At 36.6% G+C, this 72,089-nt stretch overlaps 1 long non-coding RNA gene and 1 other non-coding gene across 2 annotated transcripts; one reads left to right on the top strand and one right to left on the bottom strand.

The window, feature by feature from the left end:
- The first annotated feature begins 11,791 nt into the window (after window positions 1–11,791).
- LOC138821737 (uncharacterized) lies at window positions 11,792–52,594 on the top strand. Its single transcript, XR_011370206.1, has 3 exons — window positions 11,792–12,073; window positions 49,475–49,626; window positions 52,322–52,594. It is a non-coding gene; the product is annotated as an uncharacterized lncRNA (long non-coding RNA).
- Window positions 29,351–29,452, bottom strand: LOC138821739 (U6 spliceosomal RNA). Its single transcript, XR_011370207.1, has one exon. It is a non-coding gene; the product is annotated as a U6 spliceosomal RNA (small nuclear RNA).
- Window positions 52,595–72,089: the final 19,495 nt, after the last annotated feature.

Below are 72,089 nucleotides of genomic sequence, written 5' to 3' on the forward strand. Positions count from 1 at the left end.
AAATTTATTCGTGGATTAAGAAGCCAATTTTGACATATTTTTTCCTTCTCTGAGAAAGTCCTGGGTCTCAGTATGATGCATAATCCATATGCGGATATATCCTATGAGATATGATGTAATTGAAAATGTTATATGTATCATAATACTAAATAAATAAGGGTAATAAGCATCATATACAGTAAACCCATGTATGTAAATAGATCTCATATATTAATATTCATTTTTCCAGTGCTGGGGCTTCTATTCAGGCCCTGAGAACTGCTCTGAATTTCTTGTCTTCAAGCACGGTGAGCCTTTGCCCATCACCTACAGTGCCACAAAGTTATCCATACCCTGAGTTTAAATACAAGGCCTGCCATGAAAATGGTGCAAATTCCAAACCAGGGCTTTATTGTTGTTATTATTATTATTATCATTATTATTATTATTAGCCGAGCACAGGGATTGCACTCAGGTCTTGGCATTTCTGCAACAGCAGAACCTTGTATCCGAGGACCCGAGTTCAAATCTTGGGGCTGGCAAAAAAAATAAAAATAAAAGGAGAAGCATAAAACTGAGAAGTTCAAGAAGGTGGTTTTACTTTTTTTTCCCTTTGTATTGTGACCATCCTGGGTCTAAATGACAAGTCCCAGAAAGTGTACATGACCTTGCATTGTTGATGTTTGGCAGGCTATTAAGGAAGCCATACCGAAACTGGCAACTTAGTTCTGGAGGTCGAATGCCGGGATTGCCACTAATGAATGGTGGAGATTCTAAGAAACCCATTCCCATATACATCCATACAAATGGAATGTTATAAAAGTAACAATTTCCGGGCGCTGGTGGCTCACGCCTGTAATCCTAGCTACTCAGGAGGCTGAGATCTGAGGATCGCGGTTCAAAGCCAGCCCGGGCAGGAGAGACCGTGAGACTCCTATCTCCAATAAACCACCAGAAAACTGGAAGTGGAGCCGTAGCTCAAGTGGTAGAGCCCTCACCTTGAGCTGAAGAGCTGAGGGACAGCGCCCGCCCAGGCCCAGAGTTCAAGCCCCACAATCGACCAAAATAAATAAATAAATAAAAGTAACAATTAAGTTGGTAGTTAGTGTATGATTATAAAATTATACACAACAATTATACTACATTGACTAATTTTCAATTAATCCTTTATTATGTATTCAACCATGATAGCTAAAAAAGCAAGAAATAATTTAATTGCCAATAATCGGTAGTAATATTGTATATGCAATTTCATAGTATACAGACATGTCTCTTGTTTTATGCATCTACATCTATCTATCCATCCATCCATTATCTATCTATCTATCTATCTATCTATCTATCTATCTATCTATCTATCTATCTATCTATCTATCTATCTATCTATCTATCTACCAATCTACACATTTATCTGTTTATACACTTGTCACTACTGGGGCTCAGTGGTAGAGTGCTCGCCTAGTTCATGCAAAGTCCTAGGGTCAATTCCTCACTACTGTTTGCATAGATAAATCTAGAAGTCGTGCTGTTGCTCAAGCACTAACTGAGCATGAAAGCTTAGAGTCTGTGTGTCAAAACTCTAACTCAAGACCCAGAAATGGCACCAAAAAAATAGAATGTTCTGACTGGAACTATATAAGGATATCACTGCAAATACCTCATCACAGAGCAAGTCTGCAGTCTGGTGCAGACAGGTGCTGTCTCACCTGAATTAGCCAGAGGTAACCGTTGCAACCCAGCTGCACAGAAGCAGATGCTGCTGGCTCACTCACCCCTGTCATCCAAGATTCTTAGGGGCTGAGATTTGACACTGGTGAGTTTAAAACCCAGACCTGGCAGGAAGTCTGCGAAACTCTGAGCTGTGGCTCAAAGTGGTAGAGCTCTAGCCTTGAGCAAAAGATCTTAGGACTGTAACCAGGCTTTCAATGCAATCCCCGTGGCTGACTCCACCTCCCCCCAAAAAACCCCTCTAAATCATTAGATGTGAGCTTTGTGTGGTTTGTAACGTGTTTCTGAAAGAATGGTGATATTGATGAAAGCACCCTAATTCTAATGACATTGTGTGGGATACAGCTATGTGATGAGTCCTTCATGAGGTTTCGTGTGCTGAGTCCTACTTTCATCTGGTCCTTGTAAGAGCTCCACAAGTCAGATAATTGTGCTATAGAAAAACTTGAGGCTCAGATATGTCCCCACGTCCGGGCCAAAATTATGTTTGTCTCCTGCAGACAATTGTTTGGGTTTATTTTTCTGGGTCATGAATCTTGAACTCAGGGCCTAGCCCCTGACCCTTCCATGTTGGGCTCATAGCTAGCTCTATACCACGTGGAGCCAAGGATTCCCTTGCAATAGAGTGCTACAGTCTAGGTATCTGTAGCTGAGGTCTGTCATCCTGCCTACCCAGGAAGCTGAGATATGATGATTTCGGTTTCAAACTATCCCAGACACAAAAGATCCCATGAGACTATAATCTCCTTTTCAGCACTTAGAAACTTGAACTGGAAGCTGGGTGCTGTTGACTTGCACCTGTCATCCTAGCTACTCAGGGGCCTGAGAGTTGAGGATCACTGTCCAAAGCCAGGCTGGGCAGGAAATTGCTTGAGAGGCCTTTCTCCAGTGAACTACCAAAAACCTCCAGGGGTGCTGTAGCTCAAGTGGTAGGGCGATTGGCTTTAGCTGAAGAACTCAAGGACAGGACTCAGACCTAGACATAAATTCCTCCAACTTCCAAAAAAAAGAAAGAAAGAAACCTGAAGTGGAGGGCTGGGAATGTGTCTTAGGTGTAGAGTGCTGTATGAATCCCTGGGTTTGCCTGTATGAATTCCTGGGTTTCATTCCTTAGTACCACATACTAGAAAAAGCCTGAAATGACTGTGTGGCTTAAGAGATAGAATGCTATCCTTGTACCGGAGAAACTCAGGTCCAGTGTTCAGGTCCTGAGTTCAAGCTACAGGACAAGTGTGTGCACACACATACATGTGCACACAGACATACACACACACACAAACACACACAGATACACACACACATACACATACACAAACACAGATACCAGAAGTGAAGGTATGACACCAAATGGTAAAACACTGAGCTTCTATTCTTAGCTCATGGTCAGCACCCAGGTCCTGTGTTCAACCCCAAAACCTAGTCTTCCGGGGCCAAACTAGGAGAGGTCAAAGGTTTCAAAACTTGATGAACATTACCAGCCCTAAATGTCAGGGAGCATTGTGATATTACACATGTGCTTAGATTTAGCAAGCTTCCAGCAACCAAGGAAGCCACCGTTGCCAATAATGAATCACTTCATTAAGTTCAGCTCCCTTGTTTCCTGCCAAAAAGAACCTTGAAATAATTGTAGCAGGTTATTTCAACGCTGGAACATAGTATAACAAAGACACGATAAATGCAGGGAACTTGGCCTGACAAGGGAGGTGGCACAAATGAAGGCTTCCTGTCAAAACAGCACTGGGGAGATAGCTTGGGGTATAAAGAGGCCTTTTTCTCCTGGCCTTTATAGCCTGCCCACACTCCTCCTCAATAATTGGCCTGGATGGAGTTGTTTTTTACACAGCTGTACTGGAGTGAGGCCTTTTGTCTGCTTGTTCCAACAATGAGGCAGACTTCCTCTAGCACCCTGGGGTGTGCAGAAAACCTCAGGCTACACTGGGAACAGTTAAGGGAGCCCCAGAACATGCACTGTCTTGAAAGCACGGTCTGTGCTATGAAATCATTCTATTCAAAGCAAATATTCTAGCTGGGTGCCTTTCATCATAGGGACTCTGGCCCTTTACCGATAGAAATACATGCATACATACATGGGGAAACATGGAGTTACTTGTTTTTTATTTTACTTATTTTTTGGCAGGTGCAGAGGTTGTATTATGAGCCTAGGCACTGTCCCTGAGCTCTTTTTGCTCAAGGGTAGTGCTCTTTCCTTGAGCCACAGCCCCACTCATGATGAGTTTTTATTCCTTTGGTCTCTCAGAAATAAGAGAGCTGTGGACTTTCCTGTCCTGGCTGAATTCAAACTGGCATTCTCTACCTCCCAGACTCCTGATGAGCTAAGAATACAGGCAGGAACAAATGACACCTGGCTTTCTTTTCTTCTTGTTCTTTTTTCCATTGTGAGAAACTGATATCTTCACAGTGTCATTCCAATGGTTTGCATTTTGAAGTAAACTGCCCAGGCCTGGGGTTCCAATGCCAGGACTGCCACCTACAAATGGAGGGAGATCCTGAGAAAGTCTTTCCTATTCATGTGAATGTTTAATGGAATGTTATAAAAGTAACAATTGAATTTGCAGTTAGTTCATGATTGTTTTATAGAAGGCCACACAAAAAGTATTGGATTATGTCTTCCATTTTATCTATTTTGTATAATTCTCCCAAGTAAAGAATATTGACTACTTTTACATTAATGCTTTAATAAATATTTATTTATCTATCTATATCTATATCCATATCTATATCTACACCTATATTTTTATCTATCAGCCACTACTATGGCTTGTTCCCAGGTCCTAAGAACTGGTTGGCAGCTCAGTTTGACAAAGGCTTTTGTACTACAACTGATCCTTTCATGAATTGGACATTGTGGGCTGTGAATTCAAATCCCAGCATGGCCAAAATTTTGTATGTGGAGTCAGAAGTCAATTTTTACACATTTTTTCCTTCTCTATGAAAGTCCTGGGTCTCAGTATGATGTATAAACCATATTCAAATAAATCAATGTTATAAGATGAAATAAATGTTATATATGTGATAATACTGAATAAAATAAAAAATATGGATCATAAATGTCATATGGAGTAAACCCATGTATGTAAATAGATCTCATATATGAATATTATTTTTTTCAGTGCTGGGGCTTGAATTCAGGCCCTGGAAACTGGGCTGAAATTCTTGTCTTCAATGACGGTGAGCTTCCTCTCCCACACAGTGCCACAGTTACCCAGACCCTGAGTTCAAATCCCAGGCCGACCAGAAAAATGGTGCAAATTCCAAGCCAGGGCCTTATTTTTTTTGGCCAGGCCTGGGGCTTGAACTCAGCTCGTGGTAACTCTTCCTCACCTTCAATAATCTTAGGCTGGGTTGCAGCCTCTGGACCCACAGTCTATCCTGAGATCCTAGGATCCAAATTCAAATCTTGGGACTGTTAAAAAAAAAAAAAAGAAGTGCTGGGAAGGTAGCTCAGTAATAGAGTCCTTGCCTTGCATGCATAAGGCCATGGATTCAATTCCTCAGTATCACATAAGCAGAAACAAGCCAGAAGTAGTGCTATGGCTCAAGTGGTAGAGTGATAGCCTTGAACTGAAGAGTTGAGGGACAGCACCGAGACTCAGAGTTCTGACCCCAAAACCAAGAAAAAAAAAAGAAGAAAAGAGAGGGGGAAAAAAAGGAGAAGGTTAAAACTCGGAAGTATCAGAGGCGGTTTTACATTTTTTTTCCTTTGCATGACAAGCAGGGCTCGGAAAGTGTACATGACCTTGCACTGCTGAATTTTGGTGGGCTATCTGGGAAGCCATAGCCCAAAGCAGAAACCTAGGCCTGGGGTGTGAATCCCAGGACTCCCACCTATGAATGGTAGTATATCCTAAGAAATGCATTCTGATATACATCCTTATGAATGGAATGTTGTAAAGTAACAATTACTTTAGTGTATGATTATATTATAAAATTATACACAGTAATTATACTATATTGAATAATTTTCAATTGATACTTTCTTATGTATTCAACCATAATACTTCAATACAGGAAGGAATAATTTATTGATAATTGTTAGTAATATAATATATATAATTAAATAATATACACACTTCTTAGTCTTGTTTCATACATATATACATATATATATACATATATACATACATATATATATACATACATATATATGTATATATGTTACAATCTACATATCTATTTCTACACTTGTCATTCCTGGAGCTCAGTGGTAGAATGCTCGCCTCGATGTATGAAGACCTGTGTTCAATTCCACATTATTACAGACACAGAAAACCCGGAAGTAGTGCTGTCAAGCAGTTGAGCACTGGCTTTGAGCATGAAAGCTTAGGGACTGTGTCTAGGCCCTTACTCAAGCCCCAATACTGGAACCAAAAACAAGGTAGAATGTAGAATGTTCTGCCTGCAATTATAGAAAGCCAGGATTTCAAATACCTCATCACAGAGCAAGCTGGGAGTCTGAAACTGACGGCTGTCATGTAACCTGACTTAGCCAGAGGTCAATAGTTGCAGCACAGCATCATGGAACCAGACACGGCTGGCTCACCCCTAGCTGCTCAGGGGGTGAGATCAGACACTGGAGGTTGAAAACTCAGCCCTGGCAGGAAGTCTCATAGACTCTGAGCTGTGCCTGAAAGTGGTAGAGATCTAGCCTTGAGGAAAAGATCTTAGGACAGTACCTCTAACCTATGAGTGAAATCCCTGAGGCTGATGACTCTCCCCCACAAAACATCCCTCTAAACCATTAGATGTGAACTAGTGCCGTTTGTGATGTGTATCTGAAAGAATGGTGATAGCGATTCTAATGACAGTTTGTGGGATATAGCTATGTGATGAGTCCTTCCTGGGGTGCTGGGTGTTGAGTATTTCTGGGTTGTCCATGGGGTACTGAGTGCTGAGTCCTTCACAGGGTGCTATGTGCTAAGTCCTTCACGAGTTGTATTCTTTCATCTGGTCCTTATAAGAGCTACAAAAGTAAGATGAATGTGCAGATGAGAAAGTTGAGTCTCAGATATGTCCGCAAGGCAGGGCCAAATTTACATATGTACTAAACTCTAGTGATTTGTCTCCTGCAGACAATTGTTTTGATTTAGGTTACTCCATCATGAACCTTGAACTCAGAGCATAGATGCTGACATTCTTCTTGGGCTCATGGCTAATGTTCTACCATGCTGAGTTAAGGACCCACTTGCAGCAAAGTGTCATGGCTTAGATGTCTTTAGCTGAGGTCATCATTCTGCCTGCTCAGGAAGCTGAGGATCTCATTTCAAAACTATCCAAGATCACGGTGCAAAGTCAGCCTTGGCAGGAAATTCCTTGAGATGGTTATATACAATAAACCACCAGAAAGCCTGAAGGGTCATTGTAGCTCAAGTGGTAGTGTGCTAGACTGAGATGAAGAGCTCAGAGACAGCATCCAGGCCCATACTTCAACTCCTCCAACTTACAGGAAAAGAAAGAAAGAAACCTGAATTGGAGTACTGGGAATGTTTCTTAGGGGTAGACTGCTTTGTGTGTGTGAAACCCTGGGTTTGAATCCTCAGTACCACATCCCTACAAAAAAATCCTGAAGTGGCTGTGTGGTAAGAGTACTGTCCTTATACAGGAGAAACTCAGGTACAGTGGTTAGGTCCATAGTTCAATCACCAGGATGGTGTATGCGCGCGCGCACACACACACACACACACACACACACACACACACACACACACACACACACACACACACAAACGGAGGCACCGTTGCCAATAATGAATCATTTCATTCTGTTCAGCTCCCTAATTGTCTATGAGAAGGACTGCTGAATTAATGGTAGCAGTTTGTTTCAACACTGAAACATAGTCTAACAAAGACAGGATGAGTGTAGGGAACTTGGTCTGCCATGGCAGGTGGCACAAATGAAAGCTTCCAGTCAAAACAGAGCACAGGGGAGAGAGATTGCTTGGGGTTCAAAGAGGCCTTTTTCTCCTAACCTTAACAGCATGGGCACACACATCCTCACTAATTGGCTTGGATGAATTGTTTGTTACCCAGATGCACAGGAGTGAGGCTTATTGTCTGCCTGTTCCAACAATGAGGCAGATTTCCTCCAGCAGCCTGGGGTATGGAGACCCCCTCAGGTTAACTGGGAACAGTGTGGGGAGCCCCAGAACATGCACTGTCTTGAATGCACACTCTGTGCTAAGTAATCATTCTATTCAAAGCAAATTTCCTAGCTAGGTGCCATTCTTCATAGCAACTCTGGATCTTCACCAATTCAAATACATGCATATATACACAGACACATGGAGTTACTGGCTCTTTTTTGTGGCAGGACCTGAGGCTGGAACTGTGAGTCTAGACATTTTCCCTGATCTCCTTTTGCTCAAGGAAGCATTTTATTGTGTCTTAAACCATGATTACCCTAGGTTGGGATGCAGCTTTTACACCCACCCAGGGATACTAGGACCCGAGTTCAATTCCCAGCACTGGCAAAAATACAGCAAACCAACGAAAATTGATGATGAAAAACCAGGTAATTTTACACAACAGGTTTGCTTTTGTTTACTTAGCACTGTGACACTCCTGGGGCTCAATGACTTGGCTTGAAAATTGTATGTGACCTTGCATGGATGAAGGCTGGGGGGCTGTCAGTGAAGCATCAGTCCAACCCAGATACCTAGGCCCTGAGATCAATCCTCGGCCTGCCACCTACACATGGCTGAAGATCTTAGGAAACTTGTTCCTATCTATAGGAACACTAATAAAATGTTTGAAATGTGCTAACTGAATTAATAATTAGATAGTCATTCCAGTATAAGATTGTATGCAATAAATATAGATCATTAATTAATTCTTTATTAAGTATCCTACCATGATTAATTAATGGAGGCATAATTTTAGACCAAATAATTGGTAGTAATAGAATATGTGAAAATAAGATATAGACATCACTCTTTATATAGGGTTATACAGTAGAATCTACATAAATGTCTGTCTCTCTCTGTATACCTTTGTAGATGCATATACATATGTTAGTACACACACACACATGCACACTCACACACACACAAACACACACACACACACACACACACACACACACTGCAATCTAAACATCTATCTGTTTATATATTGGCCATTCCTTGTCTTGATCTCAGGTCCTCAAATGGGCCCACCAACTTCACTTGCATCAGACTGGTGTGCTAACATTTACCCTTTCATGAAGTGGGCCTGTCAGACCCTGAGTTCAAGGCACAGAACTGGCAAAAACTTAATCTTGTGGGAAAACCCAATTGTCCCACTGTTTTCCTTATCGATGAAAATCCTAGGCCTCAGGAATGATGTAGAATACATAAGCAAATCTATGTCTTATGTAATAGGATGCAAAAAATGTTATATGTGTAATCATACTTACTCAAATGCATAAGAAATAAATAAAACATAAAGCATACACTAATCACAACATACAGTAAACATTTGCATGTAAATATAAATCATGTTTTTAAAATGTATACAAATATTATTTTTGAATTCAGGCCCTAGGAACAGGCCTTTATTGTCTTCCAGGATGGTGATCTTCCCATCCCCCAGTGTGCTCCAGATTTCCCTCGACCCTGAGTTCCAATCCCAGGCCTGGCAGAAAAAAATGGCAAGAATTACAAGCCACGGATCCTCATAATATTTTAAATATTTTTAATGTATGTATGTATGTATGTATGTAAGTATGTATGTATATATGTATGCATGTATGCATGTTTGTATGGTTTTATTTATTTTGTCAAGCACAGGGCTTGAACTCAGGTAGTGGCAATTCTACCTCAGCTTTGATCACTCTAGGCTGGGATGTAGCCACTGGACCCACAGCTGCTAATGGGATCAGGCCTTTCAGGGAAAACAATGCACAGAAAAAATGTGGCCTTTTTACGTTTTCTTCCTTTGCACGGTAACCCTCCTAGGTCTGAATGACACTGTTGCAAAGGGTACTTCACCTTGCATTGCTGAAGGTTGGCGGACTATTAGGGAAGCCATAGGCCCACGTGGCAACATAGGACCTGACCAACCAATGGCAGAAACTGGTTCCCATCCATAGGAATAACAATGGAATTTTGTCAATTTCACAGTTGAAAGAGTTAATCATGATGCTCCTATAAAATTAAAGAGTGTTTTCAGGAGTCTGATTGATTTTATTTAATATTTATGAAGCATTAAAAGAATGTTATTATTTACAGGAACACAATAATTTCAGGACACTGATTGATTTAATTAATAGTGTAACGATGAAAACAATAACATTAATTACATGGACACATAATACATACCCAAGAATTGGTAGGAATGTAGTCTTATAACAATAACATATAGACATCTCTGGCACTCTATAAAGATATATATTTATTAGTATACTCTCATCTGCATCTCAATCTGTTCATATTTTGTTAACTCCTGGGCTCGATCTCAGGTCCTGGGAACAGCCTGTCAGCTCAGTTTGCCCCAGGAAGGCATGTTCACACTCAACCATTCATGAATTTGGCCCTGTAGGCCATGAGTTCAGATACCAGCACTCCCAATGAATCGTTGAGTAAGAAGCTGATGCTGACACGTTTTCCTTTTCTGTGAATGTCCTGGTGTCAGATATGAAGTGGAATACATATGCAGGCCTATATCCTATGTAATCAATGTAACCAATGTTCTATGTGTCATAATAATCAGTAAAATAAATGGTCAATACATAAATAAAACAAAAAAATACAATAACTACACTGAATGCAATATGGAGTCAACATATGTATATAAATATAAATATAAGTCATATATTTAAATTGTACATGAATAGGTGGGAATCGATTTCAGGCCTAAGGAACAGACTTGAATTTCTTGACTTCAAGGAGGCCAGATTCCCCTTCCTACACAGTACAACAGTGTTACCCAGACCACGAGTTCAAATCCCAGTCCTGGCAGAAAAATGGCACCTTTATAGTATGTGAGGCCCAATGTGTAACCAATGTTCTATGTGTCATAATAATCAGTAAAATAAATGGTCAATACATAAATAAAACAAAAAAATACAATAACTACACTGAATGCAATATGGAGTCAACGTATGTATATAAATATAAATCAAATATTTAAATTGTACATGAATAGTGGGGATCGATTTCAGGCCTAAGGAACAGACTTGAATTTCTTGACTTCAAGGAGGCCAGATTCCCCTTCCTACACAGTACAACAGTGTTAACCAGACCATGAATTCAAATCCCAGTCCTGGCAGAAAAATGGCACCTTTATAGTATGTGAGGCCCAATTCTTAGGTATTTCATTATTCCTCCATTTTATGAATGTGATTGTTTAAATGCTTAATAAAGTATTAAATAAAATCGATTAGTGTCCTATAATTATGTATAATTTTATCCTAGAATCATTCAAGAACTGCCCATTCAATCATGACATACATCCCATCCCATTTGTATTCATATGGATATGAATGAGTGTCTTAGGATCTCCTGCCATTTGGAGGTGGCAGCCCCAGGATTCGAACTTTGGGTTCTAGCTCCCCCCGCTTAAACCCGAGAACAGGGAACTCACTGTTCTGTCCAAGAACATCAGCAAGACCAATGATTAGGCAGGCACCAGTGGCTATCAACATTCCTCCTTGACGTTTACAAGGCTGTGATGGGAGGATCATGGTCAAGATCACCCTGAGGAGGAAAGTCCTTGAGACCCTGTCCAATTTCAGTGCCAACAAAGCCAGAAGCCCTGTACCTCCAGTGGTAGAGGGCCAGCCTTGAGCAAAAGCAGCTCAGAGACTGTGCCCAGATCCTGAGTTCAAGGTTCGGGACTGGCAACAAACAGACATAAATAACAATCTGTGTAGCCATCCAGCTAAAGTGGTCTCCCTCTTGTCCCCAACTGAATGGGACAGAGTTCCCTGGGAAAAGGGCTGGGAGAGCCCCTGTCAACTTGACTCTGCCCATGCTGATTGCATCACAGGATTCTAGCCACACCCCCATTATTTCATGTTTCTTTGTGACCAATGGGATACAAGAATGGTGTCAACGCCCACATTCCATGATGCCTGGTAGCACCTAGATTCCCTCTTTTAGTACACCACTACCAGCAGTTAAGGAAGGTAGAGGTGGCTGAGTGGTGAGCAAGATACTCAAGGTAACTTTAGAGAATAGTAGGAAATTGACATGTCCCACCCTCCTCCCCCACTTCCTGTGGTACTGGATTTCAAATCTCAGCGGGCCTAAGGCCCTGACCTGGTCCCTGCCCCTGGTCCTCTGCTCTGGGTCCATGTGTCTGCCATGCCACAGCCATCCCTGCTTGCTCTACCTGGATCAGCTGCCAAAAGCGTCTCCCAGCAGCACAGGTGAGTGGCCGCCCCAACACCATTCCCAACTCGGGTCAGAAACCCCTCTGAGAGCACAATGACCCCCTGCTTGTTTCCTCTCCCTGGCTCTGAGGAGCCACCTTTCTGTCTTGTGCATTTCTGAGAAACAAACAATATATACTTAGGCTGGGCTGAGCTCAGGCGGTCCTCCTATCTGTGACATGTATGCTCCACCAGTCCTGGTCCTCTGTAGTTGGGATGGTAGACATGTAGAGCCATGCTTAGTCATCAGTTTGGATGGATATCACAAAATCTTAGGCCATGGCAGCCGATTCTTGACCACAGATAAAGCTCTGGGTAGGCCACAACCATTGGAACTCAGTCTCTTCACAGGACAGTTGTGAGGAAACAAGGGATTTATATATAGAGATCTCTGAAACATGGCTAGGCACAGAGGGAGTGGCCTTCAGGTAATGTTCTCGCCAATTCTGTGAGCATATGACAGGAAGATACCTGGAAAGGGTTCAGGTGGCCCCTGTTATGAATGGGGCAACCGGTGTGGGATTATGAAACAAAACATGGCTCTCTTTCATCATTACCCTATCCCCATGAGGAAGGGTATCCTTCACTGTGTTGAGTTTTGCAACTGGGGAAAACAAAGCATGGAGAAGCTGGGTGACCTACTTATGACCTCAAGTTCACAGGAAGCTAGGCCTGACTTCTCTACCACGCTCCCTAGTTAAATGGGTGCTGTTCAGTCCACTTTTTGTAGTGGGAAGTCCACTTCTTGCCAGTCATGGGGCTTGAACTCTAGGTCTGGGTGCTGTTCAGGAGCTCCTCAGCTCAAGACTATCACTCTACCACTTAAGCCCACAGCACCACTTTCAGATTTCTGGTGGATCTTTGGAGATTAGAGTCTCACAGACTTTCCTTCCTTGGCTGTCTATGAACCATGATCCTCATTTCTCAGACTCCTGTGTAGTTGGGATTAGAGTTCTGAGCCACCGGCACAGGGCTTAAGTGTACTTCTCACTTTCTTTCTCCCTCTCTCTCACATGAACTGGTTGAATGTATGCTGGAGGAGGTGGCCCATTGTCTCCATGTGGCTAGACCCCATGGTGGCCCTCTCATTCTGGAGATGGGCTGTGGGTCAGGAGCTGTCTCACTCAGCCTGTTGAAACAGCTCCATGAAATAAGCTCCTCTGTACCCTGGCTAGACCATGACGGTTATTCATTTCCATCCAGCTTTACTGGACTTCTCATATTGAATTGTTTTCTACATCATTTTCTAGCACCTGGCCAAAATTATGATACATAGTTACAGAATCAAAATGTCATGCTTTCTTAAGAAATTCATTTAAGATTCTGGGAATGTGGTTTCATGGTACGGTGATTGCCTAGCATGCATGAAACCCTGTGTTCAATTCCCTAGTACCACATAAACAGAAAAACACTGGAATTGGTGCTGTGCCTGAAGTGGTAGAGTGCTAGCCTTGAGAAAAAAAAACAAGCTCAGCAATAATTCCCTAGCCCTGAGTTTAAGCCCCTGGACTGGCAATAAAAAAAAGTATTCAAATATTTTTTCATTCATGTGACTGTTTCTAATATATTTATAAGATGATTTCTTTGTTGCTTTGTATGTCCCCCACACACACGTTATAACCCCTGCTTTCACTGTATTTAATGTTGGTATAATTTGTGGAGGGGAATGGAAAAAAAACACAAATCGTTTAAATAGGGATACAGGTGGACCCATTGTAATAATGAGAAGTACAAGTCGTTATGTGGAAAAACGAACTTTACAATTTTGGAGGGGGGTGCAGTAGAGATGGGAGGGATGGTAAGGGATAGGAAGGGGAAACAAAGGAGGAGCCAACAATACTTGATAAGAAATGTACTCATTATCTTGCACACATGTAATTGTAACTCCTCTGTACAGTATTTTCACAATTAAAAAAAACCATTTAGTTAGCAAATGCAAAATAAAGAAACCATACTTTGAACATATAATTGCTCCTTCCATACTGACACCTGACAATAGTCCCTTATTCATGTACTTTACTTATAATAGCATACTCTGTTGATAAAAAAGTTTTGATCATTAGGTCAAAGCAACTGATGCCAGGATTTTGTGTGGTCACTGCTAATCACAGAGAGAAGGGTAGTCTAAGTGACATTTGGAAATCTTTTTGGTCAATCATGGTACCAAAAACGCAGAGGCTAATTAACAGTTGTGACAGAATAGAAGGAATAACTCGATGGAAGGAATAAATGATAGTAATTAAGGTGTACCAGAAACTGTTCTTGAGAACCATTTTTGGTTATTGAAGAACTAGTTATCAACTAAGCTTATTCCTCATTGCATTTAGCAGTCTAAATGACTTAGGCTAGTTCTTAATATCTGTGTGATAAATGTATCTCCTTCTGTGCTGTCCTTTCCTACTCAATCTCCTTTGCTTTCTAAAAATCTCAGTCTTTCTATTTTTCTCTATGAACATTTCCTGATACTAAATACACCTATACAGATGGCAGAGGATGTTAATGTAAGGGTCTCATGAGTCATTAATGTAACAACATGGAAAAGGAGGACATATTTATTGCTATCTCAATTTTTCTGAAAAGCTGCAATGTCATCATTTGGTTCAAATTTCCATACTTTGTCTACATAGTGTCATTAAGTGCACATAAATGCAAATATGAGCCAGGTGCTGATGGTTCACGCCTGTAATGCTAGCTACTCAGGAGATTGAGACTAGAGGATTGTGGTTGAAAACCAGCCTGGTCAGGAAAGTCAATGAGACCTTTTTCTTCAATTAACCACCAGAATCCCAGAAGTGGTGCTGGAGCTAAAGTGGTAGAGTGCTCAACTTGAGTTGAAGAGCTGAGGAATAATGCCCAGGATCAGAGTTCAATCCCCACGACCAACAAAAAAAGTGAAATGTGACTTTAAGTTTCCACAAAAGGAACGACAAGTTCAATAATCTTTCCAAGCAGAAAAAATAATTCCAAAATGATTCAGTGTACCTATTTTTGCTGAATTATTTAAGTTATGGCTTTTTTGCTGGACATAATCTCTTCTTTTAAAAATTGTCAAATATTAGCTTTACAATAAACTTCATCTAATATTTCTTATTTCAAAAGAGAAGTCTATACAGTTGATATCACATAGCTTTCTTACTAGCTTAGTTTAAAGTCAACCCAGGCAGGAGAGTCTGTCAAACTCTTATCTCTAATTAAACACCCGAAATCCAGAAGTGGAGTTTTGGCTCAACAGTAGAGTATTGGCTTTGGGGGCAGGTGGGCAGGAAAGGCAACTGTTCAAGAACAGGGTCCAGCCTCTGGGTTCAAGCCCCACAACCAGCACAAACTAAACAAACAAGCAAACAATAGCAACAGAGATATTTCTTTGGGACCCTCCTTAAAAGAATACTCTTTTAAGAGAAGGGGCTCCTTTTGTTGATCATTCTCACTGGATTCTGCGTTTTGGAATCCTTATTGCTAAGGAGAACTCAGGACCATACTAAGTAATTGATAACTGACTCCTGCAACAAAAGGATCATCACAGGAACGAAATATCCACGCATAAGGCATTTTAAAATTTTCATGTCTTTGTTTCTTTGCAGGAGAACACTTTTAAAACAATGTTATTTCTTTTTGTTCTATGCTGGCCTTCAAATAACACATTATTTCTTTTTGTAATATTCAACTAAAAGTTTACAGAAAAGTTTAATATGAGTAAATAACACACTCGAAAAAGTCAGGGACAGAGTTTCCTTCAAGCCTTGGGATAGTTTTCTTGTACAGTAAAAAGGAAAGCACATATTAACTTGAACTTTGTCATTCCTGTATGTTCCATTCCTCTCCTGGGATCAGTTTCCACATCCAGTAACCGTTACTTCCAGTAACAACCAATGGTGCTGCTTGAGGTATAATGAACAGGATTCATCCTAGGGTACAATTGGATTCAACATACTTGTCAATAAATGTAACACACAACATCAGCAGAAGCAGGGACAAGAACCACATGATCTTTATATGGATTTTGAAATCTTTTAATAAGCTCCAATACTCCTTTATGATTAAAAGGTCTGAGAAGCTAGGAATGCATGCAACTTTCCTCAATATTATACAGATTATGCATATGACAAAGAATGTACCTAACAGTGGACACATGAAGACATTAAAATCTGGAATGAATTCTAGACTAAAACTCTTCTACACAGCTCTTTAAAAACCACTTGACCCACAACTATTTTTCTAATAACACAATTGCTAATACCAGAAAAGTCTTATTAATTTTTCTAGCATCTGTTTCTTGAAGATTTGTGATAAGCTGGGCTTCTCAATAAATTCTAAAGCAGAAATGTTTGTCTTGGAGTCTGTGGATGCTTTAAACCTGTGTTTTAATTCACAATGTTACATTAAATAATTTAAGGGTTTTGTATCATTTCAAACATTTGTGGTGTAATGAATGATCTTTGTTAAACATGTATTCTGTAAAGTGCCATAGTCTTTTTATGTGTAGTGTATTTAAATATATATTATATAAAATACATGCACAGATTTGTGTGAAAGATGTGCAATAACAAAGGTGTATGTATGTATATATATATATATATATATATATATATATATATATATATATATATATATATATATATATATATATAATTTGGAAACTAGACAGGAGTCGAAATGGGGTGTTTCTGTTTTGGCAGTGGAGAATCACACATTTTTTTACCTGCATGGCCTCATCATTAGCGTTAAACAATTTTAATGCTACACAAATCTTATGTGAAGAAATGACTGCTATGAACTCATTTTCTCTTAGGTCTAAAATAAAAGAATCACTCTACGTGAGTGAAGCCAGACCCAGTTAATGCTCATCTTTCATGTGAAATGTGAAGCTCCCATGTTGCCTTTTTCTGTTGGTGTGACAACTAGTAATTAGTACATTCTCACTAAGGAGCTATTTCTTAACATAGACCAGGTTAATGCTACACCACTGTTTAAAGGGCTAATCTCACACCTTCTTAGCCATGAGTCTGGCTTACAATGGAGTTCTCTGTGCAATAACTTTTGGCCACTGGAAATCCCTGGCCTCCAGTTGTGTTTGGATACCAATGATTCCATTGGCCCCAAGAGTTGAAGGGATGACTGGGATTTCGACTGAGACTGTGGTGAAACTCCGCCCAAGGCTGAGGGGGTCAAGAAGTGCTTTGGAAGGACTTGGCACCATTTGAAATTCAGTAGCCATTTGAGCCAAATATAAAATTGTATTTACAACTGACAGACTCAATTTGAGCCTTCAAATTTGTGGTTATTCTATTGTAAAGTAATATGTTGTTTATCTATCATTTATTAGATTTTTATGTATATGTATTTTCACAATGTGCTCCTCAGTTTGATTTAAACCAGATTTTGCAAACTCAAAAAATAATAAAATAAAATCTGGAATGAAACAAGGATGTCCACTCTCTCTACTACTCTTCCATATAGTAGTGGACATTCTAGCAAGAGCTATAGGCAAGAGAAAAACATAACGGGGATCCAAATAAGGAAGAAGTAAAATGATCCCTTTGTACAGATGAAATGATCCTGTATTTAGAGACCATATACCTACCTTCCTCAAGTTAGTAAAGGTGTTGCTAACCTTTAGCAATGTAGCAAGGGTATAAAACCCACAAGAATCAGTAGTCTTTCTTTGTTACCAACAATGGGAACATCCAGGTTGAAATCCAAAAAACAATCTCATATGTATTAGCCTCAAAATCAACTCAAATCTAAACAAAACAAAACAACAACAACAACAAAACTAGGAATTAATTTAACCAAAAATGTGAAGGACCTCTACTGTGAAAATTTAAAAACTTAAAAAGGGAAATTGAAGGACATTCAAGGAAATGAAAAATCTTTCAATGCTTTCACAAATAACATTGTGAAAACTGCACTACTGCCCCCAAACAATTGACAATGCACTACCCATCAAAATCCCAACAATATTCTTCAATGCAGTAGAGAAAGCAATCCAAATTTAATATGAAATTAGAGAATTACAGATGAAAAATTAGGCTTAAAAATGAACTCATGGGCCTACAGTCATCTTACACACACACACACACACACACACACACACACACACACACACACACACACACACACAATGGAATTCTATTCACCCATTAGAAAGGATGACTTTTCACCAGTTTTAAGGAAAATGAAAGGCTTGGGAAAATTATGGTAAGAGAAAGGAATGCAGATGCAGAAAAATAGAGGTTTCATTGATTCATTCATTTATAGTAGCTAGAAGGTGCCTACAAATCTACAAGTAAACAAGACAGATTCTACCCCTTCCCAGTTAGAATGGCCATTATCAAGAAAACTAATAATAGCAAATGCTGTCGTGGGTGTAACCAATTGGGAACCTCCCTGGGCTGGCTTTGAACCATGATCCTCAGATCTCAACCTCCTGAGTAGTAAGGATTACAAGCGTGAGCCACCAGCACCCGTCTCCAATTGGGAATTCTATTACACTGTTGGTGGGAAGTTAAACTTCTTCCACTCCTCTGGAATACAGTATGGAGTTTCCTCAAAAGACTAAACATAGTTCTCTCTTATGACTCCGTAATTCCCCTCATGGGCAGTAATCCAATAAATAAACAAGCTCACATTAACGCTACAAGCATAACCATGTTCAGGGCCCGGGCCCAGAGTTCAAGGACTGGAAAAAATGTTACCATTGCTGGTATTTGATCCCGAAAATATGAACTTTTTGACATAAGATAACAAACCATTCTATTTGCAGTAGCTAGGACAGGATTTAAATGTTGTGGGTGATAAAATGGCTTCTTTGTTGAATGTTAGGAAAAGATGTAGGCAGTCCAACAAAAGGGAGATTTTTTTTTGGTCTTGGTCGAGGGGCTTTAAGTCTGGGCTTGTGTACTGTCTCTGAGCTCTTCAACTCAATTGGACATAAGAGTCTCAGGGATTTTCCTGCCAGGCTGGCTTTGAAAAGCAGTCCTCAGTTCTCAGCTTCCTAAGTAGCTAGGATTACAGCTGTGAGCCTCTGGCACCAGGCTAAAAATGGGGGATTTTTAAAAAAGAAAATCCCCCTCTTCATCTATGTCTAAAGCTCAGATATCACTATTAGAACACTTCACCCTCAACTCATTTCATCAGACATTTTTAAATTTTCTCTTTTCCTTCATGTGGGAATACTGCAGTAAATATCAACTCAGCTGTGGGAATGGATCAATTGTATGGTATTTGCTAGCACATAAATCAGAAACTGTTACATCAAAACAAATGAAACCCTCATTTGGAATATTTTTTCTCTTTTTATTACAAATCTGTGCTTGATTCCTTCCTAATGTGATATTGGACCTCGTAATTGAGTGATGATGTTTTCTTTCTCTTCAGCAATTGGCCTTCTCCTACATGTGGTCAAATGTTTAAGAATACAAAGATTTCCATTGATAATTCATTAAGCTGACCTCTAAGAGAATGCACATATCTGGAATTTGGTCTGCTGTCTTGTTCTTATATGCACAGGCTTTCTAAGATTTATTTACTGTACAAGGAATTGTATTTTCCAATCTTCATGTGACCAATATTAGTCTCTCTGATCAGTCTTTTGACCCTCTCTCTGAAGTCTTATTTCAGTCTGCCTCATTAAAATATATTAGTTATCAGATAAATGACTCTCAGCTTCCGTATTTTGTCTGACTTCATGTAGGCTGTGATAGTTGCCCTGAGTTGCTGTTCCTACTGGAGTTTTGTTTTGTTTTGTTTTTAGAGGCCTAGGATTACTATTCATGGTAGTAGCTTCTCTGGACCCCTTTGATCCCCAGACCTAGAGTCAATGGGATTTTTTCCTAAAGATACAAAGAATAGCTGAATAAATTCCTATTTTAATTGTCTCAAAATGAGGCAATCCGGCATCCTTGCAAAGCCATGGATAATCCAATGTAACCACTTAAAAAATGGTCTATCAAGATGGCTTTTCAAGGTTGACTGTGAAAAATGTTCATTTTCAAGTCACCAACATAAAACAGATCACATTCCTTGGAGCAGACTTTTGGAAGGAAGGTACCCCATCCTTCCTTCTCTTATGATAGACCAAACCATAATATTCTACAGTTGTGGTCAGCCTTGAGCACATTTTCCTTATAATATTCTGTAGGGTAAAAGAGGACCAACTATCAAAATAAAGGTGAAAATACTTATCTACTACACACTGATTTATCTTTTTTATATCTGTTGTTATTTTCATTACTTCAAACATATGGATAATTTAAACTTGGGATTAAACAAGTGGCAAAATATTGATAGAATAAACATTCAGTTTACCTTCATATATCCAATATAATACACTTAACCCTTTATGGAAAATTAAATCCAACTATAGAAACAATGGCAGGGATATAAAATAATCCTCAACTCAGAAATTCAGTCTCTCTATAAATATTTATTTGGTAGAAAACAATAAAATTTAATTAATGAATGTGACTTTTAACTATCATCAGAAACACTCCTCATATACATAATTGTTTATAATTTTATAGATGTCACCTTGGCAAGAATTTAACATGCATGTAGAAATCAAATTTCCACAATTTAAGCTAGATGAGAGGAGCCAAACTCTGATGTACTGTGTGGTGTGAATATTAACACAGTGCTGAACCCTTCCACCTAATACGATGTCATGTGCAATAATTTATTATTTCATGTTAAGATGAGAGCGAAGTGTAGAAAACACTTTGAATTATTACATTAATTCACAGAAATGAAACAATAATGATGTTATTCATTTAAATTCTAATGCTTCTCAATTTTACAATTCATGCTATATATTATTAAACATAGTTTCACTTTCTTTTCTATAGCTACTGAAATTAAAATTATATATTAAACATTCAATATTAAGAAATCAATTAGAAGTAACCTAATTTTAAAATGATATACTATTAAACTGTGATTTGAAGTATAGTTCCAACAAGTTATGAGGTTAAGAAAACATTACTAGAATTATTAGTAATATTTTATAACTTACCAGCTTGTTATTTGTTTACTAATTGTGTCATTTTTTATTCTTGGTCCAAGTCATTTCTTCACCTTAATTGTTTAGTTTTCTATTTTATCTCTATTGGTTTACTGATTGTACATTTTGTTTTCCCTTTTTAGTAACTGACATGAGGCTGAAAATCTGCATGCTAGTTTATTACTTCCTAAGTTAAAGTCAAATTACTGCTGTCCATAGCTGTTTTACTCTTCTTTGTATAGTACAGTATTTCCCCACTCACATCTCCTGTATTGCTGCTTGCTATCATGTATTTTATGTTTTATATTTAAATTTTATTGTCAAGTTAATGTACAGAGGGGTTATAGTTACATAAGTAAGTTAATGAATTCATTTCTTTTATAACTTGTTATCCGTTCCCCCATTTTTCTCCCTCTTCCATCCCAATGCCCCCCCCCAAGATTATTTCCACCGTATTGTCTTGTGAGTATCACTGTTGCATAAGTTCCCCCTTTTGTCATTTGTCTCACCATTTTGCTTTTTCCCTTTCCCTTAACTAGTTCGGATCAACATAGTTACAATATCCAGGGTATCAAAATCAAATACAGTTACTCCAGATGATAAACGATAGGTGTGGAAAACACAAAAGGATAAAAAGAAATCACATATTACATTTAGAACAACAAGAAATAAAATATCTTGGAGATCATTTCCCTTGGAATCACAATACACCCTCATATGTACATAGCTATTGAGCTATTCTTCTCATCTACTACGATTATCCTTGATGTACACAATAATGCTCCCCTATTACACAGTAATTCCGCTTCTTGGCATTTACCCAAGTGATCACAAACCAGATCACACTAAAGCTACCAGAACAATTATGTTTATCACAGTATTATTTATCATAGCTAGGATAAGGAATCAACCCAGATGCTCCTCAGTAGATCAATGGATCAAGAGAATGTCACACACACACACACACACACACACACACACACACACACACACACACACACACACACACACACACACACACACATGGAATACTATGCTTCCATCAGAAAGAATGATACCACCTCATTTGTAGTGATATGGAAGATCTTGGGAAAAAATCATATTAAGTTCTGTAAGCCAGACTTAAAGAAACCTAGGTCCTATGGTTTCCCTTATTTGGAATTAATAGTTTACATCTAGGATAATCTCATGTATTTAAATTTGACATTTTGTTCTATGTTGAGCATACAACATTATTGCTACCTTGTTTGTTATTTCTGCAAACAGGCAGGTATATTTAAAGAATTACGTTCATGTCATCCATTACTGAAGGAAGAACATCTAAAAGAGCAGCCCCTACTAGGAAGAACAACTACTCATTTAGCTTCATTCCTATCTTAGGCCAGTGTTGTCCTCTGTATCCTCATGTTGTACATTAAAATTGTATACTTGGTCATCCTGTATATTTACTATCTTCTACATTGTGACCTAAATGCCCCAGCAATTCCAGTTTGCTTTACTTTAAATAAAAATTTCTCTCATAATTATTGAGGTTGGTGTGTGTGTGTGTGTGTGTGTGTAGTTTTATAAATATCAGAAGACAACATTTTTCTTCATTTAGAATACATCTTTCAGGTCATTGTAAGTTATGCCTAATTGGAGAAATCTCTTGCTATTTTAAAGATGAAACAGAAAAATATATTTGTGCATGCACCACAGTTGCCTTATTAGTCTGTTGTTGAACACTTAACTTCTATTTATATCTGGGTGGCTGTTGTGAACAATGTGAATAACAAATAACTACAGATATATTTTCGAGTTACCCAGAGAGAAATAATCAAATGATTGTTGTGTCAGATGGTATTTCAACTTTGCATTTCTTTAGAAAACTGCAAATTACTTTCTAAAATGAGAATACTAACCTGTATTTTGACCAAGAGTGTAGAAAATTTCCTTTTCTCACACTCTCACCAACATTATTACATTTTGAGTTTTTTAAGGGCAGGTTTTTACAATGTGCAGAACCCCAGACTGGCCTTAGACCCAAATCCTCTTACTCCAAACTGCTAAATGCTTGGAATTGCAAGCCTTTTCACTATACCTGGTTCCTTTGATTTTTTTGATAAGAGTTATTATAGTTATGAAGTAGTATCCTAGTAATTTTCAATTGCATTTCTATAATGACTTCTGTTCACAAAGCATTAACCTAGCATAGAAGTGGTATTAAACACAACTTTGTAAACAAACTGGTGCTTTTCAGGACTTTTTGGAAAATGTGTCTATTATGAACTTTTGTCCATTTTTAATCATTTCTTGTTAATCTCATCTTTAATCTCTCTATACAAAATCAATACTTAATTCAATATAGTAGAAAGAAAAAAATTAAGCAACTCCTAACATTTTTTAATTTTCAATAATATTATATTGTTTAAATCATTTTTTGTTTACACTTAAGACTATATAAATAAATTTAGTTAGACCTTTTACAAGGCTATATGTATTTTATTTATTTTTCGTTCCTGGCTCTTTCCATGCCTGCGTGTCTAATTTTTCTAGGTTTCTTTCAGTCTCATGTAGTTCAGATTTCAAACTGAAGTATAAATGGAAAGAAGCACAAAAACAATAGAGTTCCTCTCATCTGATGATGCCTCTACAAGAATGAGGAAAGAGTTCAATCTTCTAAGGACCTTTGATTGGCTATCAAATAGAGAATTCATTCCTCTCGGTCTTCCCTATTTTTGCAATTTAACTTAAATGATGTAAAACACAATATACTACTCAGAGACTTTTACGTTTTCATCAGTTTTGCACATTTTCATATGGACTTCACCTCAGTCTACAACATTCCGTCATTATTCTGTCCCTGATGTTTTTATACTGTCAAGACATAATAAAACCAGTTTGATTTACAGCATGAGAAGTTATCCACCTGGCTGACTTTGAAGCAGAGCATGGTCAATAGAGAACATGCCTTCTGGTTTCTCATTACATGTAATGGCTTTTGTAATACTGATTGCATACTATTTAGTATTTAAAAAAAAACGGCTGGCTAGTTTGTGACCATTTGTTTAAATACCCCAAAGTGGTATTGTTGGATCATAGAGGAGCTCTACGTGGAGTCTTTGGAGGAAACTCCATACTACTTTCCAAAGCTGTTGAACAAGTTTACACTCCCAACAATAATGCATTAAGGTTCCATTCTGTCCAAATCCCCACCAACATCTGTTGTTTTTAGAGTTCATGATTATAGCCATTCTAACTTGGGTGATATGGTATCTCAATGTTGTTTTGATTTGCATTTCTTTTATGGCTAGAGAGGTTGAGCATTTCTTCATGTGTCTATTGGCCATACTTTTATCCTCTTCAGAAAATTTTCTCTTTAAGTCTTTAGCTCACTTATTTATTGGGCATTGTTTCTTTGAGGATTTGTCATTGGGGAATTTAATTTTTCTGGGTTCCAGGTATATTTTAGATATGAGACCCTTGTCCATTACCTGGACAACTATGTTTATTGAAGCATTATTTATCATGGCTAAAATATGAAACAAACCCAGATGTCCCTCACTAGATGAAAGGATTAAGAAAATGTGATGTATATATATACATATATATGATATATATGATATATATATGTGATATATATATGATATATATGATATATATGTATGATATATATATGATATATATGTATGATATATATATGATATATATGTATGATATATATGATATATATATGATATATATATATATATATATATATATATATATATATATATATATACACAATGGAATTCTATGCCTCCATCAGAAAGAATGACATTGCCCCATTTGTTAGGAAATGGAAAGACCTAGAAAAAATTATAATAAGTGAATTAAGTCAGGCCCAAAAAAACATAGGTAATAGGTCCCATGGTTCTCTTATTTGCAAAAACTAGTATATGTCTGAGACAAGCAGAAAATGTCAGATAAGTTGATGTTAGCTGAAATGAACCCCAAGATAAGGATTCAATTGTTTTTTTTTCTTTATTGCAATTGTTTCAAATATTTATAAGATGATTTCTTTGTTGATTTGTATGTCCATCCCCCATGGTATAACCCATGCTTTCACTGTATTTGTTGTTGGTATAACTTGTGGAGGGGAAGGGAAAAAACAAATCATTTAAATAGGGATGCAGGTGGACTCATTGTAATAATGAGATGTACAAGTCCTTACGTCGAAAAATGAACTTTACATCTTTGGTGGGGGGGAGAGATTGTGGGATGGGGAGTGTGGGGGGAGATGGGAAGCGATGGGAACAAGAAGCAAAGAAGGAGGCAACAATGATTGATAAGAAATATACTCATTATCTTGCCCCTGTAGTTGTAATTGTTATTCCTAGAAGTTTATGTTAAGTATTTCACAAGTTTTTTTCTCTTAATTCTTAAGAAAGCATTTGCTATAATTCTAATATTAGTACCATTTTAGTGTTAGAAAATATTGTAATTAAAGACACTAAATGCATGCCCCAAAGACACACAGTGGGGAAGGAAATGATTCAAAATTTCAAAAAGTAAGCTATAAAAAAGTAGATAAAATCCTCTACATTCCCTTACTCTCTCAACTCAATATTCATGCTGTCCAAGAAATAATAGCATAGCAATTATTGCCCACGGTAATTGTTTTCTGTCACATTTTGTCTTCAACACAGTGTTGGTGATATTGGGTTTTCATGCTCAGAGCTGAGCTCATAAATTGAGGTCTAAAGAGAGACAAATTTCTTCTGTTCCACAGTTCCAGTATATATTTTAAAAAAGTACTAAAGGGCTGGGAAGGTGGCTCAGTGGTAGAGCGCTTGCCTTGCATGTATGAGGCCCTGGGTTCGATTCCTCAGCACCACATAAGCAAGAAAGATAAAAAGGCGGAAGTGGCACTGTGACTCACGTGGTAGAGCACTAGCGTTGAGCTGAAGAGCTAAGGGACAGTGCCCAGGCCCAGAGTTCAGGCCCCACGACTGGACCCCCCCAAAAAATAAAAAAAAAAAAGGTACTAAAACTAGCCGGTAGCTGGTGGCTCCCACCTATAATCCTGGCTACAGAGGAAGCTGAGATCTGAGGAATGCGCTTCAAAGCAAGCCCAGGCTGGAAAGACTGTGAGACTCTTATCTCCAATAAACTACTAGGAAAACAGAAGTGGCACTGTTGCTCAAGGGGTAGAGCACTCACCTTCAGCTGAAAGATGCAGGGAGAGCGCCCAAGCCCAGAGTTCATGCCGAATGACCAATTAAAAAAAAAGATTAAAACGTTTAAATACCATCACTTACTGTCTTTTAAGAATCCAAAAATGAAATAAATTCACATATAATCACTCCAAAATGCTTTAAAAGCGGGAGATGATAAACAAGCCTCCATGAAGTAAATTTTCGTCTACTTTTTAAATTATTCTGAAAACCTTGTGCTGGTTGGTCACACCTGTAATCCTGTCTACTCGGGTATCTGCTCAGGAACCTGAGATCTGTGGATAACCGTTGGAAGCCAATCAGGACAAAAAAATATTCGTGAGATTATTTAAAAAAAATTACAATGGGATTCTATGCCTCCATCAGAAAGAATGACATTGCCCCATTTGTTAGGAAATGGAAAGGCTTGGAAAAAATTATATTAAGTGAAGTAAGCCAAGCCCAAAGAAACATAGGTCCCATGGTTTCCCTTATTTGCAATATCTAGTATATGTATGAGTCAAGCAGAAAAGGTCAGATAATGTGATGTTAGGAAAATGAACCCTTACATATGTATTTAAATGTTTTTTTCTTTCATGAAATTTTTTCTAACGCATTTATAAAATTATTTCTTTGTTGCTTTGTATATCCCTCCCCCACAGTATAACCCCTGCTTTCACTATATTTGATGTCGGTATAATTTGTGGAGGAGAAGGGGAACAACAAGTCGTTTAAGGATACAGGTGGACACGTTGCAACAATGAGAAGTACAAGTTGTCATGTCGAAAACGAACTTTACAACTTTGGTGTGGGGGGGAGGCTGGGGTAGGGGGTGTGGGGGGAGCCTGGGAAGGAATGTGAAGGGTAAACAAAGGAGGAGGCTACAATGCTTGATAAGAAATGTACTCATTATCTTGCCCATGTAATTGTAACCCCTCTGTACAGTATGTTCACAATAAAAAAAATAATAAAAATATTAAAAAAATTAATGAACTAGCAAAGAGCCAAGAATGGAGATGTAGCTTATATAGTAGCTCATCCATCTAGAGAGGAATGGCCTAGCGGGACCTTGATGCACTGAATTCGAACTCTGAGAACGAAAATGAGCAGGCACGCACACACACATACACAAACACATTTATTCAAAATATCTGCATATCAGTGCTTTTCATTAATTTCTTTGTTAACGATATTATATGGGTAAAATAGGAGAAATATTCTCTTCCATCCCATAACATTTTTATATTTTTATTGTAAAAGTACTGTACAGAGTGGTTACAGTTACATGAAAAAGTAATAGTTCATTTCCTATCAAGCATTGTTACCTCCTCCTTTGTTTTCCCCCGCCATCCCTTCCCACCCACCTCCACAAGTACAGTCCCGTCCCCCACCCTCCTAAATTGTAAAGTTCGTTTTTCAACATACTATCTTGTGCGTCACATTATTGCAATGGGTCATACTGTATCCTTATTTAACCATTTTGTTTTTTCCCTTTCCATCCCCAAATTAGAGAAGTGTATATACAAGATGGAGGTGCACCAACATCAGATACAGTGAAAACAGGGGTTTAACTGTGGGGGATGCACATATAAAAATCACATCGTACATTATAAATATATTAGAAACCACAGGAAGAATTAAAAAACCACTAGTGTCCTTATCATGGGGTTCATTTACCTTAACATCATCTTATCTAGTCATATGCACATGCTTTTTCCTTTTTTTTAATTGTAAAAATACCATACAGAGGAGTTACAATTACATGGAAAATGTAATGAGTACATTTCTTATCAAGCATTGTTGCCTACTCCTTTTTTTCACCTTACCATACCTTCTTTGCTTATCCCAGATATGCATTAGTTATTGCAAATAAGGGATACCACAGGACCTATGTTTCTTTTTTTTTTTATTGTGAAAATGCCATACAGAGGGGTTACAATTACATGCGTGAGTTATTGAGTACACTTTTTTTATTGTGAGAATACTGACAGAGGAGTTACAATTACATGGGCAAGATAACGAGTACATGTCTTATCAAGCATTGTTGCCTCCCCTTTGTTTCCCCTTCCCATCCCTTCCCACACTCCCCCACTTTCCCCACCCTGTCCTCCTCCCCCCAAAGTTGTAAAGTTCATTTTTTGACATAATAACTTGTACATCTCATTGTTGCAATGGGTCCACTTGCTCCTCCTTTGTTTCCTCTTCCCATCCCTGCCCATCTCCCACCCCCCACACCCAGCAACCCCTCCCCCATCCCAACCCCCCCCCCCCACTGTCCACATCCCTCAGCACCCGGCCAAAATCATTTTTTGAAATAACGACTTGTTCATCTCATTGTTGCAATGGGTCCACCTGCATCCCTTTTTAAACGACTTGTGTTTCCCTTCCACTGCACAAAGTATACCAACATCAAATACAGTGAAAACAGGGGCTTTAGCTTGCAGGAGGAACATACAAAGCAACAAAGAATTCATCTTATAAATATCTTAGAAACAATTGCAAGAAATGAAAACCATTTGTATCCTTATCTTGGGGTTCATTTTGCCTAACATCAATTTATATGATGTTTTCAGCTTGTAGCAGACACATACTAGTTATTGCAATTAAGGCAACCATGGGACCTATCTTTGTTTGGGTCTGGCTTACTTCACTTCTTTGGGCCTGGCTTAATTCACTTAATAAAATTTTTTCCATGTCTTTCCATTTCCTAACAAACTGGGTGATGTCATTTTTTCTGATGGAGGCATAGAATTCCAGTACACACATACACACACACACACACACACACACACACACACACACACACACACACATTTTCTTGATCCATTCGTTTACTGTGGGGCCTTGGGTTTGGTTCTGTATCTTAGCTTTGGTAAATAATGCTGCAATGAACATAGTTTTGCTGGTAGTTTTAGTATGGTCTTGTTTGTGATCATTTGGGTGAATGCCCAAAATGGGATTGCTGGGACTTAGGGGCGCTCTATTGTAGTCTTTTGAGGAACCGCCATACTACTTTCCAAAGTCTTCGAACAAGTTTAAACTCCCAATAACAATGCATTAAGGTTCCCTTGTGTCCACATCCCCTCCAGCATCTGTTCTTTTAAAAATCTAGAATGCTTCACGAAATTGAGTGTCATCCTCAGTCAGGGGCTATTCTTCTCTTTATTGCTCCAATGTTAGTGTATGTGCTACTGAATTGAGCACAGAACATTTTTTATACATAAAGTGTAATTGATTTTCTTAACCTAGACAATTCCACAAAAATTAAATTCAAAAGAATTGTTGTGAAATTTTAGAACCATGTATTTCTTACATAAGAACACATTTAAGAATAAAGTCAAGTTTGACATGTCAAAAACAAAATAATACCAAATATTTGTTGTTCAACAGATGTGTAGGAGGAGGAATTCAATTATTCTGTACAAGGAACCTGCCATAATGAACACTATAGAAAGTGTTAAGGTTTGTTAAAAGTTTTAATGTTTTAAATATGTTTAATTTTGGGAATTTGCTCATATATACAAAAATTAAGACTATTTAGCAGGTTGTAAAACTTTTTCATAAAGCATTTAATATTCATGGTACATACTACTAAATATGTACATTTCAGAGTTTATAGAAGCTTTACTAATGAGAAGTTGCAAAGTGTTTGTGTAAAGAAGCAGATTTAAGACATTAACTGCACAGTTTCTGTTAAAATTTAAAGGCTTCTTTACTTTATATGTTAGTGAGGAACAAATGATGGTATAAACCATATACAAATGATGAGATGAACCATAAATAATAATCTTAATAATAATAATAATAATAATAATATTTAAAGGCTACTCATAGCCTACAAAATTCTTGTTGAACATCATAGACTTAGGCAGTTTTAAATGTACAGAATTATGAGAAAATAATAAATCAAATATGTAGTACATTACAAATACTGGAAACAGTGGTAATTGTTTTTTTTATTTTATTAATCATTAATATTTATGTATTGGTTTTCCTTATTTGTAGCATTGTTTTCCTTGTTGTAATATAAAACAACTTTTTGTAAGTCATCATTAGGAAGTACTTTGAGAATGTTATTGGGATGGCCACACTTTTTATAGGTATATGTGAATTTACAAAGAGCAAAATTAATAAGAACAAATTTTATCAATTAGAATCTGAATCAGGAGTGTTGATAAATGTCCACACCTAAAATCTTAGCCCTAGACTGAAGCACTAGTGTTACAATGTTAAGCACACAAAAGTGAGAGACTGTGTTTTGTTTTGTTTTTATTTTGTTTTTGTTGGTTTTGGGGCTTGAACTCTGGGTCCTGGGTGCTGTCTCTCAGCTCTTCAGCTCAAGGCTAGTGGTACTACTCGAGTCACAGAACCTCTTCCATCTTTTTCTGCTTATGTGGTGCTGAGGAATCAAACCCAGGACCTCATGCATGCAAGGCAAGCACTGTACACTGAACCACCTTCCCAGCACCTGAGAGACAACATTTACTTTCTGTTTTGTGTTATATAATGAAATAAAGAATATCTTTTTATATTTTTGTATGGTCATACTTCTAAATTTATATTAAATTCAGCCACTTTATACTTTTCAAAGTCATGTAATATCTCTGAGAGTTTGCTTCTGTAAAGATTGTTTTTGCATTGATAATTTATTCTGAGTCATTTTTATTTTTTATAAAAATCACTTTATATTTTATGTTTTTTTGTGTTTTTTTAAGTGTGAAAATACCAGACAGAGGGGTTACAATTAAATGGGCAAGGTAATGAGTACATTTCTTATCAAGCATTGTTGCATACTCCTTTGTTTCTACTAACTATCCCTTCCCATCTCACCCATTTCCCCCTCCCCTTTCCCCCAACCAAAGTTGTAAAATTTGTTTTTCGACATAATATCTTGTATATCTCATTGTTGCAATGGGTCCACCTGTATCCCTATTTAAAAAAAATTTCCCCTTTCCCTCCACAAATTATACCAACATCAAATACAGTGAAAACAGGGGTTATACCATGTGGGAGGAACATAAAAAGTAACAAAGAAGTCATCTTATAAATATGTTAGAAATAATTACAGCAAAGAAAAAAATTTGAATTCTTATCTTGGGGTTCACTTCACCTAACATCAACTTATCTAACAATTTCTGCATGTCTCAGACATACACTAGTAATTGCTAATAAGGGAAACCATGGGACCTATGTTTCTTTGGGCCTGGCTTACTTCACTTAATATAATTTTTTCCAAGTTTTCCATTTCCTAACAAATGGGGCAATATCATTCTTTCAGATAGAGACATAGAATTCCATTTTGTATATATACAACATTTTCTTGATCCATTCATCTACTGAGGGACATCTGCGTTGGTTCCATATCTTAGCTATGGTAATGCTGCAATAAATATATCTGTGTGGTAGCTTTAGTATGGTCTTGTTTATGTTCATTTGGGTAAATGCCCAAAAGTGGGATTGGTGGGTCATAGGGGAGCCCTATGTGGAGTCTTTGGAGGAACATATACTATTTTCCAAAGTGGTTGAAAAAGATTACACTCTCACTAACAATGAAGTAAGGTTCCCTTCTGTCCACATTCCCTCCAGCATCTGTTGTTATTAGAGTTCTTGATTATAGCCATTGTAACTTGGGTGATGTGATATCTCAGTGTTGATTGATTTGCATTTCTTTTATGGCTAGGGAGGTTGAGCATTTCTGCATATCTTTATTGGTCACCCTCCTTTCCTCTTCAGAGAAGTTTCTATTTATGGCTTTAGCCCACTTATTTATTGGGCAGTATTTTCTTTGAGTATTTGTTGTTGGGGGATTTAATTTTTTGATTTCCAGGTCTGTTTTAGATATGAAACCCTTGTCAGTTGTATGGCTAGTGAAGATCCTCTCCGATTCCGTGGGCTTTCTATTGATCCTGCTAGCTATGTCCTTTGCCATGCAGAAGCTCTGCAATTACATACAATCCCATTCGTCCAACCTTTCTTTCAATTGTTGTGCTTTTGCATTTCTTTTCAGAAAATTTCAGCCTTTGTCAAGGAGACCTAGGGTTTCTCCTATTCCATCCTGTAATGTTTTCAAAATATCTGCTTTGACCCCGAGGTCTTTGATCCATTTGGACTTGATTCTGGTACAGGGTGATATATAAGGATCTGGCCTTAATTTTCTACAAGTGATTAACCAATTTTGCCAGTACCATTTACTGAACAGCCTTTCTTTGATTTTATCTTTTTAGATGCTTTATCGAATATTAGATGATTATGGTTCATTTCTGGGTTTTCAATTCTATTCCATTGTTCCTGAGATCTTTTCTTGTGCCAGTACAAAACTGTTTTAATTACTATGGCTTTGTAGTAGAGTTTGAAATTTGCTATTGATATTGCTCCAACACTGTTCTTTCTGTTAAGGATCGCTTTTTTCAATTGGGGGTCTTTTGTTGTCCCATATGAATTTTTGGATTGCCTCTTCTATTTCCTTGAAGAATGCGGTTGGAATATTGATAGGTATGACATTGAACTTGTAGATAGCCTTGGAAAATATTGCCATTTTCACAAGGTTCATCCTTCCTATCGAGGAACATGGGAGGTTTTTGCCACTTTCTAAGTTCTGTTTTGATTTCCTTTATCAGATTTTTAAAGTTTTCATCATATAAGTCCTTCACTTCTTTGGTTAAGTTAAATCTTAGGAATTTTAATTTTTGTGGGGCTATTACAAATGGAAAAGCTTTCCTGATTTGAGCCACACTTTTCTCATTGTTGGCGTACAGAAAAGACATTAATTTTTCAGGGTTAATTTTATACCCTGCTATTTTTCCAGGTTTGAATCAGCTTGAGTAATTTGGGAGTAGTGTCCGTGGGATTCTTTAAGTACAAGATCATGTCATCTGCAAAGAGAGAGAATTTTACTTCTTCTTTCTCTATTTGGATCCCTTTTATGTTGGCATATTGTCTTATTTCTGTAGCTAGGCATTCTAATACTATATTGAAGAGAAGTTGAGAGAGTGGACATCCTTGTCTCATTCCCGAGTTAAGAGGAAATGGCTTTAGTTTTACACCATTAATTATAATGCTGGTTGTAGGTTTTCCATATACAGTTTTTATTGTATTGAGGAAAGTTCCATGGATTCCTAATTTTTCCAGAACCTTCATCATAAAGGGGTGTTGGATCTGGTCCAATGCTTTTTCTGCATCTGTTGAGATAACCATGTGGTTTTAATCCTTGCTCTTGTTGATGTGATAAATTATATTAATTGATTTGTGTATATTGAAACAGGTTTGCATCCCTGAAATAAATCCTGTATATTGGTGTATGATTTTTTGGGTGAATTGTTGAAGTCGATTGGCCAAAATTTTGTTGAGAAGTTTTGCATCAATGTTCATCAAAGAAATGGGTCTATACTTCTCTTTCTTTGATGAGTCCGTGCCTGGTTTCGGGATGATGGTTATGATGGCTTCATAGAATGTGTTCGGTAGTGAACTTTCTCTTTCAATTTCATTGAAGAGTTGGAGTAGTATTGGTGTGAGCTCTATTTTGAAGCTCTTGTACAATTCCACTGTAAATCCATCAGATTCTGGGATTTTCTTACATGGGAGGTCTCTTTTTGCTGTGTCTATTTCAATGCTTGATGTGGGCCCCTTAATATGCTTTAACTCATCTTGGTTTAGTATTTTCATGTTGATAATTGCTAGCAAAAGGTCCATTTCTGCCAAGTTTTCAAACTTATTAGCATAAAGATTTGAAAATATTCCCTTATAATGTTCAGAATCTTGGTTGTTTCTGTGGTGATGTTTCCATTCTCACATCTGAGTTTATTTATTTGGGTGTGTTCCTTCTTTTTATGATAAGATTTGCTAAGGGTTTGTCAATTTTTTTAATTTTTTCGAAGAACCAACTCTTTTTTTGTTGATTCATTCTGTTTTTTTTTTTTATTTCTTATTCGTTTAACTCGGATTTAATGTTAATTATTTCTTTCCATCTATTGAATTGGGGTTTATCTTGGTGCTCTTTGTCAAGGTGGTTCAGATGTCTCATTAAGTGGTTGGTTTCAGATCTCTCTAATTTCTTGGTGTAGGAACTCAGAGCTATAAACTTGCCACTGAGTCCTGCCTTTGCAGTGTCCCCAAGGAGCTGGTAATTTGTGTGTTCATTTTTGTGGAATATCATGGACATTTGAATTTCTTTTCTAATCTCTTCTATGACCCCCTGGTTATTAAACAGTGTGTCGTCCAGCCTCCATGTGTTAGAAGACTTTTTTGGTGTTGAGTTCTAATTTTATTCCCTTGTGTTCTGAGAGGATGCAAGGTGTAACTTCAATGTTTCTGAATTTGGACATGTTTGTTTTGTGACCTAAAATGTGATCTCTTTTGGAAAATGATCCATGAACTGCAGAGTAAAACGAGTTTTCGGTTGCTACTGGGTGAAATATTCAGTAGATATCTGTTAAATCTCTTTGCTCTATGCAGTTGTTTAAATCTGTGGTTGCCCTGTTGATTTTTTTTGCTGATTTGATCTATATAGTGGGGATAGTGGTGTGTTAAGATCCTCAACAATTAATGTTGTTGGATCTATGTGAGATCTAAGGGAAAATAGTGTCTCTTGGATAAATTTTGGTGCTCTATTGTTTGGCAATTCCATATTTAGAATTGTAATATCCTCCTGAAGTAGAGAACCCATAAGTCATATGTAGCGACCTTCTTTATCTCTTTAATTTTAATTCGAGGCATATTTTATCTGATATTATTATTGCAACTCCTTCCTGTTTATGGCAGCCGTTTGCTTCGTAGATTTTATTCCATCCTTTCATTAACAAAATGTGTTTGCTTTTATAGGTAAAGTGTGCCTCCTGAAAGCAGGAGATAGAATTATCTTGCTTTTTAATCCAACTAGACAGTCTATTTCTCTAAATTGGAGCTTTAAGTCTGTTAATGTTGAGAGGTAGGACTGAGAGGTGTTTGGTAGCTCCTGCCATGCTATCCACCTCCTTGGGGGCTGTGGAAACTTGGTTTTTCGTATGGTTCTTGGATTCTCATTTTGGGTGTGGTTTCTTAGCCATTATTGTGGTGTTGTTGGTTTTCTGTGTGTAGGTCATCTTTAAGTATTTTTTATAGGGCTGGTTTGGTGGAGCTATATTTTTCAGTTTTTCTTTGCTATGGAAGGTTTTTATTTTACCTTCAGTTATGAAGGAGAGTTTAGTTGGGTACATTATTCTTGGTTGAAAATTGTTTGTCTTCAGGGCATGGCATACAGCCTACCAGGCTCTTCTTGCTTTACTTATCTATGCTGAAAAATATGAGGTGATTCTAATTGGTTTTCCTTTATAGATGATTGATCTTTTCTCCTTGACATTTTTAAGAACTTATTCTTGATCTAAATTGGTCCTGTGTGGATTATAATGTGACAATGTGAAGTGCTGTTCTGGTCTGGTCTATTTGGGGTTCTACAAGCATCTTGTATCTGAATAGGCCTATCTTTTTGTGTGTTTGGGAAGTTCTCTGCTAGGATCCTGTTAAAAAAATTTACTCGACAATTAACTTCTGTCTCTACGGGCTCCTCTACACCATTTGTCCTCAGAGTAGGCCTTCTCATTGTGTATTCCAAATGTTGAATAGATCTATCATATTTCTTGGATTTGTCTTGGATAGTTGTATGTTCTTTCTTTATAATACCTAGGCTGTCTTCAATCTCCAAGATTCGATCTTCTGCATGCTCTAACCTACTGTTGTCTTTTTACTTGGTTTATTTATTTTCCTTCTAATTGGTCGGCCTTGATGGCTTCAAATTCTTTGTGTAGCCTTGTTTTAGATCTTCTATGAACTTCTTTACTTCCTTAATTTGGTGTTCTCAAATCACTTAGTTGATTGGTTATGGATTACTTGGACTCCCATTCATGCTGTCGGGGCTCCATTCAGCATTCCCTGTGTGGTCGCCCTGAATTCTTTCAGCTGTCTGTTTATGGATTCCATGAATGCCTCTATTGATCTTTGTCTATTCTCATCCCGATGTCACAATTCCTGTGTTATGCTTTGATTATCTTCCTCACGTTCATGCAATTCCTGTAATTCACTTTGACTGTTCTCAGTCTGCTCACGCAATTCCTGTGTCTCTCTTCATCTGTTCTCTGCCTGCTCACACAATTCCTTTCTTTCTCTTTGACTGTTCTCAGCCTGCTCACGCAATTCCTTTATTTCTCTTTGACAGTTCTCAACCTGTTCACACAATTACTGTATCAGTCTTTGAATAGTTTCCTCACAGTCACGAAATTCCTGTACTAATGTTTGGTTTGCCTCCTCTGTCTCTCCCTATCACGTTCAAACTGAGTCCTTTGAAAGCTTTCATTCTTTTCATTCACCACGTTTACCAGTAGTGTTTGTAGTGCTTTGCAGGAACTCTCCTCCGGATTATTCATTAACTGTTCTGTCACTGGATTATCATGAATGGGAGTTGAGATACCCAGACTTGCCATTTTTCTCGTGTTTTCCGGCTTGTTCTGCACACTTGATATGAAAGTGACACCAATTTTTTTGCTAAAACACTATTTTAAGGCAAGCATCAACCAAAGTCCTGTAGTTGCAAAGTCAAAATGGCTGCAGATAGAACCTAGTGTAACAGATACAATCTATTCAACATCAAAAAAACTATGCATTAATGGGCTAAGAAGAGCAAAGATGAATTTTTCAAATCAGAAATTATTATGTTCAGGGAGAAATGTGTGGAAAAATAGGATTAGAAAAATGTGGAGAAGTTAAAGTAAATTTAACCAAGTCCTAATCTCAGAAAGGGAAAGGGATTGGACAGAATGATTGGAGAGAAATTAAAAAGAAGATAATCAAAAATCGAATAACAAAAATTTAAATTTAAAAAGTGAAACATTTAAAAATTATGTAACTTTAAAGAAGTGATATTGAGAGAAGAAAAGGATAGGATGACAGGAGGGGATGATAGAAAGGAGACATGAAAAACTAAAAAATAAAAATTCTTAAAATATTTACTTGAAAATTATATGGTATAAAGATATAATACTGCTATTAAACAGTTAAGCCTAAAAGTTTGTGAATTAAGTAATACATTTCTGGATTAATTATGTACACAATGGGGGATAAGTTCTAATAAACGATAAAGGGTATTTATCTGGGGATGAGGCAAAACAGCAATTAAGTCACTCAAAAAAAAGAAAGACAAAAAAATGAAAAGAATCAAAAAAAGTTAAAACAATTTAAAAAGGACCAAAATGTCAATAGCAATTTTTTTTAAAAAGCACACACACACACACACACACACACGCGTGCACACACACACACACACACACACACACACACACACACACACACACACACACCTAAAATAAAAATTAGGAGAAGAAGAAAAAAACGATTAATAGAAAACAATTTAAAATTTAAAAAAATGGTACCAAAAAGAGTTGTTTAATTTTCGGGGGTGTGTGAGGAATGGGAAGATCCTGTATCTCCCCTGTGTCTGTAACCAGTCTCTTCGTGGAGTCTCTGGTCTGCTTATGGTGTTTGGTTTTCTTGTGGCCTGATTGATTTCTTACATCAGTTTGTTTGAGCAGTCAATAAAATGCTCTGCTTTATCCAGGATTTTGTGATCCTCCTTCAGTCTGGTTCAGTGGGAGGGAGATCTGCTTTGAGTATCACGAAAGAGAAAGATGGCTGTTTCCTCTAGTTTGGAGATGCTGTGATGAGGCTATGTTCGGGGTAGGGTTGAGGTGTTTCAGCAAACAGTAGCTTTTCCCTGAGGGGCTAGCTCCTGAGACACTCCCAGACCCCAGCCTGCAGCCATTCTCAAGGTTTATGTTTATTGAATTTCAATTGATTGTCTAGGCTGCTGTAGGTAGGGGCAGCCTCTGGTTCTGTTAACCCAGTGAAGATAGTCACTCCTCTGGGGGGCAGAACTTTCTCTGCTTGGGCTAGGTGACTTTCTCCTGGGTGGATCTGAGCCTGGAAGGTCAGGTCAGATACCTGTGACCTGCTAAATGACTCTTTTGTTTTCTTCCAAGGCCTGACTTGGAGCTAGTTGCTCAGCCTGGCCTTTCTCAGTATCAAAGATGATGTCTGGTGGGAGGGGGAGGGGCAGCCTTCCCTCCTCTGCTCCATGAGGAGTGAGAATGTCAGGATTCTACTCAGGCAGGAGTCTTTGTTCCTGGTTATCTCTGGTCTGTGATCTGCAGGATGAATTTATCTGCTCCTTTTCAGTTCTTGTTGGTGTTGAGTAGAATCCGCTCACCCACTGCATATGGCGCCTTTGTCCTGGACACTCTGTTGTAGATATGGTGGCTATGGGTGCCACAGATGCTGCCACAACCGTGGCTACTGGCAAGTGCTCAGATCTTTCTTCTTGCCTGGATCTTCCCTCTCTAGTCAAACTCTGTGTACAGTGTTGGCACACTTGGTGTGATTGTCTAGGCTAGTACTGTTCACTGGAACACTAAAACTGCTTTGTATGTGAGAGCTTGTTTAGCCTCCAGGTTCTCCTCTACCATCTTCCTCCGACCTCCATGAAACGCTTTATATTTTATGTTGATTGGTTATTATGCAACAAATACCTTCAATTGTACATGTAGTGTCAAAAGATAGGCATATGAATATTCTCATACAGCTCTTATTTATCTGTTATGCACTTTCACTATTATGATATTTTTCTCTCTCTTATACTCTTTATCATTTCCTCACTTTCTCTTTCATGCTTCATGTCTGCTGCTTAGAATTTCTGGTGGTCTACTATTATCCTTCAGGATCCACTGGTTTGTGGGAACATGATATGGACAATCAGTTACTTTGCCTTATTGAAGAGTTACAACTGTGATGTGATATTATTATTTGCCATTCTAAATGGTAAAACAACAGATCTAGGAATTCCTTTTCAATTTTATTACTATTATAAATTTTATGTCATAGGAATAATTGGGATAGATAAGATACTTTCAACCTGTGATCTAAAAGTACGTTTCCTTTTACAAACAACCTTTTCCTTTGAGTATCAGTGAGTAACTACATGTAATGAAAACAAAACTATTCTATGGAAAGTAGACTGAAAAACATGATAGTGGGGAAGTGAGTACAAAGGATACCCGTCATAGAGCACAGATCCTCAGAGCAGTTTATCATGTACACTTTGTGAGAATGACAATGTGTTAGGAACTATACATTAAATCACTGAACGCTTGATATATATATGCAAATATATTTATATATTTACATTTGTTTATATATGCATATATGTATGTGCCCTTATATGTGTACACATGTATGTTACTATGCTCACAAATACACACATACATATACCCATGTATACATGCACACATGGAGAAAGACACATAGTTACAGTCAACATAAGTTTCATTAGTTGTTGAATATGCCTTAGACGGAATTCTTGGAACCAAATATGTTGAAGATGTATTTGTCTCTCAGAGTTCTTTTACCACTCCTCTTATCTCTTAAAACTGGTACGTTTTAAGACATGAGATTCTACTTGCAAAATGCAGTAATAGTGATAGGAAGTCATTTGGAAATCTCAGTAAGTAAAGGCCGTATGGTGTCACCCTGCTCCCCATGGAATGCTTGCTCTTGTAGACTCTCAACAACCAAACGAGCAGGAGAATATCCTATCAGAGTATATACTGTCAGAGGGGGGTTGGAGGGAGGATTTGGGTGATGTGAAGGGAAGGTATGGTAGGGGAAAAACAAAGGATTGGGTAATAATGCTCAATAAGAAATGTACTCACTTCCTTCCTTATGTAACTGTAACCCCTGTGTACAGTGTCTTTACAATAATAATATATATTAAAAAGATACAAGGAAAACTTCTGTACTTATGGGAAGTTGTATTTATCAGTCAATATCAGTAAGGTATTGGTTTTAGGACCACAGGCATATTAAAATGTTGGATCCTCAAACTTTTTACTTGAACACAGTATATTATTTACATTAGAATGTGTCCATAACCTAGTCCAGAGTAATTGCTATGAAACATTTTACTACATTTTATGTTTGTAATGGAAAATAAAAGTATATGCACTATCAACAGATACAATTTTTTTCAATTTTTTTTGTCTTTTTGTCTGCATTTTGTGGATGGAATTGGGAGAGCAATTTTGAAAAGCTCAAATTTCATCACCAAGGGCTGTCTGCTCAAAGGATCTAATACAGCATCTTGAATAGTATGGAACTCCAAGGAGAAGTACTTGAATTGAGACATCAGAAAGTCTAACCACGCAAGGACTTTTTAGAAGCACAGCTGCTAGATTTCTAATGGAGAGCTTTCATAACCCTTTGTGAAACACAAGTCAGAACCTCATTGAAGTGTAGATTGTTTTCTCTCACCTTTCTGTCAAGCTCAGTCATTATCAATCAACATTTAGCTAATCTTGAATAATCCTCTAATAACCAAATGTTGATGTAATGTTCATATGCAGAAAACCTGGGAAGGCAAACTTTTTCCAATTAAGACAATCTATATTCTATGCTCCAGAAGGGAGAAAACTAGGTAAGCATCTATTTACAACCTTCTGAATAGTTCTAATTCTGCCCACATCAGTTATCTGTCCATACCTGTGATGGAGTGAAATGATTTTAAAAGAATTTAGTGATCTAAAAGTTAAATTTAAATGTGGAATGAAATTAGTTCCAATACATTACATTAAGATATTTAGAAACAAGTGAAAAACCCAAAGGTCTATAAGATTTTTTTTATTGGAAGTGTAGGGATATTGGAAATTGGTTCTCTATATTTTAAGCAACTGGCAAGAAGAATTGGCAAAACACAATTTACATTCGGAGTAGACTTGTCACACTAATTTTTGTATATTGAAAGGAGCACAAGCCTCAACAATATGTGAATGCTATCCTCTTATTTATCTCTAAAGTTTTATGCATCTGGTCCATTAACATTAAAATTTCAAAAAAAAATTAATTTTTAGATAATTGTCCAAAGGGGTTTTGCTTCATCATGTCAGTGTTGAATAGAGAATATGTGCATTTCAATGTACAATGCATCTGGATAATTGTCAACCTTTCCATTTTTCTTACTTCCTTTACCCGAACCCCACATATCCCTTCCAGTCTCCTACTTATATTCTCACTTATTTATATTGAGTTATATGACTGTATTAGTCCACCATTTCTATCTCCATTCTTATGCCCTACTTCCTTTATGCCAAAATCTCCCTTTTAAGACTGATTTCAACTTCATGGGACTTTGTTAAGTATCTCTGCCATTGGTATGTGGCTTTGGGCTTGCCCTATCCTCTCTTCCATGTTTGACCAACATAAATGAGGATATTTCTACATTTTTCTAATCTCTGAATGTCTCAGTAAGGTCATTAATCTGGGTATCCTTTTCATTTTTTAAATTTCAAATATAATATAAGCTTTGTTTGAATAGTCATTTTCTAAAAATGAGTGATATTCCTGAACACAAATATTTTGGTACCAAATTGAGACTGTAGTAACCTTGATGATAATAGCAACCAATCTATTTTAAGTAGACTGAGATGAAACTAAAGTATTTTCATTATATTTATTTCTTAGTGATCATTTTTTAATGAATAAATGAGACATTTCCATCCAGTTTAGGTTAAGAGCGTTAAGTAATGGACTAGATGGTAAGTAAATCCGAAAATGTTTTAGGCTACAGGGGTTCAGGAAAATGTAGGATCAATGGATACTACAGTATTTTTCCTGATAATAGAATTTGAGGGCAAGTTATTTTATAATGGTTCATGTTAGGGAACAAGATAACTTCAGAGGAAGAGTCAGAAAATTTGTGGGAATCAAGGCAATCTGAAACTCATTTCCAGGGTGCAAACTGATTAAAACTAAACTATTTTTCTTAAACATTAGAATTGGACTATCATTAGGGTGAAAGTTAGGTTTCAGTTGCAGCTGTGGTTAGTGTTAGCATTAGGGCAATGATAAATTTAGTGTAAAACTGAAACTATCTTTGAATAACAAGTCATGTTAGAATTAGGATGAATGTGAAATATGAACCTGCTAATTATATTAAGATTAGGATATGGTTAGTGTGAGGGTTAGCCTCAATATTCCAGTTAAGGTTAGGGTTACAAAAATCGCAAGATAATGAGTAAAACTACAAACTATTTTTAGAGAGATTAGTTGAATCAAAGTTAGGATGAATAAATCTAATGTATTTGTATGGCTTTTAGAATCCAAAGGCTATTAGTACTATGGTTAGGGTTACTGTTCTAGTTCAGGTTAGACTTAGGGTTAGGGAAGGGTAAGCTTTAAGGTAAAACAGTTTTCTGCTAACATTTTCAAGTAAAATAAGTGTGAAATTTAACAAAAACTACAGAGTTTTCCTAATTTTCCTGTTCAGGGTTCAATAGGGTTAAATTTAGAGTTAGGTTTCTAGTAAGGTTTAGATATATAGTTAGGGTTAGGAAGTAGAGTATCATTTAAGTAAACCTGCAACTTCTTTTTAGAGATATAGGAGTTCAGTAAAAGTTAAGATCAGTGGAAACTATGATAGTTTTCATGAGTTGAAGATTTGAGGTTAATATTCATAATAGGGAACGATTTCAGAGTCCAGTTTAGGGAATCTGTAGGATTTGGTGCAAAGTGCAAATAAAGCATTTCAAAGACCATGAATATCTCTTAGGATATATTTTCCATTAATTTTAGGATTGGGTTACTATTATCATCAAGGTTACTCTCGGGGTTCTGACCAGGATTAGAGTTAGGATTATGGAAATGGAAGGTTGAGAACTTGAGTGACTTACTTCCTTTGTGTATGTTTATGCACTTTTCTAAGGCTAGAAGTCAAGGCTTGGGTTCTATCCCTGAACATTATGCTGTAGGCTAGCATTCTACCACTTGAGCCATGATTCCACTTCCATCTTTCTTTGGAAGTGAATTGGAGATGAGAGTCTCACAGATTTTCCTATCCAAGCTGACATTGAACTGAGATTCCCAAATCTCTGCCTTATTATTAAAGGTAGGATTAAACTAATGAGCTACAAGTGCCATGGAAAGTGCCTGACTTTTATTAATTGTTTTTACTTTTGTTCAAGATCAACATTGAATTCAATATCTGAAAGCATTGCTCACTAGGTAACAAGTTGCCACTTGAGCTATATCTCCAAAAATGATTATCTTAAATAGCTGGAAATCATTAAATTTTCTTTAGATGATATGTATCATTAGTGTTGTTCTAAAAATTATACTAACCAAAACAGATTTATAGACCCTAGAGGTAATCTGAGCAGATTCTTATGGTTGGCTTCTAATTGCATAATATTTTAGGGACATGATTTTTTAATTATTATTTTAAGTAGCAAAGGTATTATTAAACAAGGCAGTTTCTGCGTACAATATACGTTGATCAATGCCAACCCTTTCAACATTCACATCCTTCCTCTATGCACCTCTTCCTTCACTCTTAATTTTGTAGGATATTTACTCGATTACTCTGTGCACTTCCCCCATTTTCTCCTGGTCATTCTTGTACCTTTTCCCCCTTCACCTCTGTTTTGACTAGCCACTTACATATGATCCAGCAACTCTACTCCTAGGCATTTACTTGAAAGATTACAAACCAGGATATAGTAAATATTTCAGCACAACCATGCTTACTGAATCAGCCCAGATACCCCTCAAGAGAGAAATGATTCAAGAAAATGTAATACACACACACACACACACACACACACACACACACACACACACACACACACACACACACACACACACACACACACACACACACAGAGGAAATCCTACTTACCCATCAGAAAGAGTATTGTACTATTTGTATCTTTCATTTCTCCTTTCTTCTGCCTGGTATCCCATTGTTGTCATACTGTCCCTGTACTGCAGTAAGTGACACATGCAAACTGATGTAAAAGATTGTCAGTGCTATCCGCTAGCCATAGATTCCTAAATATGAGTTCTATGCTCATTCTCTTTGTTTATTCATGCCTTTGAGTAGTGATTGCACAGTTTCATTTGTACCATTTGCTACACAGAAAAGAGATGAACCACGTGTATGTATATATACATATATGCACATACATGTATATACATACATACATGGATATTTGTACACATATGGGTATATATTAAATACTTGAATATATTTTATATTTTTGAGAATTATGGAGCTAACAAAAATCACATGCATTTTAATTCTTAGTCAATTATTTCAAAGCCTAAATAACTTTGTCTCCTTTGAATACATAATTTTAAAGAGAATATCACCATCTCTAATCTTTCAGTGGCCTTGAAATTAGATGTTCAAATGAGAAAAAGTTATTTAGGCTTTTTGGTGGAAGAGAGGAGTATTACTAGGGTTCTATTCAGATGTTCTCTGCTTTCTAGATAGGACTTTATTTTTATAGCAACAAGCAGCTCAATTACTTTTGGCATACTTCTAGTTCATTTTATTGACTTGAAGTTTTGAACTTTTTGCCAGGGTCTGATCTTAGATTGACTGAATGATCTTAGATTGCTTCTTATGTCTCCCACACAATTAGCTAGGATTGCAGATGTGAACCACTATGGCCAGCTCATTTGTTGAGATGGATGACTTGGCAGTTTTTTCTCTGGCCTGGCCTCATTTCTGCTTCCTGATCAGCTGGGTTTACAGATGTAGGCAACTATACTAGGTGTACATGACACCTTTTTTTCAAAGAGGTTTTTATTTAAAAACAAAATATAGAGGGGTTATAGTTACATGAGCAAGGTAATGAGTAATTTTCTATTAAGCCTTGCTACCTCCTCCTTTGTTTTCCCCTACCCTTCCTTCCTTCCCACCTGCACAATTACTCCTCCACTCCCACCTTCCCCTCTTCCCTGCCTAAATTGCAAAGTTCCTTTTTCAACATAGTGCATTGTGTATCTCATTGCTACAATGGGTCAGCCTGTATCCCTATTTAAACAATTTGTTTTTTCCCTTCCCCTCCCAAAGCTAGAGAATTGTGTATACAAGATACAGGGCACTGACACCGAATACAGAGAAAACAGGGGTTATACCATGGTGGAGGAACATACAATGAAACAAAAAAATCAGATGTTATATTATAAATCCCTATCTTGTAGTTCAATTTGCTTAAGAATATCTTATCTGGTCATATGTACATACTTTTTGAACTTTTATTCTTGTCGCAGATATATACTACTTATTGCAAATAAGGGAAACCATAGGACCTATGATTTTTTGGGTCTGACTTATTTCAGTTAATATAATTTTTTCCAAGACTCCACTTAGAGCTCACCCAGCAATCTCACTTTTGGGCATTTACCAAATGATCAAAAATTAGAACATACTAAGCTACCAGCACAACTATATATATTGCAGAATTATTTACAATAGCTAAGATATCAAATGGACTCAGACGCACCTCAGTGGATGAATGGATATATACTTATATACATATGTATGGAATATATACATATATACCTATGTGTGTATATATACATATATATGTGCCACACTTTCTTGTATATATATGCATATACATATATACGTACACATATATATGTGTATGTATATATCTGTATGTATATACATACATATGTATGTATACATATATATATATATATACATATATATATATATATATGATACTATTCCTGCATCAGAAAGAATTACATCATCCCATTTGTTAGGAATTGGAAAGATGTGAAAAAAATATAGTAAGTGAAATAAGCCAGGCCAAAATATCCATAGGTCCCATGGTTTTCCTTACTTGAAGTAACTAATACAGGGTACCATATAATCATATAAGATGCTGTTAAGTGAAATGAACCCCAAGATAGGGACATAAATGATTTTTATTCCACAAGCTTCTTATCTGTATATAATCCCCCACAAAAATTTGGAAGGGAGTTGTGGTTCAAGTATAGAGCACCACCAGTTAGGGAAAAAGCTTAAGTGAGAAGGTAAGGTTTAACCACAATATCAGAGTTTAAACCACAATATCTGCACTCAAATAAGTTTATTTCTTTCTTTGAGGTTTTTATTAAATTGCTCAGAAAATAGCAACGTTATATTTATGTTTAACAGTACTATTAAAATCATGTTATATTTATTGATGGTATTCTTTATTTTCCTAAATTTTACTTACTCATTAATAATATCCAGTAATGAAAAGAGATGAATACTGTTTCTCAAGTTTTTATGACAGTTGAATATATGAATGAAAGATGCATACAAGGAGTTTGTACTGAAAATAGGTATTTGAAAGCTCTTCACATAAATAAATGATAGTTGAAGAAGCTGTGGGCATGTATGAAATAAACTAAAGAAATCGCAAGGAAAGATAAGGTATGATTCGGAAACCACACAATTTTGGAAGAAAAAAAAAGGAAAATATGTAGCTTCTGGTAAGAACTTTGTAACCCACCTATACATTTGATTCCTTATTTCTAGTGGAAGGCATTTCAGTTAACTTTATTTTACAAAGTTAAACATGATTGACATTTAATATTAACTGGCCTCTGTCTCAGGTAAGCTATTATTCTAACCAGGCGCCAGGAACTCATGCCTATATTCCTAGCTACACAGAGGGCAGAGATCTCTAGATCCTAGTTCAAAGCCAATTTGGAGAGGGAAGCTGGTGAGTCGTTTCTGTTCAATTAACCACAAGAAAACTGGAAGCGGCACTGTGGCTCAAAGTGGCAGCACTAGCCTTGAGTAATAAACCTCAGAGACAGACCCCAGGCCCTGAGTTCAAGCTCTCTGAAATTATTCTTACCAGGATTTCTCTAACTTGTTTAGAAGAATGTTTTAAACTTAGGGATTTTTTATTTCATGTTGTCAGCATTGATTTTTAAGATGTGTAGAGAAAAATTATTTATAGTCAGAACTGATTTGTATTGTTTTGTATTACACATTGCCTCTACACCCAGAGATCAGCAGGAAAGTAGATGGCCAAATCCTGACTGTTGGTAATGTATATGGATATGTGTTTATTTTAGCAAAGGAAAAAATTATGAATTGGTAGCCCTTATACATAACACCTTAATAGTAATTACATAATTACTATTATTACTAGTATTTTTTTTGTCGGTTGTGGGACTTGAACACTAGGCCTGGGCATTGTCCCTCAGTTCTTCAGCTCAAGACTTGCAAAAGTGCCAGTTCACATTTTCTCACCCTTGTTGGAGATAAGGGTCTCACAGACTTTCCCACCAGTGCTAGCTTTGAAAAGAGACCTTCAAGCTCAGCCTCCTTAGTAGCTAGGATTACAGGTGTGAGCCACTAGCACCTGGCAGTACAATTATTTTGAAAAAGAAAAAAACCCACGATTGTATTCTTAAAAATTCACAATATGGCAAGTGTATCTGTAACATAAGTTGTATCAAGGAACCATCGGCAGCAATCATTTTCGGATCTCACTATGTCCTGTCCAATTCCAGATAATATTTCATTAATTTATTTTACTTTTTCCTAACAAAGTTTATTATGAATGTACAACAGCACAATTTTCTATTGAGTATAAAGAATTCATTAGCCCTGGTGCTTGAAATCAGGGCCTAGGCACTCTCTCTGAGCATTTTTTGCTCAAGGCTAGCACATTACCAATTGACCCACAACACCACTTCCAGTTTTTCTGTTTATGTCATACTGAGGAATCAAATCAAGTGCTTCATGCATGCTACCCTAGCACTCTACTACATTCCCAGTCATTGAGTCTTTTGTTGTTGTTGTTTTAAGATAGCATTTTACTATGTGTCCTTCTGTTGGCCTAAAATTTAGACTGGTCCCAAGCCTACTCCTAAATCAGCCTCCCAAATTCAGAGATTACAGACATTGACCATCATATTCAGTCCACGATTCTTTGTGATACTCTTTTCAGATATAGAAAGTTATTCTGTCTTCCTTGGATTGGATGGTTTTTGCTGTTAATCACTGTTAATCACATTTCTTGTCCTGGTATGTTGCCGCTTCTAGATCATTAGAAATATTTCAGGTTCTGATCTTGAAAATGAACCTTGTCATCCAACAACATCACATTTTTGTGAAAAGCACTAGCAGGCCTAATGAGCATAGCAGCCAGCTGGAGCTCAGCTATCTGATGGCCTTAGGGTCCAACAATGCAATCATTAATGTGCACCGGATGAAAACTATCAGAGGTAATTTTGATTTATTCCATACAATTCTCAACTACTTGCCATTCTCAGTTATGTATGCTTTAAATTCTGTTAAACATTAATTACTATTTCATCATTCTCACAAGTAACATATATGTCTTACTTTAAAATGTATTCAAACATGCAAAAAGTTATCATAGTGCTGTCCACCAGTGGCTCATGTTTTAAAACCTAGCTACTTTAGAGGTCAAAAACTGAGGATCCTGGTTTAAAACAGCCCATGCAGAAAATTGTGAGATATTTCTCCCATTAAGAAACCAAAATCCAGGGCTGGGAAGGTGGCTCAGTGGTAGAGTGCTTGCCTTGCAAGCATGAGGCCCTGGGTTCGATTCCTCAGCACCACATAAACAGAAAAAGCCGGAAGTGGTGTTGTGGGCTCAAGCGGTCGAGTGCTCTCCTTGAGCTGAAGAGCTGAGGGACAGCGCCTAGGCCCAGAGTTCAGGTCCACAACCGGCAAAAAAAAAAAAAAAAAAAAAAATCCAGAAGTGGAGATGTGGCTCAAGTAATAGAGTGTCAGTTTTGAGCAAAAAGACTAAGCAAGAATAATATGTCTACTTCTGACTCTATTATTTACTTATGGAAAACTCACACACATTCACACACACACACACACACAAACACACACACAATTTACAAAATATACACATTCTTCTAGACTCTCCTTCTTGAGAAATACTCAATGCCATTAACTTAATGCATGTTTTCTCCAAATTATTTTGGTAGGGATTAAACTACACTTGTATTTTGATACTGCACTTTTTGTACTTTTTGTTTTGCAATTTTTTTGGTACTTATGTAAGAAAACAGTGTTTTGTGAAGACTAATCAGAAATAAGCATGTCAGTAAATAGGTAGGTGGCAGGTAGACTGAAACTTGCATATAATACCACTTGAAATTTTATTTCTCCAAGTTTAAATATATATACATATGTATGTGTTTAAAACTTCTGCCAAAATTTTATTTCCATTAACAATGATCTATTTGTTCCATTATATAAATTTAATGTATTGTATGTTTCATAGTAGATTAATATTTATAGAATTTCTTTTCTTTGGAGACAAGATTCTGCAGTTTAGACCAGGCTTTCTTCAACTCCTAATTCTCATGTTTCAGGTTCCTGACTATTGACTGTAACAGTACTTGTGATGGAATCTACAGTCAAACTGTTAGACCTGGAAAGGATAGATTGGGAAGCCATCTCAAACAGCAATCAAAAAGCTGAGAACGGTGCTCTGGGAAGGTCAAACAGTCAAGGGAAGACAAGGGTATGAGTTATTACCTCAAGAGTATTTAAGTTAGAGTTGTTGGACACTAAAAGATTAAGACTTTGGAGACAAGATGGATGTCTGTGCTATGGTTGTAATGACTATTGCTCCCTTCGGCTCTCTAACAAAAAGGGATTTATCATTATGTATACAAACAATACCTCAAGTTAATAGTTGTAACCACAAGCTAGATTGATGCCTTAGTTTGTGGACATACCTGTACGCACTGACCACCTCCCACCCCTGTAGTAGACTGAATATAAAGCATGTTAAGCAGGATTTTGGGATCCAGAAGCTGGCAATGAGGCTGTGGGTCCTCTGGTGTCTTCTTTCCTATCACTTCCTGTGATTTCTCAGATTTTTGGCCAGGTATCCCATCATCTTTGCTGTTCCATGGTTGTTGTTAGTTACAGTATTGATATTCTGATCACCTCAAAACAAACTATGGAAAAACACCTCCTTGAACAAGATTCAGAAGTGTATAGGAGCACCTCGAAAGATAGCAAACATCAGCAGTCATCCTGTGATTTTCTAGCAAGAAAGTACAATTCAGAAGTATCTTTATTTTTAATAATATAAAGAGATGGATAATTGTCTTTTTGTATATTTTGTACTTGATATTGCATAAATTTTCAGAAAAATATATACATTGTGAAATAATGTTAATTTTTTCATAGGTTACAAAACCACGTCACTGGAGTAATGACCCTAATGTCTTATCTCAGTTGACTGAATCAGATTTAGATGAGTGTGAATTCCCTAATTATGAACATTTCTCCATGAAACTCAACAACATAGAACGAAGTGTGAGGGTCAGGCCATTCCATACCTCTAAGGATTTTACATATGTTAGCGTAATATACACCCACACTGCTCAGCACTAATGGCACATTGTTGTGTCATAATTGTCTTTATATCAGAATTATGCTAGAGCTTAAAGTAGAATGATGGGCTGAACATTTTCAAAGCAAGAGTGATGATCACCCCCCTGCTATTATTCTCAGTGGAGAATCCTTCCTATACATTTTACTGACTTAGCTTCTACTCTATGCTTTACCATTATCAGGGAGGGTCACACTGTATCGAGCTACAATACTGCGGCAACCTTAGCTGCCTTTGAATTTTACCTCCAATCTTGATCCCAAGGTCAACTCTGCAACGCTAATCACATAGTTAGTGGTCAACCGAACTTTTCAAGCCTGGTTAAAATTTCAGCTATCATTGCTCATTGCCTGGGTTAAAGATCTCACTACTTTAGATTTGTTGTTTATCTTCTTGTATTTCCAACACTGCCTTTGAAGTTGGTTTTTGAAGTAGAGCTTTTAGTTTGCATTTGATTTATGGAGGTGTTAGTGATGCCAGTTGAACCGCATATATTATAATGTAAGTAATTTGATGTTTTGATATATGAATTTAATTTTGGCAGTTGAGGAAGTGAATACACATCATTCACAAAAGTTTATTTATGTATATTGGTATTGCTTTATTGTGAGCTTCCTAAAAGCCAGTCATGAGAGAACATGTCCCTAATCCCATCATTTCTGTCACTGAGACAAGGCTTGAAATGTCCAGACCACTTGACCCTTCATAGTGAGAACCTTTCTACAAAGAAGGGGAGAGAATAGTAAACAGGATGCTATTAAGGACTTGAATTAAAGAAAAAAGCAGAGTTGGAGAGAAAAAACAGAAATAATTACATGTATTCAGTGATAACAACCATGAGAATGAACATTACAGAACTAAGCCCTGGGATAGCCAAATATGTAAAACATGACAAATGAAGAAAAACAGTAATAAATATGTAATGCAGACTTATATGGATAGGTATTTTTAATGTTTAAGGGCTACGAAGTGAGTATGTGATGACCTAAAATTTAAGAAATTTGTAAGGTCAATTATCCCTGGGCCAAACATAGCTAATAGTTTAAGTAAAACACGGCCACAATATTGTGTCTTGATTTACCAAAGTAAAAACCGGTCAATATTTGGAAAGTTATTTTTTGGACATGTGGTTGGTGTGACAATTACTGACATTTGTTCAAGTGTCAGTAGGAGGGTACAGTTTTAGCACAATGATAGAAATCTTTCAGGGATCTGGTAAATTTTCCCTCTGTCTTCAATTTCCTTTTTTTCAGAGAACTAAAATATCATTACTGGAAGCCAGTCCCAAATTGTGCCTTTTCCAAGTTATCAGATATTCAGTCCATCACATGCCCAAATAATAGAGAATGGGAACAGGTCTACATTGGGCACTCACAGTAGATAGGTCTCTGGACTTTCTCAAGAAGAGCTTTCTGCCATTGTGGGATGGATAGGGGTGGATAATATACAAAACAGACATCATAGCTTCAAAGTATTGTGCTAAGTTGACACCTGAGATATAGGATTTTTTAACTGCATAGTATTGGTTTTCATGAATCAGTTAATCAGATTCTTTACACAATATGATGTTACTAGACTGCGGAAAGCATGTTTATAGCATTTACTTTGTATAACATATTTTGAAATTTGGTATAAATCGTTCATCTTTTTTTTTTATATGGATTACTCCTAGTTATCAATAGTGAGGAAATGCCCTGGAACTTTGTAACTTGAAGTCTTATGTTGCCATGTATCATATCCTATTTTCCTTTTACAGAGTTGGTAAAAAAAATATATGTAATTTATTTTTTATTTTATTTCTTATCTATTACAGAATTTGAACTCAGAGCCTGGGCACTGCTTCTGATGACTTTTGCTCAAGGTTAGCTCTCTACAACTTCGAGGCACAGAATCAATTTTAGTTTTCAATGATTAATTTGTGATAAGTGTCCCGCGGGGACTTTTCTCAACCTGGCTTTGAACTGTGATCCTCATATTCCAGCCTCCAGATTAGCAAATGTTACAGGCATGAGCTACCTCCACCCGGTTATACTTAATTTAAACTATAGTTTCGGAAGTGTTTCATCCTACATTGAATATTTTTTCTTACGAGCTTTCTAATAAATATATAATCTTTTCAATTTTGAAAAGTACTGTGTACCTCCCACTTATTTGTGGCATTTCTGAAATCCAAGTTTCTCTGTGTGTCAGGGTGGATACTTAAGCCTGTAATAAGTATGTTGAACACATATCATCTGGCTACTTACAGAACAAAGGATGTGAAGCTAGAGTAGCCAGATAAAGAACTTCCAGGACAATTCAATGGCAACTCATGTACTCTCTCTGTAGGTGAATAGCAGCATAGAAAAGAAATTCCTATATTTGAAAGTGATTGAGTGTGTGTGCACATAGGTGCTCACTTATTTATCTGTTATTATAGTTTCAGATATATTCACTAGTATAAAACAATATTTCATATATACATATACATATACACACACACACACACACATATATATATATATATATATATATATATATATATATATATATATATATATATATATATATATATATGCAATAACAGTTTCCAAAATCCAGGGAACCACCTCCATGGGCATTGCTTCCCTAGGTTGCTCTTTGGGTAATAAGAATGAAACTTGGAATTGTCCTGTGGTAGAGAAATTACTCAGAGATTCAAGCATTTGTCTTTTAATATGTTGCTTATTCCTAACTCTAAAATTAGGAAGTCTGTTAATATATATGTTATATTATAGTATATTTAATATATTATATATAATGTATAATATATTGTTTATTATGAAATATGTTTCATATAATACCTGAGGATATTATATATTTATGAAGAAAAATACAACAAATGTATCAGTCCATACTTTCCTAGCCATGATTAGCTTCAGTACAGTTAGGCACATTACATCTCAACAGGAAAATTCTACTGAAGTTCTGATCACCTTGAGCTAGATAAGAATTCCTGTAAAAGAAGCCTCTCCTCAATTATGAGAAAAGATATGTTTGGAAGTTTAGTTTAGTTTTTTTGTTTTGTTTTGTTTTGTTTTTATGGCCATTCATGAGGCCTGAACTCTGGGCCTGGGCGCTGTCCCTCACCTCTTAAGCTCAAGGTTAGTGTTCTACCACTTGAGCCATAGCTCCACCTCTGGCTTTTTCAGCTTATGTGGTGCTGAGAAATAGAACCCAAGGTCTCATGCATGCCAGGCAAGCATCCTACCACTGAGCCACCAACCCGGCCGACATTTGCAAGTTTTTGAGAAGAGGAATTTGGCATTTGCTTTGCATCCTTGATTAGTCATGAATAGATATCATTTTGCTCCAAATTTTGTCTCCTTGTAGGTTCCATAAAAAGTTACACATCAGCCTCATTCCATCACACATCTTTAAGTCCTTTTTTATTTATTTTTATCATTATTGTTTTGTTGTTGTTGCATTTCTGATCCTGAAGCTTGAACTCATGGCCTATGTAGTGTCCCAGAGCTCAATGCTAGTGCTCTACCACTTGAGCCATGTACCACTTCTGGCTTTTTCTGTCTGGACATGCTTTGAATCATAATACTCAGATCTCAGCCTCCAGGGTAGCTAGGATCACAGGTGTGAGCCACCAGTGCCAAGCAAGTTCCTCTGTTTTAGATATTATTCTAAAAGCCTCCTATCCAATGTCACTCCTAAGATAGTAAATTGACCTATGCCAATAGTTCCTTCACACTCTCATCTCTTGTTATGGCTATGGTGTATCTTTTGCAAATTATATTGAATCTACTTCACTGTTCTCTTCCTAATCCATGATTCTAGATTTGTTAGTAATAATTACTTAAATTTATTGGCTATAAACCCTAAATCTCTCAATTATTAATTTCTTTAATTCTTTGAATATGATTATTTTTCAATACAAATATGAGCTTATACACACCTTCTTGAATTTACCCCTTGGCATGAGCAGTGCCTGGGCCTATTCTACCTCAAATGAAAGAGGTTGGCAAAAGAATAGCCTACGGTATTCCTGCCTAAGAGTCAGGACAAGTAGTTGAGTGCCTAAAAGAAGCAATTTCCTGGCATAGGAAGGGGTGGGAGAGACAACAGCCTAGAGAGCAACTTGACAGTCACAACATTTAACAACTTCTCCTTTGGGGAAACTGATCTCTTGCAAAGTGACAGTGAGATAACTCACCTAGTGAATTTTCATATATGAAGGAAGTTGTCATGTCTCACTACACAACTCACTTGTAGTCAAAGAGAGGGTCATTCTTTTGTGTCCTCCTTAGGCCCAGTCTCATTTTTATCTCCATCTTAGACTTTGCCCAGACTCTATTCCTACCAGACGGTCCCTGGTGAGGAGGAATGTATGATCTCTTGGCTTTTGATTAGCCCTATGGGAACTGAGGCCACTTTTAATTTTGATCCTGTTCATTTTGAAAAGGCTGTGGTGGGTGGTGAGAAAGCTCATTCTCTGAATTTTTCCCTATTACCAAATCTCTTCAGAGAAAGTCAAGGAATGACAGATTCTGCCTGAGGGAGTGAGTTTCTCCATTTCCAAAGAAGTCAATTAATATCTGATTATGAGGCCCACACGGTGATCCTTCCCCAGATCCTCCGAACAGGAGTGGATGTTACCTCAGACACCAGGCCATCCTCATATTTCTTCAGCTCTTTCTCATGCAACTAAAGGCCACAGGAGTTGAGTTGACAATGAAGAAAAAATGAGAGTAGCAGAATCATTGGCATGGGGAGGAATTAGAAACTCTGGGTGAAAAAAGGGCTCAGAAAATCTAGGATCACACATCATTTAGGAATCACATCACAAGATTAGGTAATAAAAGTAATAAATTGCTACCTAAATTAGTAACTCCACTGCTCTCAATACATTACAAGTGTTCTCTCAAAAGGTAGCTGTCCTATTTTAATGAGGAAAAAGAAGAACATTCTTTCCTCACAAAGTTCTACTCAGTGTCTTCTTCCATAAACCAGGTTGTTCTTACCCTATACTTGTCGGTTACTTTCCTTTGCTGGATTCAATCAATGACACTTGAAAGTGTGTCATCTTCAGACATGTAATTACATTTTGTTTTAATCCATTTGTTATAAAATAAAACAAATTTTTGGGAAAATATGTCTATGCTATATTTTCTTCCATGCCATAGTTATTTGATGTTATTAAGTATTATTTTAATAGTTTCATTTTTAAAACTTATGAAAATGTTTTGTTACTGTTAGCACTAATTAGTTGTACCTTTTTTGGTATTTTTCCATATCTGTATATTTGTTATTAAGCTTCTAACATTGTATTTTCCCCCTACTGTTGCCTTCTTAAAATTGCCTCAAATTATAAACTCTATATGATGATCTGTATGTGTTCATTGACATATTTAAATTTTTATCTAATATGCACATTTTATATGATATTTTCATCCTATTGTAACTGCTCTGAAATCCATAAGGAAGTCCTTCATTAAAGAAAAAACACAATACCACAAAACTCAGTGAAATTAGGATTAGGTATCTATCCAAAAATATTTAGCAATGATATAGTAGAAACATCCACTTCTCTTATATACCAAAACATGTTTATAGCTATGAAAGGTGCATTTTCTTTATTCTCTCTTAATGGAACATCCAGGTTGATTACACAGTTTGGTTGCTATGAATATTGCTGCCATGAACATGTTTGTTCATATTGATTTATATTCTTTCAGTATGGATCCAATTTGCAATAATGGTCTTCAAGATATGTGTCTTTTTTGTATCAAGTAAACTTCCATCAGGATCTCCATATGGGTTGCACTAGTTTACAATGCCACACCACCAATCACAGTTCCTGATATATTTCAACCTCTCCAGGAGTTTGTTTATTTGCGTGGTGATAGCTATTCTGGTGTGTAAGATGGGATCGTAGTGACTTTCCTTTTTATTTTCCTATGTATTTCCTATGTGGATAAGAATCTCAAACATTTCATTTATTTACTAAACACATTGGTAGTTCATTATTGATCAATGTCTTTCTTTTTCTTTTGGTATTTGATCAATTTTTAAGTTTTATAATATTTGATTTTTCCCATTCCAAATACTCACTTTAGTAAAAAGATTTTTTTCATTACAGTGGTGTATTGCTTGGATATTTTGATTTTGTGAAGGCTAAGAGAATTTGATATTGTCCTCTCAGTCAAATTATAAGTATGTAAAAATGAAGTGAACCTGATTAAATGAAGTTCTTTCTGCACATTTTCTCCGGTACAGATTTCTCTGATTTAAGAAATGTATATTTTATGTCATACTGGATGCCTAACTAAGTCTGTGTGTGTGGATGATTCAGTAAGAATTGCAGAATTCGCCACATAGATTTTGGATCAAAGGGTTACAGCTGGTAACAGGGCAATGATTCAGAACACAGCTGAGGCTGAAGCTGTGATCCCTCCTACCTGTGTTCAGCCCCCAATCTCTTGTAATACACCGCTCACATCCCATGCAGCGGTTTCTTTTTCAATCCGAAATGTTTCTGGAGCTTCATGTTATTCTTGCTTCCTAGTATGCCAACATGAGGGGAGTGAAAGCAAGCAAGGCAGATGTGGCAGAGGAATTTATTTTTTAAAATTGTGTAAATACCATACAGAGGGGTTACAATTATATGGGCAAGGTAATGAGTACATATCTTATCAAGCATTGTGGCAGCCTCCTTTGATTCCCCTTCCCATCCCTTCCCAACTTCCCGCCCCCACCCAGCGGTCCCTCCTCAGACCCCCATCCCGCCAAAGTTGTAAAGTTCGTTTTTCAACATAACGTCTTGCACATCTCATTGCTGCAATGGATCCACCTGTATCCCAATTTAAATAATTTGTTTTTTTTCACTTCTCCTGCACAAAGTATGCCAACATCAAGTGCAGTGAACACAGTGGGCATACCGTGGTGGAGGGACATACAAAGCAACAAAGAAATCATCTTATAAATATGACAGAAACAATCACAAGAAAGAAAAAAAATTGAGTTCTTATCTTGGGGTTCATTTCGCCTAACATCAACTTATCTGACAGTTTCTGCTTGTCTCAGACATGTACTAATTATTGAAAATAAGAGAAACCATGGGACCTATGCTTCTTTGGGCCTGGCTTACTTCGTTTAAAATTTTTTTTGGTCGGTTTTGGGGTTTGAACTCTGGGCCTGGGCACTGCCCCTCAACTCTTCAGCTCAAGGCTAGCACTATCCCACTTGAGCCACAATGTCACTTCCAGCTTTTACAGTGTCGCTTCCAGCTTATATGAGGCTGAGGAATCGAACCTAGGGCCTCATGCATGCAAAGCAAGCACTCTAACACTGTGCCACCTTCTCAGACCTGGCAGAGGGTTTTTATCTGAAGATCCATCACACTTGGGACCTTTTGGCTGAAAACTCCAGAAAGACAAAAGTGAAGAAACACTTAAGAGAAAATGTAAAACAGAAAGCCACAATGTTTAAACCTAAAACCAGTTTCTAGGATAAGGAGACTCAAGAACTGGTGTCACCTGGGAGAAAGAGGAAATATTCAGGAAAAATGAGAAGGAAATATTCAGGAAGAATGGGAGGGAATAGAGAGAAAGTGACCTAGACTACCTAGAGCTGGGACCTCAATGTGAGCTTAATTTTAATATGGGAAACCAGACCCAAGGATGCAATACCTTACAATTTTGATTACTCTCTCTCATGCTACAAAGCCTATTCCAGATCTACTTCCACTCAGCATGGTGTCCATTCTGGGATCCAGACTGATTGCTGGAGGTTCCCAGGGGATGGAAAGAGTGAAAACCAAAGGGCTAAAGCTCAGAAAAGACAGATGCCATCACTTCTCACATGTCATTTGTCAAAGTAAGTTCTACAACCAAGCCTGGTATCAATGGGGATGGGAGTAGATATTGAGAGCATTATAATAATATCTACTATTATATCATATAATAATCTAACATCTATCATTTCATCAAAGGGAGAGAGATAGCATTTCTCCCTTTTTAGGAGTATGGGACAGGGCATTTTATAGAATGTTCTTCAATTGGGGGCTCTCTGCCGCGGACCGGCTCTGTCGGGATGATGGAGGATACCAAGGGGAGGAACCTGGAATAGGGGGGGGAGATGGCAAACAGACAAACACACATTAGGAGTGGATGCTGAGTGTGATTTAATGCAGAGGATAACAAACTTTTATAGCAAAAGTCTCCTTAAGAAAGGGCAAATGGTTACACAATCTTGCTGCAGGGTTTCATTTTTGGGTGGTCACCAGCTGGTCGCCTGAAAAGGCAAAAGGTTACACAATTTTGCTGCAGGACTTCATTCTTGGTTGGTCACCAGCTGGTCACCTGAAAGACACTTGTTTCTGGCTTATCTCTAAGAAATATAATGGGTTTCGATGTTTGTCACCATCTAACCATTACCTTATTTCTATAGAGGCCTTAATTGTCCCATAAGATCTTTCCTGTTCCTTCTTTAATAGTGAGGTTACTGAGGCCTAGATCTAGCAAGTCTCTTAGTAAATGAAAGAGAGTAACAGGAAGTTCTTTCTCCTAAGTAGTTATCTCAGCAATTGCCATACATTCTTTCCATTCTAGCCGCGCCTACACCTTCTTGTAAATCTCTTACAGACAATTCCTCCTGCTGAAGTGACTTCATGAAACCCCCAATACTTTTATATTTACTTATGACTTGTCTACTCGCCTCCTTAAGAGGGGTTTCAGGGTAGCACTTAACTCTGGTGACTTAGTCATATTTTTAAGACACTCATCAGATGTTGGAGTCTTCAACACTCTTGAGAAAGAGCTTTGAATAAAGGAACGTTGAGCATGAGTAAGTACAATGAGCAGCAGAACAGTAAAAGATTAATAGGCACTCTTATACAGTGAAGAAAAGAAAAGAAAAGCAGACACACATCTTTCCCATGGGTTTGCCAGCTTTTCCAGGAGTAGGCCTCTTTGAAGCCCTATTCTCTGAGGTAGACTTCGGTGAAGTCCCAATACTCAGAGATAGGTCACTGTAAAGCCCCATTCTCTGAGGTCAACTTCAGTGAAGTCCCAATACGCAGAGATGGGTCTCTGAAGCCCCATTCTCAGGTCTGAAAGCTGGTTTTCCATGCTAAGCAGACTCCACTGGAGTAGGCGTGGCAGCTCTCTGAATCTTTTCTCCCATGATTGTGGCTATGAAGTTTCGGAAAGGAGAATTAAAATGGAAAAGTGAGTTCTCAAGCTGGGTACTGATGGCTGACACATATATTCCGAGCCTGAGATGTGAGGATTATGATTTGAAGTCAGTCTGGGCGGGAAAATCCATGAGACTCATCTCCAATTAAACAAAAAGAGCCAGAATTGGATTTGTGGCTCAAATGCTAGAGCATTAGCTATGAGGGTGGGGGTGGGGGGACAGAATCTTGGTCCTGAATTTAAACCCAGGATTGGGGGAAGAGAGGAAATGTGTTCTCAGTGCATGAAATCAAGGGTGTATGGTCAACATCACTATTGATGTTGACTTTGGGGTAGAGTTGATCAGTTTTATTCTGGAAATGATTTGTTCCTCTCTTCTCTGTCCTGTATTCTTTAAAAGAAATAGCTTTGAACAATCTATACCTAAGATGTGTGGATTGCACTGAAGCACTGGTTTCATTTTTTTCTACTTATAAAATGATACACAAGTAGTGTACTAAGGAGTTTTAATTTAATATGTCGGTTTGTGAGTACATCTTGATCGATGTCATCAATTTGATCATTCTTCTCTTCACTTTTTTGATCTTGTCTTCTCTATCGCACCTCCTCCATTTACATGGTCACATTTTCACACATGTACATTGAATATTATGACTGGATTCTCCCACTGAACCAGTTTGGCAAAGAAATTTATTCATTGTACAGGTAAAGAAGATGAAGAGGACTACAAGCCCAAGACAGCATAGCTATTACTTTGCATCGAGATTATTTGACATACAAAATCTTCACCAAAAGAAGCATTATAAAAAAGAACATGGCCAGGAACTAGAAGCATCTTTCTTTGTGTGTGTGCTGGTTTTGGGGCCTGAGTGCTGTCCCTGAGCTGCTTTGCTAAAGGTTAGTACTCTCCCACTTGAGCCACACTACCACTTCTAGCTTTATGTTAGTCAATTGGAGGTAGGAATCTCATGGACTTTCTATCTTGGGCTCATTTTAAACGACAATCTTCAGACCTCAGTCTCCTGAGTAGCTATGATTGCTGGTGTGAGCCACTGGCAGCTAGCAAAACATCTATTAGTTGTCCCAATTAAACATGTGGAGCAATGGGTCATTTGATACTGGTGAAACTCAGATAATGATTCCTCTACTTGTTCCTTTCTGGTGTTATTACTAGTGTGATAATGCTTGCTCAGCTTTATATCACTGTGCAATCATTGCTCCATTTTGTTCAGTAAACAGCTTTTCAGGACAGGAGAACTGAGAGAAGAGAATATGGGATGAAAATTTTATCTGTACTTCTTGTGGCCTGGCAAAAGCTTCTCAGAAAGTTTGCAAGCAGAAATAAGAGTCCACTTGGTTCCTGGGTCGTCTCTGGTCTGTGAAATGCATGATGAAAATGTCTGCTCCTTGTCGGTTCTTGCTGGTGTTGAGTAGAATCCACTCGCCTGCTGCTTCTGGCTCCTTCGTCCTGGACTCTCTGTGTTTCAGGTATGGTGCCTGCAATCGCTGCTGCCACCGCTGCCGCTGCTGCAGCGGCAGCTGGCAAGAGCTCAGATGTGTCTCCTTGCCTGGATTTTCCCTCTCTGGCCTGACTGTCTGTCCTGTGATGGCATACTTGGTTTGATCTCTGGCTTAGGACTGTTCACTGGAACTCTAAAACTTCTTTCTATGCGAGAGTTTGTTTAGACTCCAGCTTCTCCTCTGCCATCTTCCCGGAACCCCTATGTGTTTGAATAAAAATGGATGACATCCTTGCCTGATTTCAGAGCAACTGGGAATACTTTCATTCTAATGCAGTACTCTTTATCAGATCAAGAAAGTTCCCATTTAATAATTTTGACAAATTTTTACCATTCTGCTAGTTTGAAAAGATAAGATTTATTTTAGAGTTACAGCAGGGAATTCCCCTGTGACCAGTCTCCTCTACAGGCATGGAACCCCTCATGCAAACTGCTGATCATAATGGAAGAAAATTTTTGTTTGTTAGGAATATCAAATTTTTGACCTATGTACTCAGGATGTTTTCCCAGGAAACAAATCCACACATAGAAATTAGATCATCACAGCTGTTTGAATTGGCATTAGCAATATATATTTGTATTATTGATGTGCCATATCGCTATATAAAACAGTTTGTCACATAATAGTTTGTGAAAGAACAAACAAATGAATAACCTAGAATCTGGTATGGCAGTAACCTCTAGATGATTTTCTCATATTTTCAGACTTTTCATAAACGTAAATAATAGAAGCCAAATCCTAGCTACTCTGAAAATAGAAACGTGGATAGTCAAAGTTCAAGGTCAAACTGGAAAACATACAAGCGACCTCCATCTCAATCAATAAAATCTGGATGTGCCAACGTGTGGATGTCATCCTACCTATTACTGGACATACAACTAGGAAGTTCAGTATCTAGGTAGCCTAGGAATAAAAAAATGCAAGATTCTATATCAAAAACAATCAAAGCAAAAATTACTGGATGTGGCATGATTCAAGTGGTAAGGTGCCTGCCTGGCAAATGCAAGGCTCTGAATTTGAACCCAAGTACTTACCAAAAAATATTAAAAGTAAACATGAATTAATTCTCTAAATAATGTATCTGTAAATATTGTATATTCATATAGGCTTGATAAAATTATATTGTGGTTAATATGTCACAAAATAAAGTAACTGAAGTCTCCATAAGGTACTTGTGAAATATTAATGTCGTATTTGTGATGTATAATAGAAATACTTAAATAAATTGGAAAAAGATTTGAAGGGAATTATGTGTGTTCTTACAACATCATAAAGATCCATACTAACCTCAATATAATTTAATGATATCTAGAAAACAGAAGTCAATATTGAATGTTTACATTAAAACCAAGTTTGCTCCCAAACTTTAGATGAAATATACCTTGCTAATTAGGAGGCAGAGATTTAGAAGACTGATATAATGGACAGTTTTGACAAAAAAATTAGTAAAAAAAAAAAACTACAAAAACAAAGAAAGCTAGATATAATGTAATTTTCCTGTTATCTCACGATGTGGAAGCCATAGGTAAGAGATCATTGCTCAACGGAGGCTTTGCCTGAAAAATAATCTAAAGTTGTTAGAGCCTTAGCAATTTCAAACACCAGTAGTGCCAAAGGAAAAAGAAAAAATGAAAACAGAAAATGAAAGGAATGGATAAAAAGAAAATATTTTCTCTTCATTCTTGGTTTCATTGCAATGGATACACGAATTGACAGTACTTTGTTTACAGTTTCAGGATTCAGGCCTCTCTAATATAAAAGCATTTATTTCAAGTAAATATTTTATTATTACTATTTATTAACTTATTATTGGACGTATAGGTTTGGAGATTGAAATCATGGCTTTGTATATATTAGTCTCGTTCTACAACTTAGCTGTACCCAAGCTCTCTTGTATAGTTTTGAAAATTGTTTATGAATTCTTCAATAGTTAAATATTATACTTTTCATCTTATATTTTCTCTCCCATCTTTTCCCCTATGTATTTTATTTTATGTGTTGAAAACTCAATTTTATCTTCTAAGCTTAGAAATTTGCTTTTGAGTTTACAGAGAAGTCAGTTATTTGTGACATCTTTTAAAATTATATATAGATATAAGTATTTCATATATATGATTGATTCTTAGAGTTCACTGCAATAAGCAACATTTATCTGTTCATATGCAAATAGCTATTGAGCCATTGTGATCCTCTCCTAAGAATAGCTTCCATTGTTCTTGCCATGTGAATGCTTAGAGTGCTGTTAATCATATCCAAGTTTAATTATTTGTCTTTTACTATCTATTGGATTAACTTGTAGATTTATGGGCATATCTAGTTATTAGAAATGAGGAAAACCATGGAGCATATATTTAATTGGATCTGGTTTATTTCCCTTAATAGCATTCCCCCCCCCCCAGTCTTTCCATTTCTTCAGAATGGGGTAATACCATTCTTTCCCATGGAAGCACAAAATTCCATCAATGCAACAGAATTCAAGATCCAGAAATGAATCCATTCCTATAGGCTCATAATCTTTAATAAGGAAGCCAGAAACACAGGATGGAAGAAAAACAGCCTCTTCAAAAAATTGGTTTAACTGGCTCTACACAGAAAACTGAAATTAGATCATTTTATATCCTCCTGCACCAGAATCAATTCCAAATGGATTGAAGAGCTCAATGTAAGTCCAGATGCCTTAAGAATCTTACAGGAAGAGTTAGGGGAAACATGAGGGCTCCTTGGAATAGGTCAAAATTTCCAAAGTAAGTCTGGATAAATGGGATTACATCAAACCAAATCAATCATTTGTCAGACTCAAAAGCAATGAAAAAAAGAGATAGTGTAGCACAGATTTATTAGGGAGCAAACCTACAGATAAGAGCCTCAGCCAATGGTAAACCCTTTCTCCCTTTTCTAACTAGGTTATTTATAGTGCGTTTACATGAATATAAGTGTTTTCTGATGGGGATTAATCAGAAAACAACTAATGGTAAGACAGAGATAGTATGTGAAATGAGTTGTAGCTGGAGAAAGGGAGGCATTAAGGCAGGAGTGTCTAGTTCAAAGACTTGGCTTGGTGCCAGCTAAGTAAGGCATAGCTGCACAAGGGAAGAGGGGTAAAACAGGAGTGGTTGTAAACAAAAGCAATTGTCTGAAGCCTCAAAATAAGGACCTCAGTCTGTGTGGACCAAACAGTCTCTAACAATAAGTTTTATTTAAATTAACAAGCATGATTTTAAATTTTGCAGAGTGGGATGTTACATAGTCACAGGCAATTTCTCCTATGTCAGGTAATCCAGTCTACTCTTTCACATGTTACCCAGTAGCCAGGTTTCAACGCAAATGACTACAATGAGATTGTACAAATGAGGCTGTGAATTTTCCCTCTCATGAATCAAAATTCTGTCAAATGATTTCTGTCTTCCAACTGTTTACACATTTCTCAGGATCTTTTTTTACTATTTTGTCTTCATTATTTAATCGTAGTATATTTTGTTGTTGTTGTGTGTATATGTCATTTTTAGGGCTTGACTAGATGTTTAATGGTCTCCCTTGTATGTTTTGCTCATGGCTGATGACACTCTATCCTTGAGTCACATGCTCGCCTTATGTTTCTTGCTGGATAATTGGAGATAAGTTTTCACATTTTATCTGTTTGGAATGACACTGAACTAAAATATTCAGGTCTCAGCCTCCTGAGTTCTAGGATTATACACATGAATGGCTAACACCAATCTTTGCTTTACTGTTATTTTAATTATGTGGTAGTGGAAAGTGGAAGTATACTTGTGTTAAGTGTGCAATTTTCAAATACAAGTTTGAATCAACTTGATATAATATAACTGTTATTAATTTTAAAGTTAAATCAATGAGTGTCACACATTCCCACAGAAATATAATTGAAAATAAAAGGCATAATTGTTTTCTTAAACAATCAATGAAACCATAAATTACTTTCACTTTACAAATCATGTTTTATTTAACTTAAATTAGCAGACTTCCTTGAGTAAAAGTAAATATATTAATTGTATACCACAAGAAACAAAGTTATTATAGTTAAGAATAAATATTTCATCACACCCAGAAGATACGTTTTATTATATTCTCACTAAAAAGAAACGTTACATGCAGAAATTAATGGATATGATGGAGCTTATCATTACACAATATATAAATAAATGGGATTACCACTCAATACTTTAGAAATATGTAAAAAGTAATTATGTATCTAGGAGCCAGTAGCTCATGCTTGTAACCCTAGCTACTAATGAGGCTGAAAGCTTAGAATCATGGTTCAAAGCCAGCCTAGGCAGGAAAGTCGATGACCTTCTTATCTCCAATGAGCCACCAAAAAACTGACAGTGGCTCAAGAGGTAGAGCACTAGTCTTGAGCTAAAGAGCTGAGGAACAGTTCCAGGCCCAGATTTCAAGTCCCACAACTGAATAAAAATAAACAATTAAAATAAATATTTTGACATAAATGTTAAAATATCTATTCTAAAAATTTTAAATCCTCATAGACATACTAGTTTATATAAATATAGAGAAGTTTTTTTTCTGGATTTAGTTGTCATTGAATTTTGTAAATCACATATTTGTCACTCAATTCATATTTGTATGTTTATATACTTATATACCGTAAGTATAATTAAATGATATGTGATAAGCAATACTGTTTTAGAAATTTCACTTGGCTTTTTAACCCTTCTACCCTAAAATCGATATACCCTCCAACCTTATCAGAAATTTCATGTCATTGGAGCAAAAAAGCATAAGGTATAATCATTGTTTGGAACAACTGTAACATTTTACATGAATTTCACTTAGTTTAAGATCCAAAACATTCATGTCATCTTAACCATGCCAATAATAGCAAAATGTCTTCTGACCTTTGCAGTCTCTTAAGAGATGAAAATCTTTAATTATACATCTAGTTTTTTTTCTGCCTAACATCTTATATCTTAGGAAGATCTTTTTGGGTAACCCTCTGTTCCTGACTAGAAGACCACAACAAAGGCAATATGGAAAATACTTGAAAACAATTAAAAAAGCAATCACAAATACTCCTCTAATCACCAGTTTCAATGAGAATATACATTAAAGTAACACGTTTTTGTTGCATTTAAAGAGCAATAATGAAACTTTAATTAGCAATGAAGAAGATAACAGAAAACAGTGTTTGAAAACATCTTGACTTTGAACAATTCAATATAAGCATAATGGATTTATCTTGTTTTTCTATGGAGTTGCCAAAATAATAGAGAGCAACACCCAAAGGCAGGAAAACACCTAAGCCAAAGCAGTAAACATTTGTTTATAAAATAATCGTGAGGGTGTGACTCTTCCAAAGTCAGGCTTGCAAAGAGGAAAGTGTATTTGCTTTGGAGTGAACAATAAAAAATATAAAAATCTTTTATTAAGGTTTTACATATCTTGACTAGAACTTCTCATGTTGGAGAAGAGGAAAGGTATGAAAAATTTCAAGATTGTTTGACTATTCCCGAAGATCATTCTTATTTATTAGCTATAGCCTGGGTTACACTTAGTATCATGCTTGTTTAAATTTAGAAGCATTATTTGTTTCTGGGTTATAAGCCGCAAAGCCTTGAGTATTAATAAAGGTCATTTCCTAAGAGGTGAAAGTTGCTGTGTAAACAAACCTAAAATATCAAAGACAGCATAGTGGAAACTATTTTCTAGCTATATGACAATCTGTGGTGTAGATTTTGTTTCGCATTGTTCCAGGGAACTCATTTTTGTTATCTTCTTTTTCACCATCTAGTGTTCCTATAATATTCTATACCATCCTCTGATGACTATAACTTTACTGGATTCTCTAATTTCTCTGTTTCTGTTTTACCTTTTTTTAATTACTTTAGAAACTCTAACTCAACATGACATAAATTATCTTTATAATATTAGCAAACAGATTTCATTTCCATATTCTTACCCTAGCCTTCAACATAATTTTGGTACTTAGTGATCCCCAAATGTGAAAATAAAGACAGGGAGCTTCTTATTTAGATATTATTTAGAATTTCAAGGCTTCATTAATTCCAGGCCCTTAGTAGTATGTACATCATACATGTGTACTAAGCTGGCGGCAACTTTTTCTTATTCTCAGAAACTAGGAAACATGGTGTCCCTGTAGTTTCATTAGGAAAAGGCTATAGTTGAATTAATTTACTAAACCAAATCTGCTGTAAAGTATTTCTGCAAGTTATTTGGCTTAAATAATCCGTATTTACCATTTTACAGTTCTAAAGGACAGAAATCTAAAAGAAGTCTCACTAGATTAAAATAGAGACACCCACAGAGCTAAAATATTTTTCAAATGATTATAGTGGAAAAGACATTTATCTCCTGTTCTGCCTCCCAAAAATTCAGAATCTGGGTTGTTATTTTTTCCTTTATCTTCTAATGTAGCATCTTTATATCTTTTTGATGGTTCTTACCTAATCATGTCCCTTTTGAACTACACCTGGGAATTTTAACTACCTTTGAGTATACTTCCCCCATATGATAATTATTCAAATTTGTTCTCCTTGGGTAATGAGAGGTTATTATTTTACAAACATATATATAATGCAAATCTACAATTGAAGGATTAGGTATGTGGGAAAGACAGATATTCTGTGAAGGTATTTTGCTATGTACAATGAGTGTGTAGCATTCTTTCTATTATAACCTGTTATCCTTTCATTAACTTGAACAAGATATTTCTTCAATGAAATATAACTAGAAAATATTTATTCCCTGAAAGCAATTAATCCTGATTAAAACATTGTCATGTACTAGAAATCATAAATGCTTGAAGCAGTTCTGGCACTATCACATTTTATATATTCTGCATACATTCTTCTCTTTTCAAGAGCATTTGATTGTTATTATTTTGGAATTATGGTTAATATTTATTTGACTGCTATTTTTAAAGAATGCATCACCCAATACTGGTTCTCTTATTCTAACTTTTTTGGGTCTAATCTATTTTTGAAAGAAATGCAGCCATTTGAGTTACATGAACTGCTTATTGAAGTTGAATCAGCATGGAGAGGAAAGGAAGAAAATTGATGACTTTGTGAGTATATTACATTAAAAATATATCTACAAGCTATTTATCTTAAAAACTACTATTTTTCATTATATAAGATTCTGATATAATTTAGTCTCTCAACTCACATATTGTTAATGCAGTCTTATTTCATGCTTGCCAAAAACAAACACAAAATTACTATTTATTTTTAAATTATCATTTATTTTATAAAATATATTTTTAAAAATTATTCGAGGGAAATGGTTTATTAGATATTTAGAGTCATGTTCAGACTCTAAGGTGAAAGCCAGAGAAGGGAAAAAAATCCTGATTTTATTCTCCCTTGAGCCAATCTGATTTACTTCATTTGTTTCTGAAAGAATGAAATTCTTGATTTGAAGCCTTTTGCTTGATATCCACAATGTGTCATTCTTCCATTATTAATAGAATTTGTAGAAAGGAAGAGAATTCACACTAGAAATAGGAGAAGAGGGAAAGAGAAGAAGAAATCTAGATATTTTATTCTTCCTCATCAAAATCACAAGGTCCGGATAATGATAATGGATATTAGACACAGTGCTCTAGAGTGATTAAACCCATCTATAGAAAAGATAACCCTACAAGTGATCACATGGAAAATGCTTATTTATAAAATATTGTAATAATTTCCTACAGAAAATGTTATCTATTTGTTAAGTTCTTGGTTAGGATTTGTTTAATTCTGGTGTGCTATAGTCAACTATCATAATGGTGTACAAGGATGGTAAGAAATTAACATCTTAATATCACCTTCTAATATTAGCTTAATTCTGCCTGTCTTATATGTATGTGGCTGTATTTGAGTTTTGCTTCAATTTCACATGCTATATTCTTCCAGTATATAAACTGAAGGAAGACTCCCTCTGAAATATGCTATTTTTATGGCTAAGGGAAAACAAGTCAGCTTTTAGACACAGACAATGAGATAGAAATCTTCCCCTAGAAATAATCTTTCTCCACTTCTGGTTCACTTTTGTAAGCTGAAATAACTCATATAACCCATTTTGACATTGCAGGTAGAAGTAAATCTCACCTACAGAAGCTGATGCAACAAATAGAGTAATATACCAAGGTATGCAACACTTGAGATAAAGAGAAAAAAAAGAGAACTATAATATAATCAATCATACTTGTGCTCACATGTCTCTGCAGGAAGGAAGGTATTATATACCTTTGTTTCTAAAACTACTGAGATTTTCAAATCACGTCTTTTATGCTTGGATGTTACAGGCATTAGAGAACATTTTGATACTGAGACAGCATAAAATCTCGAAGAAAGCTGGATTAATCATTTCAATACTACCTTTTGTTCTCCAAGAAAATAAACCATTTTAAAAACAATACTTTATAATTTCTTATCTAGTATCTTTTATTTTCCAGAAATGGATTTTGTTAATATATGTGACTATCCAACAGAATAAATGTCTTCATTTATATGCATCTTGTGCAGACAGCAAGTCAATTAGCTGTAAGTGTGAGTTCATCAGTAGCACTTTTTCAAACTGCAAAACTTCGTTTAAATAGAGATACAGGTGGACCCATTGCAACAATGAGATGTACAAGACGTTATGTCGAAAAATGAACTTTACAACGTTGGTGGGGGAGGGTAGCGGGGAGGATTGAGTGGGGGGACATGGGAAGGGATGGGAAGGGGAATCAAAAGAGGAGGCTACTACGCTTGCTAAGAAATGTACTCATTATTTTGCCCATGTAATTGTAACCCCTCTGTACAGTATTTTCACAATAAAATAATATAAAGAAGAAAAATAAATAAATAAAACTGCAAAAAATTTGGACAAGGAGATAATACATATATTTTTTTCCATCATCAACTACCAAACCCTCCTTCTTCCTTCCTAAGAAACACACAAAATTAATAAAAAGTCATAGATATTTGGCTATTGATCTTGAAAATGAAAGCAAAATGTTATGGATGTCTGAGATGATAGTTAATAGTGTTTTACATAGTAATGTCACATGCAACCACCCTATGAATCGTGCAGGTCTTAACACTCTTTCCTTAGTGATGTAATAGGAATGTCAGCTTTACTGGATGTAGTATTGTTTTCCACTTCCTTTCCTACCACCTGACCTAAATTATAATACATATTATGGGTGTGTTCTCTTTTTTTCTGATAAGATTTGCTAAGTGTCTGTCAATCACTTTGATTTTTCAAAGAATCAACTCTTTGTTGTGTTGATTCTTTCTGTTTTTTTTTTATTCTAATTCATTTAATTCTGATTTAATTTTAATCATTTGTTTTAGTCTACTGCATTGGGGTTTATTTTACTGCTCTTTTGCAAGGAGGCCCAGATGTCTCATTAAATTTTTGGTTTCAGATCTCTCCAATTTGTTGATGTAAGAACTGAGAGCTATAAACTTGCCTCTGAGTACTGCCATGGCTGTTTCACAGAGGAGCTGGTAGTTTGTATGCTCATTTTTGTTGAATAACATGAACACTTGAATTTCCTTTCTAATCTCTTCCATGAACCAATCGTGATTCAGCAGTGTGTTGTTCCGGGTCCTTGCGTTGTTACAGGATCCTCTTTGGTGGTTTTCAGTGTTGAGTTCTAATTTTATTCCCTTGTGTTCTGAGAGAAAGCAAGGTATAAATTCAATGTATCTGAATTTGGACAAGTTTGCTTTGTGGACTAAAATGTGGTCTATTTTGGAAAATGTTCCATGTGCTGCTGAGAAAACCATGTATTCTGATGCTGCTGGTTGAAATATTCGGTAGGTGTCTGTTAAATCTAATTTACCTATGCAATTGTTTAGATCCGCAATTTCTCTTTTCAGTTTTTGCCGAGTTGATCTATCTAGTGGGGAAAGTGGTATGCTAACGTCCCCAACAATTAATGTCCTTGGATCTATTTGGGATTTGAGGGAAAGTAGTGTTGCTTGGATAAATTTGGGTGCTCCGTTGTTTGGCGAAAAGATATTTAGAATTGTAATATCCTCCAGAAGTAGATATCCTTTAATTAGTGTGTAGTGACCTTCTTTATCTCTTCTCACTAGTTTTAGTTTGAAGTGTATTTTATCTGATATTAGTATTGCAACTCCCACTTGATAATGGGGGCTGTTTGCTTGGTAGATTTTGTTCCAGACTTTCATATTGAAAATATTTTTGTTTTTATGAGCAAGACGTGAATCCTGAAGGCAGAAGATGGAAGGATCTTGCTTTTTAATTGAACTAGACAGTCTATGTAGCTTAATTGGAGAGTTAAGTTCATCAATGTTGAGAGAGAGGACTGAGAGGTATTAGGGAGTTCCTGCCATTTTATCCACCTTCTTGGGGGCTGAGGCAACTGAGTTCTTCCTATGCTGCTTGGATTCTCAGTTTGGGTTTAGTTTCTTGGCCTTTATTGCGGTCTTGTTGGTTTTCTATGTGTAGGACATCTTTAAGAATCTTTTGTAGGGCTGGTTTGGTGGAGATAAATTGTTTAAATTTTTCATTGCTATGGAAGGACTTTCTTTGACCTTGGGTTATGAATGAGAGTTTAGCTGGGTAATGTATTCTTGGTTGATATTTGTTTGTCATTAGGGCATGGCATATATCGTTCCAAGGTCTTCCTGCTTGAATTATCTCTGCTGAGAAATCTGAGGTGATTCTAATTGGTTTCCCTTTATAAGTGATTGATATTTTCTCCTTGATAGCTTTAAGGATCTTTTCCTTGGTCTGAATTGATCCTGCGAGGATTATACTGTGAGAGTGGGATGTCCTGTTTTGGCCATGTCTATTTGTATTTCTAAAAGCTTCTTGTATCTTAATAGGCCTATCTTTTTGCATGTTTGGGAAGTTCTCTGCTAGGATCCTGTTAAACAAATTTCCTAGACCATTAAC

The sequence above is a fragment of the Dipodomys merriami genome, unplaced genomic scaffold (assembly GCF_024711535.1).
Source record: "Dipodomys merriami isolate MVZ:Mamm:240054 unplaced genomic scaffold, mDipMer1.0.p SCAF_934, whole genome shotgun sequence".
NCBI lineage: Eukaryota > Metazoa > Chordata > Mammalia > Rodentia > Heteromyidae > Dipodomys > Dipodomys merriami.